Source organism: Ursus maritimus, unplaced genomic scaffold (genome assembly GCF_017311325.1).
Source record: "Ursus maritimus isolate PB19 unplaced genomic scaffold, ASM1731132v1 scaffold_9, whole genome shotgun sequence".
Classification (NCBI taxonomy): domain Eukaryota; kingdom Metazoa; phylum Chordata; class Mammalia; order Carnivora; family Ursidae; genus Ursus; species Ursus maritimus.
Window position 1 is genome coordinate 34,519,488 of NW_024427107.1, and position 72,089 is coordinate 34,591,576.

Sequence of the window (72,089 nt, forward strand, 5' to 3'; positions counted from 1 at the left end):
GCATCCATGAAAGTGTGGCTGACTAATTGTTTACTTGTAAATAGGGCAAAATCTCAGACTCTTCAAAGATTTTGATGAGTTGTAGCCTTTAACATCCCCACCAAGGTGAGATTTCAGGTTGTTCCACAACCTTGCCAACATTTAGTGCGGGCAGTCTTTTTAATTTGATCTATTGTGATAGGTGTCTAATGATATTTGATTGTGATTTTAATTTTTTCATTTGCCAGATAAGCAATGAGGTTGAATACTGTTATGTTCACTTCAGATATTCATAAATCTTCTTTTGTAAGGTTTCTACCCAAATCTTTTGCCCATCTTTTATTGCTTTATTAATAAAAAAGAGGAATTAGGTATAGGCATAGGTATAGAGATAGATTTTAGATATAAGTCCCTAGTCTGGTATGTTTTGTTAATATTTTTCCCAAATATTTTTGTATCTTGTCCATTGATTTTCTTAATAATGTATTTTTACTAACAGAAGTTATTAATTTTGATGTTTAATTTACTTTTTTCTAATATGGTTATTGCGTTTTACATACTATACTGAATTACAAATAAAAAAAAATGTTTGCCTGCTACCAAAACATAAAAATACCCTCCTATGCTTTTACTTATAAGCTTCTGTCATTTTTTTAAATTAAATTTTTTAGTTAATTGTAGATTCACATGCTGTTGTAAGAAATAATACAGAGAGATACCTTATACCCCCTACCCAGTTTCCCCCAATGGTAATATCTTGCAAGATCATATAGTACAATAGGGGCACCTGGGTGTCTCAGTTGGTTAAGCATCTGACTCTTGCTTTAGGCTCAGGTCATGATCTCGGAGTCGTGAGGTCAAGCCCTGCATTGGGCTCTGTGCTGGGCATAGAGCCTGCTTAAAATTCTCTCTCTCCCTCTCCCTCTACCCCCTCCCCCACTTCTCTCTCCCTCTCTTAAACAAAACAAAACAAAACAAAAACTACAGTACAATATCCCATCAGAACATTGATATCAGGGGCGCCTGGGTGGCTCAGTCATTAAGCGTTTACCTTCAGCTCAGGTCATGATCCCAGGGTTCTGGGATCGAGCCCCACATCGGGCTCCCTGCTCAGTGGGAAGCCTGCTTCTCCATCTCCCACTCCCCCTGCTTGTGTTCCCTCTCTCTCTGCCTCTCTCTCTGTCAAACAACTAAATAAAATCTTAAAACAAAAAAGAATATTGATATCAATACAATCAAGATACTGAACATTTCTGTTATCACAAGGCTCCCTTATGTGGCTCTTTCATACCCACGCCTACTTCTCTATCTCCAGCAATCCCTAGCAACCACTAACCTGTTTACCACTTTTATAACTTTGCCATTTCAAAAATATTATATAAATGGAATTGTATAGTTTGAAACCTTTTGAGATTGGCTTTTTTCACTCAACATAATTCCCTGGAGATTATATCTATGGATAGTTTTTAAAATTATTGTTGTTGATGAGTAATATTCCATGGTATGGATGTACACATTTGTTTAATGCACCATCCACTCACTGAAGGATACCTGGGTTGTTTCCAGTTTGTGGCTGTTACAAATAAAGCTACTGTGCATAAACATTTATGCACAGATTTTTGTGTGCACATAAGTTTTTATTTCTCTAGGATAAATACCTCTAGAGTGTAATTGTTGAGTCATATGGTAGTTGCATGTGAAGTTTAAAAAACAAAACAAAACAAACAAAAAAACAGCTCTTTTTCCAGAATGGCTCTATCATTTTGTATTCCTACCAGCGATGGATGAGTGATCCAGTTTCTTTGCATCATCACCAGCATTTGGTGTTACAGTCATTAATTTTTTTTTTATTTTAGCTGTTATGGCTACTTTATAAATGTTTTTTCTATTTTAAAAAAAGATTTTATTTATTTATTTGTCAGAGAGGGAGAGAGCAGAAACAGGAAGAGTGGAAGACAGAGGAAGAAGCAGGGTCCCCATCAAACAAGGAGCCCAATTTGGGACTCGATCCCAGGACTCTGGGATCATGACCAGAGCCGAAGGCAGATGCTTAACTGACTGAGCCACCCAGGCATCCCCAATTTTTTTCTAAAAGGTAATCTGACTTTTCATGCTGTTTAAATCTATTGGCATATGCTTTGAGTCATGAGTTTAGGAATATATTTTCCATTCTGTTATTTTAACTTGGTATGTGGGAGAATGCAAAAAAAAAGGAAGATTTAAGAAAAATTAAAAAAACATCAAAATACTTAACCTTCCAAAGTGCACTCTATTTTTCTTTTATAGCTCTTTTTTCAGTTTGTAATAGCATATTTATTATGTGACTATAAATTAGATCATTTAGTTGCTTACTGTGTATATCTGCCTTTACCAGTAGAGGGCAGGAATCCTGTCTGCTATATCATTCCCCACTGTATCGCTCCTACCAGGTATATTAAGAAGACCTAATAGAAATTAATAAATAATTATTGAATGTTAATATGCTTTCTACATATGTTCCTATAATGGATATGCAATTAATAGATAATTTAAAAATAATAGTTAACATTAATAATTGTTTAAAAATTGTGTCAGTGAGCATTCTATAAAACTTCCACTTTGAACAGTACATTGATTTAACTCACTTTTTATCATGTATACAACATTTACAATGACCTAAGTTAACTCCCACTGGTTTTTAAGTATCAGAGAAATCCTGTTCTTATTCAAAAGTGAGCTTTTTCTCCTTTAAAACATTTCCAATGAAAAACACTTTTTAAAGCTTAAAACTCTAACCTCTTGTACACATAAAATGTCTCCCTTCTATAACTTTATATTTAATAACTCTGATAGAAAACTGTAGGAGTTATTCAATAGTCTTTCCTTCAGATGCCGTACATGTAAAGTTCCCCAAGACAGAACTTATATCCACTCTTAAAAGTTTTCCACTGAAAAAGACTAACCATCTATGTTTTACCCCCATCTTAACATGTGATTCATTGTACATACTTGATTCTGTCAGTGCTGTTTATATGTTCTTGCCCTACAGCAGCGTAGACTGTTTCCAGCACATGTATTCATCGCTTGAGTACTTGCCTTGGCTGGTAGTGTCTTTCTGCCATCTACTTTGCAAACTGATATTGCCACAGAATGAATGTCTCTCTGAGCTTAGCTCTCTTGACTGATGGCAGCTGGTACAGCAACACCCTAGCTCCCTACAGCCCTGATGGAGAACTCCAAGGCATGTGTTTTACATTGGCTTCCAGATTTCTCCCAGCAAGATTAAGTTCTAGTAACCAACATTGTAAACTTGCTTGAAAATGAATGCTTTATTGGCTGCCTTCTTTTCTCTCTCTTACTTTCTAACTCTTTTACTGATGCTTTTTGGAATCACTTCCAAAATAAATTACTTGGACTCTAATCCTTGTTCAGGGTCTTCTTCTGGGGGAACTGAAAGTAAGATATAAATTCCTGTTTGAAGTAGGAAATGAATGGCAGTTTATTGCTTTCCTTCCAAATATCCCTTAATGCATTGAGTTTAATGAGTGACTGGATTCTGCCAAGTGCAAACAGAAAGTAGTGCATTGTTGTTTTTCCCCCTCACTGCAATCCTGTTAAACCTACCACGTCAATTCTTCCCTATCTCTTAGGTAAAAGTCTATGAGGTTTCCATAACTTTTCTGTTCACTTTCAAGTTTAATAACCAGTCTCATATTCAAGTATTGGATTAGAACAGAGAAAGAAAAGAGAGGTAAGAATGGAATATTTGACTGGAATGTTATAATCTGGAATGGTGTAGCTGATGCCAGAGTGCTTGCTCTTTCTCTTCTTGGAGGTGTGGTGGGCCAAAAATCTCCCCATCCTTGCTGTAGATCTTGCTAAGCACGATTGCCTAAAGCAATAATGCAGTCTCCAGTTGGCAGCTTACAAACTTTTCCCCTTTCTATATTTGTCCCCTCCTGCACTGGACAGTATACTCCTGCCTCTTTCAATCAGGATCATCTTTCCTCAGGCAGGAAGCCGTTTAGATGGGATCATTTTCAAAATAATTTAAGGCTAGATAACTTCTAGAGTTCCATGGGGTCTCTGTGAATACTGGCTGTGGTCAGTGAAAATAGAATTTGCTCCCATCAAAGCCCTCTCTTCTCTTCTATCAGTCAGGCAGGCTATAGGCAGTCCAGCCTCTTGGCATCAAACTTCCCCAAATGTGGATCAAAACTAAATGTGGGTCAACACCAAACCCTGTGCCCTCAATTCCAAAGGACAAGGTCAATTCTGTGCTTTTCTCCCTCCTGTGCTCCGAGTTAGTCTCCCTCCTGGTGGTAAGACTGGCAGTGCTCTGTGAGAGGATTTCCTAAGTCTTCCTGCTTGGCTTGAGCTATGGAGAGGAAAGGAGAAAAGTACGATTCTTCCTATAGAAACCCATTCTTATGATCTTTCTCCTACTGATCTTTGTACTTCCCTTCATATTGGCTTGAAACAGCTCATAGACAAATGTTTATCCATCTGTGTATTTGGGTTACCCCTTAGCAAGTTCTGCACAGCTGGTCTGGTACCTCACTTTCAAATGAGTGGGTATTTAACATTCTTTCTTCTTTTTTTAAAAATTTTTTAAAAGATTTTATTTATTTATTTGACAGAGAGACAGCCAGCGAGATGGAACACAGGCAGGGGAAGTGGGAGAGGAATAAGCAGGCTCCCAGCGGAGGAGCCTGATGTGGGGCTCCATCCCAGAACGCCGGGATCACGCCCTGAGCCGAAGACAGATGCTTAATGACTGAGCCACCCAGGTGCCCCAACACTCTTTCTTCTAATCTTTTTGGCCCCAGCTAAAATTCTAAGACAGCAGGAAAGTTCCATTGTAACATTCTGCTATACCTCTAATTCAAAATCTAAGTAAAGGAACTGAAATTTTTAAGGTTTACAGTATTCCAAAAATTTATGCTACATCTTAACCACATATTACCTTGTTAGAATTGTCTTATTTAATACATCACCTGATAATTGTCATCAGTGACACCCAAGTTAGGAATACAGTTTACATGTATTTTTCATCAAATTATTTTCTAGGCATTGAGACCAACCTATAAGGATATAAGGGGAAAGCGTGTTTAAGAAAATACCTGGCTATTTGTAGACATTTTTCAAGAAATGTTAAAAATGTCTTATTATAAAATAGATGGTGGATCCTAAAATGACAAAAAAAGAAATATTGCATATTGTACTCTGTAAATCCCTATTACCTAAATTACAGTTACACATTCAACATCAATTATGATTTCTAAAGGCTTCTTTCTATTGTTTTTCCATATTTTCCATTTTTAATAAACATATTAAATGTGTATAAAATTTGGTTTTAGAAATAAAATTAGCGAAATGAGAATGCAACCGCTGTGCTTTAAGAAATCTTCAAACGGTTGACATTCTTAAGAGCCAGCTTTGCATTAGGCAGATTAGTAACACCTGTTAATTGATTTGCCAGTTATTTAATAATTATTCTAATAACTGCACAAAAGCAGTAGGCTGTCTTATTGCTAGTTCACTTCATCGCTTCTCAAACCAACAAAACATCTGTAAAGATGTTCGCATTTTATTTTAAAGATGAAATACTGATGTGAGATGTGGTTGCAAAGACACTGAATCCAGAGGATAAGTGTTTATGTACAGATATTAAGAATAATGTCTTTTACAGAAACTCATAAACCAGGGATACATGCATTGTCTTTTTCTCTCATCACAAGTTGGGAAGTAGAGCCTTTCTTAAATCAGAAGACTATTCAGAACATTCATCTCACTGAAAGTAAAACACATTATTTGCCCATGGGGGATACCATTTTATGATAAATAAGCATGGGCTTCAGAGATTTACAGAATTTGAGATGGTACATGGTAGTATAGTTTTTTTTTCCTATTTTCTCTTAAATGAAGAATTCCTTGAGATAGGTAAAAAAAAATCAATTAATTTAAATAGCTCTTTGCAGTAATATAGGAATTTATGGTATTTTTTCTATATCAGAGACTGAAATTATCCTCTTGGTTGTAGAAATTAATTGGTCCTTAAAAACACATTCTGTTAAAAGATGCTATTGTCTTATTCCAGAAATGGTTAAAATGTATTTGCTGGAAAGTAAAATCATATACGTTGAACCTGTCTACGGTTTTTCTCTGTTTGGAAATAAAAAGTGGCCTTTTCTCAATCCCAGGCAATAAACTGAACCTAAATTCTAAGAATGATACTGTGAACTTTCTTGTTTATATCATCAGCAGTGGTAAGGTTCTGCAGTTAGAACTTAGCTGACAATCTGGGTGATGAAGAAGGCACAAAAAGACTTCTGATTGCTCTTAAACAACTGCATCATTGGCTTGCATAATATCAGCAACATAAAGTTTTTTTTTTGTTGTTTTGTTTTTGTTTTTTTTTGTTTTTTTTTTGCCAAACAACTTACAAAAATAGAGGAAGCAGCTTAGATCATTATTGCCTCACATTTAAGATGTGTGCTAACATTCTCAGGGTGATACACAATGAGCAAGAAAAGAAAACAAGAATTAGTAAGAGTGTGAGTTAAGAGTTCCATTCAGAGGCTGCAGAGAGAGGGGTGGCTCACCCACTTTCTGGGGTCTAAGCAGTTTAGCAGAGAAAGAGGAAGAGAACAGAGCGCAGCATTATGATAGGTTAGTAACTACTGCACCATCTCTTCAAAACCATTAATAAAAACCTGTAGTAAGGCTTACATTATTTTTTAAAGATTTCTGTAATTTAGGTTTTATTTGGGTGTCTCAGGCATCAAGAATAGGCTTCAAGGTGGGCAAGCAATGTGCAGGTTGCATATAGGTGCCAACAGAATTAATGGTTCTGTTTTTAGCAGAAAGCTTAAAGAAATATCAGAAAAAGCCAAGATCATTTGGTCTCACAATTAATTACCATTTTATTGACATTTAAAAGGTGATACTCTAAGAATTTTGTTTGCTTACTTAGTTTCTTCCTACCTGGACTACCTGTTTGCAAGGTTAACTCTCATCACAATTTCGGATGAAAGAAAAGACAATGCATTTTGTGCTATTTTGTGTGAAGTTGTGTGTTCATTTTCTGTTTGGTGTCAGAACAGATTGCCACAAACTAAGTGGCTTAAAAAACATACGCAAATTTATTATCTTACAGTCCTGGAGGTCCAACACAAGTGTCATCAAGCTAAGATCAAGGTCTTGGAAGGTCTGGGTACCCTTCTGGAGGCTAGAAGGAAGAATTTTTTTCTTGCTTTTTCCCACTTCTAGAGGCTGCCCTTATTTGTTAGCTCATGCCCCCTTCCTCCATTGTCAAAGCCAACAATGGTGGGTGGAGTCTTCCTGTCACTTTTCTCTGAACCACTCTTCTGCCTTCTTTTAAGGACTCATGTGATCAGGCTGGGCCCACATGGATAATCCAGGATAATCTACCCATTTCAAGGTTGGCTGATTAGCAACACGAATTGCTCCTGTAACCTTAATTTTCTTTTACCACCTAAACTAAAATATTCATGGGTTCTGGGGATTAGGGTATGAAATCTTTGGTGGGGGTCATTATCCTGCCTACCAATTCCTGCCCTGCCTACCAATTAGGTTTAGTTGTGAGTAACTGAGATTCAAATAAACGATTTAAATAAATGAAATTTTTAAAAATAAACATAAACGTCTTAATGGAATGACTAGCATCTTTATGCTACAGATATTGGAACTAATAACTTCAATGAATCACATGGACTATAGATATTATTAAAAGATGAGTTTGTTTCCATTTTAACACCAATACAAATTTCTAAAATAAGCTAATTCTATGTATATATTAAGTCATTATAACCAGTCATTTTTATTAAGTTAATACAAAACAGAACTGTATTATAAAGAGGGACAAAAAGAACAAAAGCAAAGATCACTTTTCAACCATTTGTATTAACATCACATAGCAACAAACAGCATTGACAGCAGCTTGCAATGATATCAATCACAAAAAAAAATGTTTTTTAGAAGATTTTAAAAGGTAATGGGATTCTTGGCTATATGGGCATAGCATTATATTTTAAAAGGCTTTTGAGGAACTAAAGCTCCAAAAATACCTTAATGGACAGAAATAATGAACTAATTCTTAAAAGAAGAAATTTAGTAAGGATAACTTAGGATTTAAACAATACAATGAGACAGAATAAGGATATTCTAGCAGACACATCTATTTAATTTTCTTTAGCTAGTAGTAGAGACAGGATGTGTTAGCGGTGTAATAGCCATGTGCTAATTACACCCTAAGATGAATAAGTAGCATGATACAGAGAATATTTTCTTAAAGGCGGAGGCATTTATGGCATCCTAAGCCATTCAGACCACACCTGAATAAAAGTACAATTCTGGACACAGTAGCAAGAAGGGAATGTTTAAGCTGGAACACTTCCAGAAGAGAATAAACCAGAGAGTAAAAAGCCCGATGTTGTGCCAGTTCAGAAACTAAAATTGTGTGTCCTGCAGAGATAAACATATAGGAAATGTGATAGGTGTCTTAAAATGTCTAAAGTGTATCAGGTTAAAGGACATTAAACCTGGTCCATGTATTTTCAGTGGACCAGAGAGGGAGATTTTGGTTCAATATAAAATCAGTATCTTTCTAATAATTAGAGCTTTCTGGAAATAGAATAGACTACATCCATATGAAGTGAATGAGCTGCTACAAAATTATACATGCACAAACTAAGAATTTATTTTCCAAGAACATTTCTACAGAAGACGTAGAACCAATCATTAGATGTCCTCTAACCCTCTTGTATTGACCAATCCCTCTTGTATTACTAAGTAGAGCATGAATGTCAATCTCATATATGACATCCTTATTCTTTGGTTCTTGATATTCTCAGACTTTTGTAATGTAGATTCTTTTAGTCAGTATGTTAGGAGTAGAATTCTGCACATTGTATTTTAGCCAATAAAAACCAGAATATATTTCAACTATTACTGCTGGTAGTGTATATATATAATCAAGAATATATCTTATTGGTACCCTGATGTCAAAGATAGCATTAAACTCAGGAACTCAAGTGAAATTGTGTGGACATGATAGCAACAAGAGTCATTCTCAGGATTTCCATAGGATTTCCTTTTTTTTCTTTGAAATGAGAGTTACTAAGATTACCAACTTGGATAATATCCCTAAAATTACTATAGGAGGGAGGTCTCCTGAAATGAGGAATGCATTTTATAATAGGTAGGATGGAGACTTGTGTCTATTTTGGTTGAACAGCTTCTGCTAAAAAAAAAAAAGGTAGCTTATGTAAGATCAATATTTCTACCCAAAAGAACAAAGAAAGCTAGACAACACACACACACACACACACACACACACACACATACACACACAACCACCACCATACCACCACCACCACCAATAACAACAACAAACAACAAACATCTGTTTGAAGACATGGGAAGGAAGCAAAGCAGCCAGACCAAAGGGACCAACACCCCAGGAAGAAGGGATATATGTTATGGTAAGTCCCAAACTGTTTGACACTTTTCCTACCCAGGCATTTTCAACTGGGCAGAAAACTTCAGCTCATTGTTTTCTGTAGTCTCATGAGGCTGAACAGATAAAAAATGGAGCTTAGGCTTACCAAGGCAGCCATCACATTAAAACGCAAGATTAAAAAAAAAAAGTCATCTGTAGAAAAATGAATCTGATATTTTGGGCTATTTGTTCCCTCAAGGCATCCTGCCAATTCCTTAACTGTGTACAAAATGCTGAAAACTTAAGCATAAATTGACATATGAGAGGATAAAAAGTAATCAGGGACTTCAGTAGTCCCACATGGATGAGGAAACAAAAATTAGAGCTCATGGCCTCCCAAAGAAAATGGGATCTGGTAACCAAACCTAGACTTTCAGTTGAAACTATAAAGGACTACACCTTAGGAGTAAGAGCAAACCAAAATAGATAAGCCTTTAAAACAACAACAAAACAAACAAACAAACAAACAAACCTGAAACACAGTCTTTAATCATCTCTATCACAGACTGGATTAAGGTTATTTCCCACTAATTTAACTGCTTTCCAAAAGAAACAGATAATTTCTAAGGAAAATTGGCATCATTCGAAAGCTAAATAGTTTTTGTGCACAATGTCTGGAATTTAATTTTAAAACTCACAAGATATGCCAAGAGATAAGATCAAGTAGCTGAAAATCATAGTGGAAAGAAATAGAAAATAGAAATAAATTCACAGGCTATTCAGATAATGGGAACATTAGACACTGTGCTGTTCTGATATTAATGTATCCATGGCTAAAATTATAAATGTACAGTGAACATGTATATTTTAAAAATAGATGATTAGTATATTTTAAAAATAGATGAAAAGGTTGAAAATTATACCTAGAAATAGAATCCATAAAAGAGAATTAAATGGGAATACTAGAACAAAAAAATATCATAAGTGAAATTAAGAAATCAATAGAATGTTAAACAGCATTCTAATTATTAGAACAGCAGAAAATAACCACACTGAAATTGGGAGAGTAAAAAGATCACAAATATAGAAATAAACTTCAGAGCCAATTAAGACATGATAAAAACTTTTACCATATGTGTAATTGGTGTTTAGAAGATATAAATAATATTTGAAAATATGTTGATCAAGACTTTTCCAAACTGATGGAAAATATTAAGCCACAAATCAAAGAAGCTCTTATAATCTACCTATAGGGATAAATTTAAAACACATCTAAGCATACCGATAAAAATATTAAAAATATAAAAAATAAAAAATAGAAAGAAAGCAAGAAAGAAAGAAAGAAAGAAAAAGAAAAAAATTTTAAAAAGAAAGGATACATTATTTCAAAGAGGCAACAACGCCTGACAGTTTGGCTTTTAAACCAAAATGATTGCAACTAGAAGAAACTGAGATGACACCTTTAAAGAGCTGACACAAAACAAAACAAAACAACAAAAACAACAGACAAAAAGCTAACCCAGAAAAAAAAATTATTTTTTCTTGAGTTTATTTAAGCAATCTCTACATCCAACATGGGGCTCAAACTCACAACCCCAAGATCAAGAGCTACATGCTCTCTGACTGAGCCAGCCAGGTGCCCCAAGGCAGAAAAAAAAAAAAAAAATCTTCATAATGAAGACTAAGTGAAGGTATTTTCAAGTAAATAAAAACTGAGCAAATTCATCACCTGCAATATGACATATATACATATATAAAAGTGCCAATGATTAATAAAGAGTTGTATTGTACAAGGTTAGACAAAATAGCCCAATGGAGTTGCCTAAACATTAGTTGGCAAACCATGACTTGTGAATCAGCTGTCTGTTTTTATAAAGGTTTATTGGAACACAAGCATAGCCATTCATTTACATATTGTCTATAGCTATTTTTGCACCACAATGGGTGAGTTGAGTAGTTGTGACAGATACCATATGATCCACATGTCTAAAATATTTAATATCTGACCGTTGAGAACTATTTGCTTTGTACTCGGGCGCCTGGGTAGTGCGGTCGTTAAAGCGTCTGCCTTCGGCTCAGGGCGTGATCCCGGCGTTCTGGGATCGAGTCCCACATCAGGCTCCTCTACTGGGAGCCTGCTTCTTCCTCTCTCACTCGCCTGCTCTGTTCCCTCTCTCACTGGCTGTCTCTCTGTCACATAAATAAATAAAATCTTAAAAAAAAAATAAAAAATAAAAAAAAATAAAAGCAGATTCATACATATATTTCCACTTGATTTATGACAAATATAATACTGCTTTGCAACAAGTAAAGTATGTTCATTTCAATAAATTGTGCCAAGTTATCATAAGTACTTCAAGAAAACATAATCCTTGACCCATCCTTTGCATCACATTCAAGACCAGTTCTAAGAAAAGTGCAGATCTAAATATGAAAGGTCAAGTTTGTATGATAAGTTTTTGGAATTAACAGTAGAAGGATATCATTATGACCTTGGAAAAATCCCAGAGTTGTTGAGCAGGAAAGAAAGAGCACTAATTAACGTGTAAACCATGGATGAATCAGACTTTATTTAAATTAAGAATTTTTTTTTATCAAGATATAACATTGAGACGAAGGTGAAAAGGCAGTCTACAGATTGAGAGAAGATACTATCAATTAATCAACATCTATCTAGCTGCACAAATAGATATGTGTAAAGGACTTACATGATATATAAAGACCTACATAAATCAATAAGGAAAAGACAAATTTATGAAAATACATCACAGACTGTAACAGTTATTTCATTAGAAATGATATAAAATTTCCAATGAATTATGGAAAAAGTGCTCAAATCAAGAGTCATAAGCCAATATTCATGAAAAAAATGAAAACTAAACCATGATAACATACTTCTACATTCTCATAAGAAATATACATTTTTTTAAAAACTGACAATAATAAGTATCATTAAAGAGTTGAAGCAGCTGGAGCTCTTTTACACTGGTTGAAGTATAATTCATACTTGGGAAAATTGATAGCATTTATCAAAGGAGAATATATGCACTATATGCACTCAGTAATTCTATTCCAACAGAAATATATTCATATGTGCATCAAAAGACATGAACACGATTGTCCATAGCAACACTTCTGTAATCATCCCAAAATGGAAATCACCTAGATGTTTATGAACATTAGAAATAATAAATGAGATTGAATTAATTAATAAGATACTTCTAAACAATAAAAATATCTAATATTTATACATATAATAATATAAATTTCACAATGTTCATTGAAGAAAAGCAACCAATAATCCCTGCTGTATGATTTTAATAACATATATTTCAAAAGCAAGCAAAATCAATCTATGACTGTAGCCTTTAGTAGAGTAGCTATCTTTGGGAAGGGGGTGTAATTCATGTGAGGGGACATGAAGGGGCTTTTTTGAGCTCTGGTGATATTCTACTTCTTGATCAGGATGGTAGTCAGACATAGGTGTGTTCACTTTGTGAAAATTAATTGATTTAGATATGTATAATTTATGTGGTTTTTTGGATGAATGTAATATGTCAATAAAGTTACCTTAAAATGTAAGGTCAGCTATTGAAGTACATCATGATGTTTGCTATTATCACTACTATTCTGTCAAAAATAGAGATTTTTTTTTAATGATTGTGTTCTACAGAAAATTTATACATATATAATTTCATACATATTTTTCTAATTATTTAATATATTTTAATATATAAAATAATCTTCCAATAATTTATACATATTAATTTTATATATAATTACATATATAATTTTATATGTGTGTAATTTTCTAACACTAATATAATGAATAGGAATTCTATAATACTAAAAGAAAATAAACTTCTTTTACAGTAGCACAGTTGGACATTTTGTCTCAGCTATGCAAGGTATATTTGTTGATATATTTATTCTCTTCACAATTCCCTGAATTATGTGTACAACTGACTTCCAACTACAATACATTCTTCCAAATTACTCTTACAAAAGTCATCATGAGAAGTGCCTATTATGATTGTGATATCAGAGATTTTACTGTCTAATCTGCCTTTAGATAGGTAACATAGCACTGACTTTTTTAGACTTTCACTGACTTTTAGTCTTACCTTTACACTACAAGTAGCCTTTTCCTCTATGCACATTTTTCCCTTTTTTAAAAAACATTTTATTTATTTATTTATTTATTTATTTATTTATTTATTTGACAGAAAGAGACACAGCCAACGAGAGAGGGAACACAAGCAGGGGCAGTGGGAGAGGAAGAAGCAGGCTCCCAGCAGAGCAGGCAGTCCAATGCGGGGCTTGATCACAGGACCCTGGGATCACATGCTGAGCCGAAGGCAGATGCTTAATGACTGAGCCACCCAGGTGCCCCACATTTTTCCCTTTTTATCACCATTTCACTTCTGACTTTTCCCTTACTATCTCATTAGCATCTATCCCTGAATTGGTGAAGTAAAGTTAAAAACTATATACTGCATTCCTGAATTTTACTATTTAAATGATTTATATGTACTTCCACATGAATATAATTTTTCCTCATGGGTATAACATAACTTTTTTTCCTACTTTGTGGACCATCGGTGTTCCTTGTTTTTCATGTTAAATTAAACTTGTTCTCTTTCTTCCAGTTCATTACTTTTCCTTGTCTTTTTTATCTGTTTTCAGTCTGTAATAATTCTTTCTTGAATGGAGTTTTCCACTTAAATACCAAATAATGATCTATTAGCATCTGAGCTTTTATTTGTTTTCATTTGCTTGGAGTCTATCATTGCAGGCACTTGAATACCAAATTCATCCTGTATGCTCAGAGAAGCAACCACTTAGAGCAAGGCACTTCTGTTATTAAGTTTATCCTGCACTTGGGGACCAGAGTAGAATGGGCCAAGCATTGGAGGCAGAATTATAACTTCTTGAGCTACAAATTGTGATCATTTTTATTTTAAATTAATCTCTTAAAGAAGTTATTATAGGGGGCACCTGGGTGGCTCAGTCGGTTGAGCACCTTTCTCTTGATTTCGTGTAGGTCATGATCTCAGATCATGGGATCGAGCCATGTCTGGCTCCATGCTCAGCACAGCTCTGCTTCTCCCTCTCCTTCTGCTCCTCCCTCTGCTCTTCCCCCTGCTCTCTCTCTCTCTCAAATAAATAAATAAAATCTTTAAAAAAAAGAAAAAATAAGTTATTATATTCAAATCAAAACTCACATAGCTACAAACTGAAAGACTTTTGTTTGTATTCAAAGATGACTACCCAAGGAGACAAAGGTTATACAGCAAACAGAATCTTAGTTTGTACTACAGCATAATTTGCAAATAGGTCAAATGTATAAAAGGCTTTGAACTCATCAAAATAAGGAAAGTATAATCAAAGCAACACAAAATAAGTAGCCTATAATAGTTTATAAGGTTGTATGCACCACCATAATGAGAAGGAGCCATGAGATTCTCTCAGTTGCTGTACAAAGCAACAGAAGACATCTTTTTCAGACAGAAAAGATATTAGATTATTCTTCAAACAGCTCTGAATCTGATCTGTCTGAAAAACTGATAACATTTAGAACAATTTTTAAACACAGATGGAGGAGGAACATCGACCTCTCACCCCTCTCCCTGATTCTACCCAAAGGAATGCAAATTCAGGAAGGATGAGAAAACTTCCTAATCACTCCATCAGTGATAAAAAGTTGTTCGAGAGTATTTTCAGCTTCTACAACTTGTGTGTTCTTTATTACAGGTTATATATTCTGAGCAAAGAAAAGAGGATAGGTTATTTTGGCAAATCCCTTGAAAGCATACATATTTCATTCTATGCAACAGAGCCCCTTTTTTGGTATGTACTGAAACTGCTTACAGCCTACCTGAAAATCCTAAATTTGATTTTCAGTATTCCCCATTCAATTCTATCATATCATTTGCAATGGCTACTAATTACGAGCTGTGTGGAAGATTGTGCAATATCCCAGTTTGTCCTTCCCTGTGGATGTTACCTTCATTCAACTATCTGAAAGCTGAGTAGCAAGTACTAATATATATATATATTTTTTTACATCATCCAGAGCCAGTCTTTTATGAAGGCAGGTGGGGAATCATTTAAATGGTAAGAAAACAGGGATTTTCACAAGGCTAGATTTAAAAAAGCCAAACTCTCTAACTTCTATTAGGAAGCTGTTTTCTGTAAACAGCCAGATAGTAAATATTTTAGGCTTTGCAGGCCACGCTCCTTTGTTGCAACTACTCAACTGTGCTGTAGTAGCATGAAAGCAGCTGTAACAGCCATAAATACACAAATGGGTATGGCCAGTTTCCATTAAAACTTTATTTATGAAAACAGGTATCTGGCTAAATTTGACCAGTGGTCCATAGTTGTCTGATCCCTTTTGCTAGGTTGTTCCTGAAATTCTCTTATTCCTTTACTGTAAGACAGTGATCTTTTTGATAATATAGCTGACACTCTACTACTATCAGCCATCATTTACAATTTTTTAGAAATGATCTTTCAGTTCCCAAAAGAGCAGTTTTCAAAAAGGACAAAAGAAAAAAAAAATACTGAGATACCTGGGCAGAAAAAAAGCCTATATTTGGCACCAACTATTAGAACAACTGATGAAAAAAAGTACTGACTGGAAACAGAAGACAAATCTCAATGAAGTAAGAATTTCTCGTGTCCATGTCAACTCACTTATGCATTCATTTACTCAGCTATTTGGCCAGACTTTTTTGAGCACTTATTATGTCAAGGGGCACTATACCAGGAATAAGGATAGGGGAGTGAATACATATCAGCCAAAGCCCAGGCCTTAACAGAGCTTTCAATCTAGTAGGATATATGGACACCAGAGACACAATTTAAAAAATAATGAAGGCTATGAACACAGACAATGGGAGACCCTATGTAGAAGGCCAGGGTGGGGTGGGGTGGAGGTGCTGAGAAGACATCTCTGAGCAAGTGATGTTGAAACCATAGAATATAAAGAGTAAGTCAGAGTTGCCTAGGTGAGGAGGACTGAGAGAAAGTAGGAGTAAGGTTACTAAGGATTCTATTATTCAAATAGCTGTCCATTTTTTAAAGTCAGGACTTCAACATTTGTACTTAAGATACTGAGGTTAACCTCGTTGTACTTGGTACAGTAGAATAATATTTTCCTACTGTGAGTACTGGATGGATACTTTTGATGCTTTGGGACAGAAATAAAAATTTGTGCAACCCCCTTGAATGAGGTCTCCTGGACTCTAAGCCAAAATTTTGCCTAGTTTCACGTTTGACTTTCATTTGTTTAACAAATGCAATCAGTTCATTGAGACTAAATGAAAGACAGAACAGGGAAATTTTAGCCAGTGAAAGTTAGGTTAAGGGATGACTATCAACCAGAAAGAAAAAAAAAAGAAAAGAAAAGAAAAAGAGAGAAAGAAAAGAAGAAAGGGAGGAAGGAAGGAAGGGAGGAAGGAAAGAAGAAGGGAAAAAAAAAGTCTTGGTGTGGAGAGAACCTGACTACCGACTAATAGCAGAAAAATATCTTCAGTTTATTTCTGAAGAGCTTTAAACTTAAAATGCCACCCAAAAGGCATTTGGGGAATTGTTTGGTGAATAAATGTCACATCTGTATGAAGAAAGACTAATAGACACTCTGAACTGTAATGGCCTGGCCTCAGTAAAATATACACTCAATTTTTATAAGACTTACTCATAGTGTAATAGTTAAATGTTTTGTCTCAAAACTATACTGTCCCTGATAAATACTGCACTTGTTTCTTTATGTTACAGTATTGAAAACTCCGTATATTGTGGGTAATACACCACAGGTTTACAAGACTTGGGTCAAGAGAATTGGTACAACCCTGAGGCTTGCTTTATGATCCTATCTGATATTTTTATTCAGCAGCCATGCCTGCAACTTCAGCAAACAGTGTAACATAAAAGGGCAAATGCACTTATACAATCATCGTCTCTTTCATCACGTATCGATATGGCTGTGAGGGTCACCGAGGCTCAGTGGTCCTGAGGTCCCACATTCAATATCTACCTTCAAGTCTCCTGGAGAGATTTCAACCTCAGATCTAGTAGTTGGACCCTGATAGATCCAGGCAGTTACTTCCTGAATGGAATATTAGTGCATCACTCTTGGCAAGGGAAATCACTGATGAATTTCAAAAGATAATTAATATAAGCTTTGATGTCATCACCAAGAAGTACACACTGAGGAACTAGCTCTACAGGCCACTAGGAAAACTATTTCAAATTAAGTTATTTCTTTTTAAAAGCTTGTACCATACCAAGAGCAATCCACAGCTGGTTAACTCCTGGTTATCTTTCAGATATCAATGCAACGGTCACTTGTGTAGAGATTCCTTTTTTTCATCTTCCAAACAAATGTGAATCTTCCACTTAAAACTTCTCATAGACTAAGGTCCTTCTCTCTTTCTTTTACTCATCACATAAGGGTATTTTACCCTTACCTAACTCATTACTGCATAAATATAAGTCTTCCACAAAATACTATAAATGATAGGAGTATGAGAACCATGTCTAGTTTTGCCCACCTTTGTGTCCCAGAGAAGTGTTTACAACATCACATAATGGATGTTGAAAACTATTTACTGAATCAATAAATCAATGAATGGGTCAGTGAATAAAATAATAACCAATAAATTTATAGAGAGTAAAATAGATTTATGGAAGGCAGCTGTCTAAATACTTTGATTTGGGCAGTATACTCAAAGGAATCCTCTTTAAAATGTATACACAATCAGATTGCTAAACACATTTAATTAAAAATATTAGAAACTTAAGTCTTTTCTTAGGAATTTTCTGGTAAAATGCAATTATTCATAAGCGAAGGTACTGTATTAGATAATTAATTCTATAATGGGGTTGATCAGTATCTGTCCACTTCTGGATCTGTCAATAAATGGGGAAAATTTCAAGATCCTCTTTTTCAGGCTAATCCTTAGTGTCTGGTAAATTAACAGAGTGAGTGGTGAATGAGTGAATGAAGCAAGGAAGGCAGGAAAGAAGTAAGGTAGGGAATTTAAAGCCACCGTAGTGTAGTAGTCTATAGCTTGGCATTAGTACTACATTGTTGAGATTCATAAGCCTCTCTCTAATGTGCATACATTATTTAATCCCACTGGGGCTTCACTTTCTTCATATATAGAATGGGCTTATTAACGTGCCTATGCCATTAGGCAACTGACAGCTATGTACGCAAAGTGCTTGGAACAGTGGCAATCACACTGTAAGTGCTGTGTTAGTGTTCACAATTAATGTTCCACTCTTCTTCTCAGCTTAATATCTTTTGGGCCCAGAGGCTCTTTTCAGAACCATAACCTTTTAGAATGTGACCATTTTAGAAAGAATATAAAGTTGTGAGCCAACATTTAGGAGATACTGCAGAAGGCAGTTTGCATATAGATCTTCTTGTTGAGTTTTTAGCATTTGTATTTCCTGTGGTAAATGATAAAAAAGTGTTACGATGGATAGCAAAACTGAGGAAGTGATATAATTAAAATATTTTTTACCACAATCTCTTTTTCTATGTTCCCAGTGCTCTATATCTGTATTTGTATTTTATAGACAGTAATTAAACAAACAATAACCAAACATACATCATTTCTTTAAACATACATGCATGTATGCATACATACATAAATACATACATAAAAATGAAGTAAGGGTCTTTTATTTAGTGCCAACTGTATCTGCCTCATCACCCCTTATGGGGTCAGAATGGCCATCAGGTGGCACTCAGATTTCAAATTGCTTTGCAAATTGGTTAAGTCATCTGATTTCCCAAAATTCTCTTGTCCCCTAAACTTTGTTATATTGCAGAATACTTCTTTCTCTCTCTTTATGTGTCTAAATACTTGGAGCTTCTATGACCTTCACTGTACAATCAAATTAATGCTCACCCTTTTAAATATAAGTTAAATAAGTTAAATAATACATACATATTGGTTCTATTTTAATACAAATTGTAATTATTTTGTTTTCATTCTGTATCCCAAAATGCTTTAAGGAGAGAAACTGCCTGAAGCTATTCCAAAGATATCAGTCTTAATGTCGGTCCTTCTATACTGAAACTGGAGGAAAATATTAATTTAAAAGATTAGAATTTGAAAAATAACTGTTAAAACTTTGTGCGCTCATGTTCTGCTTTCTATACTCATTAGTTTGTAACATTAAAGGACATGTTTTAAATATCTATTAACAGGTACGATTTTCTAAAACATCCACTATCTCCCTAAAACTGTCATATTCAAGACAAGCGTGGCATGAGAGAAACATGGTTCAGTGAATAAGAAAGGAATCATAGAATCATAAAGCAAATACACTGGGCTTGCTGTTTCAGGATTGAATGAATTTGAGAAAATTGAAAAGGAATTTTCAAATGTCAGAAAATGCCAGTATACTAAAATTGGTAGACAAGGCATAGGCATTAAAAAGATGCTTCAATCTCAATAAATATGCCAAACCAAAATGCATATACACAATTTGAGGTTTAAATTTATTGAAATCTGGCTACATTTGAAACTGGATAAGTGCATTTATAGTTTATTCATTCAGGGTCCAAAATTTATTGTATGTCATTGTTCTGTATGAAGGAGATATAAGGGTTAAAATAAAGTCTCAGTTCACAAGTGACTTACATTATATTGAGTTCCATGGATACTGGTCAGGTAAGCAAGTTAAATAATTTCTGAAAATAACAAGTGATATAAACAAAACAAAACAAATTGGTCAGAGGAGAGACTTTTAAAGGGCTTAGATTAGCCTAAGATCTGTCTGATCAAGAGGAAAAAGCCAAAGCTGGGGGCATCACATTGCCGGATTTCAAGCTATACTACAAAGCTGTGATCACAAAGACAGCATGGTACTGGCACAAAAACAGACACACAGACCAATGGAACAGAATAGAGGACACAGAAATCAACCCTCGGCTCTTTGGGCAACTAATCTTTGACAAAGCAGGAAAAAACATCCAATGGAAAAAAGACAGTCTCTTCAATAAATGGTGCTGGGAAAATTGGACAGCTATACGCAAAAGCATGAAACTTGACCACTCTCTCACACCATACACAAAGATAAGCTCCAAATGGATGAAAGACCTCTATGTGAGACAGGAATCCATCAAAATCCTAGAGGAGGACATAGGCTGCAACCTCTTTGACATAGGCCACAGCAACTTTTTTCATGACACATCTCCAAAGGCAAGAGAAACAAAAGATAAAATGAACATGTGGGACTTCATCAAAATAAAAAGCTTCTGCACAGCCAAGGAAACAGTCAAAAAAACTAAGAGGTAGCCCATGGAATGGGAGAAGATACTTGCAAATGACACTACAGATAAAAGATTAGTATCCAAGATCTACAAAGAACTTCTCAAACTCAATACACGGGAAGCAAATAATCAAATCAACAAATGGACAGAAGATATGAACAGACACTTTTCCAATGAAGACATACAAATGGCTAACAGACACATGAAAAAAATGTTCAAAATCATTACCCATCAGGGAAATTCAAATCAAAACCACCTTGAGATACCACCTTACACCAGTTTGAATAGCAAAAATTGACAAGGCAAGAAACAACAAATGTTGGAGAGGATGTGGAGAAAGGGGAACCCTCTTACACTGTTGGTGGGAATGCAAATTGGTGCAGCCACTTTGGAAAACAGTGTGGAGGTCCCTTAAAAAGTTAAAAATTGAGCTACCCTATGACCCAGCCATTGCACTACTGGGTATTTACCCTAAAGATACGGACATAGTGAAGAGAAGGGCATATGCACCCAATGTTCATAGCAGCATTGTCCACAATAGTTAAACTGTGGAAGGAGCCGAGATGCCCTTCAACAGATGACAGATTAAGAAGATGTGGTCCATATATACAATGGAATATTACTCAGCCATCAGAAAGAACGATTACACAACATTTGCAGCAAGATAGACGGGACTGGAGGAGATTATGCTAAGTGAAATAAGTCAAGCAGAGAAAGACAATTATCATATGGTTTCACTCATTTATGGAACATAAGAAATAGGAAGATTGGTAGAAGAAGGAAGGGAAGAATGAAGGGAGGGTAAAGAGAAGGGGGAATGAACCATGAGAGACTATGGACTCTGGGAAACAAACTGAGGGCTTCAGAGGGGAGGGGGGTGGGGGATTGGGATAGGCTGGTGATGGGTATTAAGGGCGGCACGTATTGCATGGAGCAATGGGTGTTATATGCAAACAATGAATCATGGAACTTTGCATCAAAAACTGGGGATGTACTGTATGGTGACTAATATAACAAAATAAAAATTATTTAAAAAAATTTAAAAAAAAAGAGGAAAAAGCCATATAAAACTTTACAAGGAGTAGTTATAGGCAAAGCAGCAAGCTGGGCCTGGCATGTGTGTACAGTAACAAGAAAGCCTGTGCAGCTAGAACTCAGTAAGTATTTATTAGGGAGAGAATAGTGGGCAAAAACTAGATAATGGAAATCCTGGAAGGCACTGGCATACAACTTGGCTTATCTCTATTGTCTTCAATATGATGCACATTTAGAAGCAGCACAGTACCATGGTCTGGATTATAACATCAGTCTGGCGGCTACCGAAGCAGTTTAGATGAGCACGATTTTAGACTTGAGTGGTGACAGTAAGGATGGAGACGACTGAGACGTAAGGAAAGGAAAATGTTCTGGAATAAAGGCAAAATGTTCAGTTGACCAACTAAAGTGTAAGTTTTACTAAGGAAAATTTACTAAGTGTAAAATTTACTAAGGAAACTTTGGAAGAAGAATACAGTTCAGGGAAAATTAAGAATTTTTGGCCATGTTATATCTCAAATTCCTAGAAGAATTACAAATGAAATTATTAATTGAATAACTGGAGACATAAACTCTGGGGGGAATCTAGAATGGAGATAAACATTTGGAGAAGTCTAGAGTAAAGATGCAGTTACATGGAACTCACTGGTTGAAGGAAAAGAGACAAAGTTTCAGGAGGAATCTTGAGGTCATGCCAACATTTGTTGCTTGAGCAAACGTTTAAAAATGTACCAGGATTTGTTTTAAGCAGGTATGGTAAGACATGCAGACACAGAAATGACTGTCATGAAGGAAGACTTACAGATCCCGAGAAACAGGAGGCACAGCAGCCATGTAGAACCACATGGAGAAGCAGCAAGGCTGGTCAGGAGGTAGAGAGGAGGAAAAGCTGAGCTAAAGCATGTGGGTTTTGCTGGAAGGAAGGAGTGAGTCAAGGTAAGCAGGCTTAACAATGGCTAGTTTGAATAATTTTGGCAGGCTCTGGGACATAAGATTGTCTGGTACCTGGCCCTGGGGCATTTGGGGCAGACATTATTAGACTTGAGTGTTAAGAGCCCTGTGGGACCCTGAACTACTTGGGGGGTATGGGCTTTGGATTGGTTGATTTATGAAAGGAGCACTCACAAAGGAGTCACTTGCTATCTTTAGGAATTTGCTGGCCCTGTGAAGAGCAGTTACTCCTGGATCAGAAGGGTCCTAAGATGTCAAAGTATCATAAAACATAAAATAAAAAACATGACTAATATATAAAGTTTTCTAAATATAGAAGAAAATAAGGAAAATGTATTGTCACAGGAAAAAAATAAATTGCAAGAAAGAAGGGATTTTCAGTTATGTAAAAAATGAGTGAGAGTAGAGGAGATAGGAAAAAAGGTACTATGGACATTGGCAATGTTCTAATGACCTTGAGAAGAAAAATTTCAAAGGGGTTGTGAGACTGAAGCCTGTCAAAATAAGTTGAGAACATAACACAGATAGGGAGATGAAAGAAACAGAATTTTGGTAAGAAACAAAGAAATGATACATAAGATCACTTAATTTTATTTTACTACCTCGGTCTCAAAGTTTGTCCGGTGACCCATTTAAGAGACCCTTGGTTTTAACAAAACAATGCTGAATGCTGAACTTAGCCTCTGCTCCCAGAACACTGACAGAGCTGGAGTCTTACACAGAGGCATGATATTTGAGTTTTCTAGCTCCAGGGGAAAGACCTAAAAACATTGGCATTTGGGTTTTCAAACAAATGGTCCCCCTCAGATGATCCTACAGGGAAGTTCAAATTGATCAGCCCTACCCACACACCCAGAGATTCTAAACAGAATTTTAGATACTCCTTCTTTATGTAGTACATACCATGTATTACCTCTCATCTGAGAGATAATATGTCATAATGGTTAAGACTCTAGATTTCAGAATTAGACTGTCTGAATTAAAATTAGAACTTCACCACTAACTACATGGTACCATGGGCAATATACAGAATTTTTCTTTTCTCTAAAATGAAGATTATAAGCTTCCTACCTCAAAGAGTTGTGTGAAGTTAATGAGTAACAGAAAAGAAGGTCTTAGCATTATAGCAATGTCACCAATTAATATTATTGTTTTATGAGTCCAGTTGGGGACAACACAAAAAAGATAAAGAACTTAGTGAAAAAGGAATATTGAGGAAAAAGAAATTAAACTGCTATTATAATTCTCAAAGAGATAAGAAGATATTGAATCCATAAAATTAAAAAAAAAAAAAAGACGCTCTCGTTAATACCAGAGAACAAGAGCAAAAAATTGAAAATAAAAAATTCGGAGTAGAAATGAAAAATGCAATAGAAATATTGGAAGATAAAGTTGAGAAAATGTTGAAAAAAAAGGAGCAAAGAGAAAATGAGAGAGTAAATAGGGAGAAAAGACTAGAAAATTAGAAGACCAATCCAGGAGTTTCAATATAAGGTACTCCTTTGGCATCTCAAACAAAAGGGATGCTGAGGGGAAAAAAAAATGTTTAAAGCATGATGAAAGAAAATTATCAATGGAAACATACCAGATAATTTCCCAGAATTGAAGGGCTTGAATTTCAAGAGTAAAAACATTCCACTGAGTGCCCAGCACAATGGATGAATTTGACCCACACATTATACTATTCTGGCAGAATGGAATTCTCGTGTACATGTGAAAAACTAAATTTTAATGTGTACTTTCTGAAACTGAAATTTCAAAGGTAAAGACGACTTTAAATTTAAACAAAATCAGTAGAAGCTTCACAAGCAAGGCTGCAGTGCATACAAGTAAAATGGTGGAAGTAGAGGCAGATCTCAGAATTCTACAATTATTGTTCATTCCAGGAGGAGAGTCCTCACCTTGAATAGAAGCCGCTGTAAATGGGAGATTAACTGTGTGATTGTACAAGTGGGTGAGTGTGTGTGGAAAGTGCCAATGAAGAGGGCACTGATAAAAACTAATCAAGTGAAAAGTCTTCAGTTAGGCAAGCCTTCATACACACAGCCTTAATGTTGAGCATTGTGTTAGCGTTCTCCAGAGGAACAGGACCAATAGAAAGAATATATATATGGAGAGAGAGAGAGAGAATTTACACTAAAGAATTGGCTCATAGGATTATGAAGGCTGCAATTCCAAAATGTGCACATCAGGCTACAAGCGGCAGGCTGGAGACCCAGGGAAAAATGATGTTGCAACTCAAAAATGAATGCCATGAGCCAACAAAATCCCTTCTTGTCCAGAGGAAGGTCAGTCTTTGTTCTTTTAAGGCTTTCACTTAAGTGGATGAGGCCCACTAACATTATGGAGGGCAATCTGGTCTACTTAAAGTTCACCAATTTAAACATTAATTTCATACCAAAAAATAAAAAAAACCCAAAACAAACAAACAACCCCCCCCCACAGAAACATCCAGAATGAGGTTTGATCAAATATGTGGGCACTATGGCTAAGCTAAGCCAACATATAACATTAACCATCAAAAGTATTAAATCAGTGTCCTACCTTTTTCTCACAGATTTCTGACTCAAGATCAGAATTTTAATAGACTTCTGTATCCCTTTTGCTAGAATTTAATTGTTCTATAGTTCATCACATATTGTATCCTCAGCATCTAACATGCTATTCAGTGTATAATATTTGATCAATACCATAGCATTTAGAAGTGAATTTAAAATTGAGTCAGTCATCTTCGTCACTTGCACATGAACACCCTAACTACAATTCCTCTAACCATCTACACAATGTACAATATACCCTCAATGTGGAAAGAATGACTGGAAGACTCATGCACATTTTGCCGTTTCTGCCATATCTGTTTTATGATCAATTCAAATAAAATGTGAGGTCTTATGAGAATCTTCTGAGAATTGACTTCTGTAAAAATATTCTTAATTTGTGAACTTTATGTAAGATAAATAACTTTAAGATAATGCTAAACTAAAAGAGAATTCAAACATATTTAATCATTAATCTATAAATACTTAACCTGTATTTAGTTAGTACTTAGTACTGAGTATTAACATTCTTCCATATTCTATTTTGATATGGTCAATATCACCAAATGATTCAAGTTTCTGACATCACACAATTGAGGACAGGCCCCACATTTCTTGACCTCTTTCCAAAATCACCTAACACAAGCTTAATTCTTGTAATAAGCTCCTCCCTCCTCCCCCTCTCTCCTCCCCCTCCCTACTCCTCATACTAGGACACCCCATGGTTCCCCATTGTGTGCAATCTCCCTTAGTAAACTAAGGAAAAAGCCCCACTTTATTTGACTATAGTGGGTTCCTGGTAGTATTTGGCTGGTGGATATTGAGCATGTGGCTTTCTTCAACTTTATTTTTTGCATTTGTTGTGTACCAGATCATGTTTCTATCTGTATCAACAGATACAAAATTGTATGTACCAGAAATTATGAACTAACAGAATGCTTCATCTCTCATTGACCCTACACAGCTGAAGAACTAATGATAATAGTTGAAATAATTATCAAGGTTAAAAATCCACATGCTTTCATATAAGAATCTGTATCTCAAGCTTTAAAAAAAAAAAACTACATCTATTAAGACCAACACTTGTGTGCACATGGACACTGCATTAATTTTCTTTTTTTTTTCCTGTATTAATTTTCTATTACGACTGTAACAGGTTATCAGAAACTTAGTGGCTTAGAATAACACATATTTATTATCTCAGAGTTCTGTAGGTCTGAAGTCTGAAAGGGGTCTCACTAGGTTAATATCAAGGTGTCACAGGTGGCATTCTTTTCTGTGGGCTCTAGGGAAGAGTCTCTATTCTTGCTTTTCCTAACTACTTCTAGAGACTGCTTGCATTCCTTGCTCCTTGGCATCTTCAAAGCCACTCGGCCAGAGGGATCTTGTTCGCACTGCTCTCTGTGACACACTTTTCTGCCACCCTCTTCCACATTCAAGGATGCTTGGGGTGCACTGGGCCTGCCCCAGATAGTCAGGATAACTTCCCTCTTTAAAGATCAACTGATTACCAACCTTAATTTCATCTGCTAACTTAATTCTCCTTTGCTATATAATAAAATATATTCAGAGGTTCTGGGAATTAGGCCATAGGAATACAGGTATCTTCATTCTGCTTATCACAGCTACAATCTCCGAGAGACAAATGGCAGCTACTTTCTAGACAGATCATATGTGCTCTGCAACTCTCACCCAGTCCTTTTCTACTCATTTCCAGGTTACTAACTTGGTCTTTATGAGCATCTGAGATTGTGATCCCTGTTATAAAGATACATGTCTTTGTGAAACACAAAGAGTTGTCTTTTAGAAAGCAGTTGTTTACCCAACTTTCATAAGCTCAGGAATTACAGGAAATTCTGGAGTGACTCCTGGATTTCTTTCTATAAAACCTGATCTTTCTTTTTTCTTTTCTAGTTGACCACAGTGGGAAAAAGTCATCAGAGATAAGAAAAGTGATATTGTTTATTAACTGCTAGGAACCAGCAACTTTGCTAAGCACTTACATGTATAGTACTAACTTTTTGGACTATAATTGCCTTTGCATCAAAAACTTGCAAAAGAACTTAACTGAAAAGCAAGCATAGTCTTAGTTCCAAAGATTGAGAAGATACCAGTATCAGAGAGAGAGGAAATCTTTTCATATATAATTCCACCCAGCTACCTGAGAATTCACATAAAGAAGTTCTTTGTGAGCGATGGTGGGACATGATCCTTAAAGTTATTAGTACAATAATAGATACAGAGTTTATGCTCAAAAGATGATTGTTTAATGAGTGACATTTGAAACGTTTCTTGAAATGATTTGTGTTTTCTTTTTTGTTGTTGTTATGTTTTTGTGTTTTGCTTTGTTTTGTTGTGTGTATGTGTTTATCTGTTTGTATATAAAGACAAAAACATCCTTATCCTTTTCTGTAGTCTATTAAATCTATGCTCCTGGGAGGAAGAAGGTATCCATATTCAGAGACTGAGAAAGGAAAGAGGAGAATATATACTAACTTTTCACAATCATCCCATCCTAAGAGAATACTAAACTTCAAAAATTAACACTTATTTTGCTGCAGAGCAAGCAACCACAAATGCTGCTAATCTAGAAAATTTCCAAAGGAGTCAATACAATGTATATGTTGTTTTTCCAAAACCATTATGCACAGCAGGGACAGAGGAATACATTGCAGAGCCATTAAACAAATTAAAATCACACCTCAAAGTGAAATTCTGCACTAATGTCCATTATGTTACTTTCAGATTCCATCACTCTCTTTTCTCATTGAGTTAAACATGCACTTGGATTCATTTGGAAATCTGAGAAGAAAAAAAAAAAAAAAAGCCTCACAACATTACCATTTTCATTCTATTTTGTGCCAGCAGCTTTGAGATTTGAATATTTTGTGAGGGTTCTCCCCAGGTCTCCTGCCCCAACTGTGTAGGCTGTAGGAGGCAGGGAAGAGAGTATGACTGCTGTTCAGTACTTCCTTTAAAAGGAAAAACTGTAATGGGATATAATCAAAAAGACTTTCTCCCATGATGCCCAGTTATAAAGGTGGCCACACTGCTGCAAACTTTAAAAAAATATTATGGAGGTGTGTAGATTATTTAAAGTTTCTAAGCATATATTCCAGATTATCTTTCTATGCGATTCAACTGGAAGTCTGTATGCATAGTTTATCATGAGCTATATTTTACAGAGAAATATAAAATGGTGTGTGCACATGTATATATACCTGCTATATATGTTACCTATGTAAACAACATAAATAAGAAATATTCCGTATGTTTTGGAGGATACAATTGTTACCTATACTTATTGAGCATTTCTCCTCATATATCTTATATCTAACGTGTATATAGAAAGAAAAATTTTGGCAACACATACATTTCAGCCTGACATTTCATAGGAAGTAGACTGCCCATTTGCAGGAAGCTTTTCCTATTTGCAAGTGTTCTACTGAATGATGCTTCGACTAAACTGATCTAAAAAAAAGAGAATTTTCTAATTGAACTCACTGAACTTTTCTATTAAATGTCTCAGATGTGATTTCACCCTAGTCCTCCACATGTAAAATCATCATTTGAAAATTGACTTTACTAGGAGAAGTGGAATTATGACTGCCTTCTTGCTAAAGTTTTTGAATATGTTTTTACTATTACTCTTCATTTAGGGGTTATAAAGCTGTTCTAAATGCCATGAACAGAATGAGAATAGTAATTAGAAACAGTTTTTCTCATCTGATTAAAAAGTTTACCAAAATAATACTTTTATATGTAAAAAATGGTATCCAATATATATAAAACTTCTGTAAAATAATATTTTTTAACAGCAGACATTTAAAAATATGTACTGTTAAGTACAGTCAGCAAAAAACCAGAAACCTTTGGTTTTGCAAAAACTGATGAAATGTATAAGGCAAAAAGTCACTTACTTAAATATGGTCCCTTCTCTTGTAATCGAAGGTCCTGAAAAGCCTTATCTAGGTCATTGGATTGTCCTCCCAATAAGAATCCCTAATGCAACTTTCTCCTTACTACAATTCATCTTCTGTGCTGCCTCCAGAATTACTTTTTTAAGATAAATATGTCACCCCGTGCTTTATAACATCAGTTTATCCTCAAGCTTTTCATTGAGGTAAGACAGAACCGTACGGAGGGAGACTTCAGGGTTTATCAAAAAAGCCTTGTGTACCTCACTTCTTGTTTCCAGACAGGCTTAAAGTCTAGTGGAGTCTACAACCCAGTGAGGACACATTTCGGAGAGAAAGGAAGCTCAAGTAGTAATTATACTGGGACAACAGGCAAGCTGGAAATGTTTGTTGAAAGTTTACAGGTCTATTAAATTAAAAAATCTGAAAAAAACACAGGTGTTTTATTACTTATTTAGTTTTCAGCATTTACTTAACAAATATTTATGAATGCTTACTCTGTGCCAATCACTCCGCCAGGAGCTGTGACTACAAAGATGAACGAACTGCAGTTGCTGTCTTTGAGGAGTAAGGACAAATGCCTGTAAATTTGCTGCACTGAAGGCAAAGACCCACTCATGTTCTTGACACAGCTCCCTCAGGAGGTACCTTATTCTTCATCTAGTTGCCTTCCTGCTGTCTTTGGCCTTTACTAAATCGTTAGCCTGGGTCTTCAAATTTCTTCAGTGAACATACTCACATAATAGGTATTAACTATCAGTAATTCATTTTAGTCACTGATTAAAATCAAGAAAACACATTTGATTATATTTTTCAATGCTTTAGGTAAAAATGCAATGACATGGGAATACTCTTTGAGGAACAGGAAGTTAGGAAATACTGTAATACTTCCATTGTTTTTAATTTAATTCAATAAATGGGCATCTTACTAAAGCTCATTTTATAGGGAACATGTTTGTAATTCATTTTCAGTAAATTTTTAAGAAATTTGTATAAAAATAATTTAATATTTAATAATTTAACATTAAAGAAGTTCTAAAAATAAGAAAAAAATACATGCTAGTTACACAAACACTATTTATTTTTGCCTTACTTCCATTGAGCTTAATTTTTACGTATTCATTTTACCTAATTTCTCAAAACTTGCAATCTGTAATGTAAAATTTGACTTATAACAAATATTTATATTTCTACATAGTGCTTTATTACCATAGTGCTTTCATTATATTCCAGAGAGTATGGAAATGCTATATTTTATATAATTATTTCTCCATTTCAGGTCATCTAGATAATTTCTATTTTGCTTTTTACATTATAATCATTAATGTGGTGAATTTCTCCGTGACTGTGTTTTATTTACATTTTGGATTGGTTCCTTAACATAGACTAAAATTATGAGTATTTTGAGTTCTACATTTTTTCCAAAATTATGGCCTCGAGCTACAAAGCTACAAGCAATGCATGTAACATCAATTTCAATAGAATCACAGCAATCATGGGCCTGTCATGTTACAATTTTTCGAATATCATAGAAAAAAATGGTATATTATTTCAGTTTAGATTCCTTTAAGGTTTATTGTCATGAAATATTTCTCCATATTTTGCTCCTTTAAATTTTCCCATTTGGTATTCCTTAATAAACATTAATGTTTTAAAATAAGCCAATACTATAATCCCTATTGTTTTTTCCATTAATGGATACTGAGATATCATTAAGGTTGATTAGGGAGTATAAAACCCTTGTCAAATGATTATTTATTATTGTGTGGAATTATATGCACCTACTCCACTAATAATGGGAAGGCACTCAGTATTTTCCTGTTGATTTTTGTGTGTAAGAGCAAGTTGATTTTTAAATAATTAATTTTGAAATTAACTGTTTATTGGGCCTTTTAAAGGATTTTGCTAGGAGGATTTTGTTTCAAATGTGTGAGTCTTGCCAAAAAGGTCCATTACCAAGAGGTCTTTCCAATAGAAAACTTGGAAAAATGCTCATTTGGTTAACAACTGTAATAATAAAGGTTTATAGGACACACTGTTAAAGACTGTTCTGAGGTAGGAATATCAATACCTTTGGTAGATTAAAAAAGGGCATATCTGATTTCTGCGTAACAAGCTACAGTACAGTTTTCTTTTCCAATATTAGAAAAACATGACTTCTTTATATTATAAAGCCATTGCATGCCATTCTGATATGTCTTTGCCTATTTTGCGTACAATTGTCTAAATTCAGCTTACTAACAGCTGCTACTTAACTAAAATGCTACTGTCCATTTTCTCACCCATTAAATAAGCAATCTGGCACTGAACTAAGCATTGTTTCTGTGATGATAAATGGTTTCATTAGGAATTATACTGGTGCTGGTGATTTTGTTCTGCCATACACATAATACTCAGTGATACTGATTAGAACTGACACGACACAACTGAATGGAAGACATTCCTTGTTGCTATACAGTATCTATTACTAAGAAATATACTGTTAGTTTTGCTGATTTTTTTTTTTAAGATTATATTTATTTATTTGACAGAGAGAGACAGCCAGCGAGAGAGGGAACACAAGCAGGGGGAGTGGGAGAGGAAGAAGCAGGCTCATAGCGGAGGAGCCTGATGTGGGGCTCGATCCCATAACGCCGGGATCACGCCCTGAGCCGAAGGCAGATGCTTAACCCGCTGTGCCACCCAGGCGCCCCTTTGCTGATTTTTTTTTAACTTTCAACACAAAATATTTAATACAGGCAAACTTCTTTCTTACATGGTAAGAAATTATGTAAATTATATAAATACATGTAAACCATCTAACTCATGTAATTTATGTAAATATGTAAATTTGTATAGGCATGTAAATATATAAGATTTGTAATTTATATTCTACATATAATTACATATGATCTATGAAGTACTGTAGAAGAAAACACCTACAAATCCACCATCTATTCAAGAACTAGAATATCCTCAAAATCTTTGCCTTTTTACCTATGTGCTCTTTATTCCATTCTCTTAATTTTCCATTATCAAAGTAACAACCTGCCTGAATTCTGCATTCATTCCTTAGATTTTTTTAAATCAATTTTCAGTTTTATATAAGTATATATGTATGTATCATGTGTGTGTATGTACACATTATGTTGTCTAGTTTTGCTTGGTATGAGTTTTATAAAATAATACTGTACTGTTTAATCTTATGTAATCTGCTTTTTCCACTCTATGTCATAATTCTAAGATTTATTCATGTTATTTTTTACAAGAGAAGTTCATTAATTTTATTATCTTTTAATATTCCATTGGGTGATTAAATTACATATAGATAGATAGATGATAGATACACACACAGACAATAATATACATATAATACAATATATGTAATATAGTATATGACATAGGCAATATATAATGTTATATATTATTTTATAATATATGGCAACGGCCCCAGGAATATGATACAAAGAGTGTTGCAAACAACAGACATACTTAATTTCTAGTTAGAGCTATACTGTACCTCTAACTGAATACCTCCCTAGCTGAGAGACTGGGTAATATGAACAACTGTGTTCTGCTTTTCTTAGACTAGCACAAGATTAAACAGCATTTATGGGTACACTCTACATGAACCTTACTAAACTCCCACTTAACTTCCTTTTTAACCTTTTTTTCTTAAATGTGTAAAAAAGTATGTGACTTAAAAATTACTTATAGTGAACACCCACATAATCATCACTCAGAACAATAAATAGAATATTATCTCCATCATATCTGGAGTTCATCATTATCCTGGCTTTTATGATAATCACTTCTTTGCTTTCTTTAAAATTTGAACACTTAAGTGTACACAACAAACACTTTGGGTAGGTTTGCCATATTGTGAACTTTAAGTAAAAGTGTTTATACTTTATGTCTGGATTTTTCACTCAAAATCATTTTGGTGAGTTTCATCCCCATTGTTCTATGTAGCAATCATTTGTATATTTACATTGCTTATTTAATAGTGTTCTCCGAGGTCAGAAAGATATTTTCTGATATTATTTTCTGAAAGCTTTGTAATCATGCTTTTCATACTTAAGATATGAAATTTGCTTGTAATTGATCTTTTGTGCATAGCATGAGACAGAGGTCAAAATTATTTTCTTGTCTTATTTTTCATGTTTTATACCATTTAAGTATGCATATGCTATATAAAAATGGCAATACCACCTACTGAAAGACTTTCCTTCACTTATTGCTCTTTCGTGCTATTTTTGACATAAATCAAGTTCTCCCAAATTGCTTAGTTATGTAGGAAGCTCTACTGTATTCCGTTTATTTATTTATCCTTGTACAAATACTATACAACTGACTATTAAAGTTCTGTAATAAATTTTAGTATACACTGAGCTGTCTACCCACATTGTGTTTTTCAAGTAATTTTGTATATTTTCTATACGTAAATATTAGAATCATTATTTGAAGTTCCAAAATAGTGCTGGTATATTGACTTGGGATTTCATAGAACATATAGATAACTTATATATTGAAAATGTTGGTTTTTTATTTATGAACATGAATTAACATTCAATGATTATACTGTTTCTAGTTTTTATGTTTGAAAAATGTTATTTCTCTTTTGCTAGATTTATTCCAAGTACTTTGTATATTTTCGTTTACATTATGGTAAAGGGTAACCTTTTAAATATAATATTTAGCTTGTTGTTACAATACATAATATAACTGATTTTGTTGTATTAATTTTATCAACAAGTCCTTTAAACTCCTTAATTAATTTTAATAGTAGCTACAAATTCTCTGATTTCCATGTACATGATCATATCACCTGAGAATAACACAAGTTTTGTTTCTTTTAATTTTTATACTCTTATTATTATTTAAATATTCATTTCTCTATTATCTGTCTATCATCCATCTATTATTGTACTAGAAATGATGGTAATAGCTATCTTTATCTTGTTCTCTATCTCAAATGGAAAGCTTTCAATGTTTTAGCATTATATATGATGTTTGTGGTAAATTTTCTGTAATGCTTTCTATCAGATTAGGAAATTCACTTCTGTTCTTAGCTTGCTAAGGGATTTTATCATGAAATATGTTGGATTTTGTCAAATGCCTTTTCTTTATCTGTTGAGATGGTTTTATCTACTTTTTTGTTAGCAGGTAAATTACATTGTTTGATTTTTAACTTGACTTTTAAAAGTTAAATCAAATTTACAGTCCCAGAAAACAAAACTAATGATTCTTTTTTTTTTTTGTAAACATGATTCTTATACTATATTATTATTTTTTTTTTTGTAAACATGATTCTTATACTATATTATTTTCTCTTCTCTCTCCCTTTGTCCATCTTTCCCCCGCCCCATCATTACCTCTTGATCCCATTTCTACAGAGTGGCTTTTAGTGGACTATCATCTAAACAGTGATATAATATGATTTTTATACATAGTGCTTTGCAATTTAAAATATGCCTTTTTATACATTATCTTTTAAAAATTCTCATCACAACTGAGTGAAACAAACACTATTAACTCTACTTTAAAACTGATAAAACCCAGTTTAAGAGAAGTAAAATGACTTACCTGAGGCCACATTCTGAAGATTCAGGATTTAAATCAATGTTCTCCAATTCCAATTCCATGGTAGGACAAGTTGATATTTGGTAACAGAAGACTTACTTGTTACCTACACAAATTACATCTGGTGTCATCCAGTTCAAATCTAATACTAGTCATGAATGTTTTAATCCTTAATAGTGTTAATCAGAAATTAAAATAGATCATATAAATGATATTAGTAAATGATCCTTCATTTAACAAATATTGTGTCACTACTATGTGTAGGACAGTCTACTGGATAATATAAAATATACATAATAAAGACATAAATGTTATTAAAATCAGCAAGACCTAATCTCTCATCTCTAGTCCATATAACCCGTGGATATTTCCTCCTCTTTTGAACAATATCTGATAGAATAACATACTCTAACCAAACTCGGAAAAAATAAAATGTGAATTAGAACAGCAGTCAGGGAGTGCCTGGGTGGCTTAGTCGATTAAGCATCTGACTCTTAATTTCAGCTCAAGTTATGATCTCAGGGACATGAGACTGAGCCCAGTATCAGGCTCTGTGCTCAGTGGGGAATCTGCTTGAGATTATCTTCCTCTCCTTCTCCCTCTGCCCCTCCCCGCCTCAAATAAATAAATCTTTAAAAAAAAAGAATGGCAGTCAGTGGACTTGAAGTATTGATCTAGCTATTGAACTAAAAGTAATCTTTTTTACAGAAACCATAATTTACCAGGATAAATATTTATACTGAAAACCAAATCAATATTATAAAGTATACTCTTTGGACACGGAGCATACTCTTTGAATAGACAAAGGATTGGACACATTGATGAAGCTGTACAAAAAACTGAGAATTAATAATTAACCATCTTAACTAAATAATTGTCTGCCAAATTGTATTAGTCATTCCTACAAAATATAGCAAAATATACAAGACCCTTGAGGATAAACAATGAAGCTTCACTTTCAAACTTTTAATTTTTCCGTTTTCCAAATATCATGGAATACCTACTATTGCTTTTTTCCACATTTCCTGTATACAAAATGTTCAAATTTATATACTATTGATACATATCAATATATTGTGGTATATCTCTCTTAGTGGATTTATGACATTATAGTATCATCCTTTATATGCTTACTTTCCCAATGATACAGACTTCCATACTAATCTTTACATTCAGAGTGTCTATGAGAGACCCAAGCACACAGTTAACCATTCAATGTTTGTTGAATTAAACGATAAATAAAGAATAAAGGAAAGAAGGAGGAGTTTCTGGGTGGCTCAGTCGGTAAAGTGTCTGCCTTCAGCTCAGGTCATGATCCCAGGGTCCTGAGATGGAGCCCCACATCGGGCTCCCTGCTCAGCGGGGAGCCTGCTTCTCACTCTCCCGCTCCCCCTGCTTGTGCTCTCTCTCTGTCAAATAAATAGATAAAATCTTAAAAAAAAAAAAAAGAAAAAGAAAAAGGAAAAAATGTTTTCCAAATATTATATAATTTAAAATTGAAACAAACTAAATGTGTATTTTGGGTGATAAGCATTGCATTTAGTTGTCTACCTCTTTCATGACTAAATTCATCAAATATCTGCTATATCCTTCTCTATGCATAAACACACGTATACATACACATACACTGCAAAAGCCAGAGTAGAAAGAATCAGAAATTTTATTTAAAAACTATCTCTAAAACACCATAAGAACAAAAAAAGTAAGGATTTTGAACATATTTATTGATCATTTCCTAATTAGAAATGCAGTATTTATCTGTTGTAGGAATCCATTATATATCTCACAGAAACAATAATTGAACATTTTGGTGTATTTACTTCACACACCTCTCCTCAATTTGTAGGCAGTTTAAAGAGTGATTATGAAGACAGTCTAAAAATGAGTTCATCACATGATTGAACATGTTTTTAAATCACTTTGAATTGGATACTGGTAAGGTAATGCCATTGCACTGGAAAATTTCTATTTTGATGATAGGCAAAAACCAGTAGAGCGATGTTGGTTATAAAATTATGATGAGTTAATACCAGCTCCACCTGTGTTCTGAAAATCACTTAACAATGACACTAACAATGGCCTTGTGTGTAGCTCATAACATACCAATGAAACTAGTATTAAGTGTTTCCATGCCACCCTTTCTGTACAGTGGTGTTCTGATAGATTCATAGCAGTGTCTGTTGTTAAAATCCCATTATATATTGATAAAAGCACCTGGTTACAGACAGAGGAATGTTTCAAAACTTTTCAATGACAGTTTTTGGCACACAGCAGGCAATCAATACATTAAGTTAAACCAAGTCCTTATAAATAGCATTTATGACAAGCCAATGATGACAGTGAAAGTTGGCATGGCCCTGTGAATCTATAGTAAGTAGTAATTTGTGTGGCCTCAGAAAAGAAGAATGCACGAGTGAACTTTTATGAAGTACCTTTGCACTCTACACAAAAATAAATATGGCATCATGCTACAACTTTAAAGAATATCAGTTAAATGTATAAAACTTTGATAAAGTGCAAGAAGACTTTATAAGCTAACAAACAGTTGTCCATATCATAAACAAAATTTACCCTTGTGAGTAGTAACTATACAATATTGTGGTTTCATTGACATCTCCTGGGTTGGTAGGGTGAGACCTGGAGGGCATAAAAGACTTCCAGCAAAAGCAGGATGCAAATCCTCGGTGGGCATACATTCTTAAAACAATAACAATAATAACAACAACACCCAATAGTACCATTTTGTAAAGCAAACAAAAAGGAAGAGCAATTTTGCAAAACTTGTGTGGAGGTATCTAAAATAAACATAGTTGAGACACCTGGATGGCTCAGTCCTTTAAGTGACCACCTCTTGATTTTGGTTCAGGTCATAATCTCAGGGTCATGGGATTAAGCCCCAGGACAGGATCTGCACTCAGTGGGGAGTCTGTTTCTCTTCCTATTCCTCTCTCTTTTTTTTTTATTATAATAATATTTTTTTATTATATTATGTTAGTCACCATACAGTACATCCCTGGTTTTTTATGTAAAGTTCGATGATTCATTAGTTGCCTATAACACCCAGTGCACCATGCAATACATGCCTTCCTTACTACCCATCACCAGCCTATCCCATTCCCCCACCCCCCTCCCCTCTGAAGCCCTCAGTTTGTTTCTCAGAGTCCATAGTCTCTCATGCTTCATTCCCCCTTCTGATTACCCCCCCTTTCTTTATCCCTTTCTTCCCCTACTGATCTTCCCAGTTCTTATGTTCCATAGATGAGAGAAATCATATGATAATTGTCTTTCTTTGCTTGACTTATTTCACTTAGCATTATCTCTAACATTATCTTCCTCTTCCTCTCACTCTGTCCCTCCCTCAGTCACACTCCTTGCATGTGCACGTGAGGGTTCTCTCTCTCTCTCTCTCTCTCTCGCTCACTCAATAAATAAATAAATAAATAGATAAATATTTTAAAAAATAATAAAATAAAAATAATTGAAAGTTTAAGTTCAAATATATATATATATTTTATTGTGGATTTTATTTGTGAGTTTCTCATATAATCATTAAGAAAATTATAAAGTTGTAGTATTTGGCTTCAATCTTATTTTTCTTTTTCTATATCATTTTCCACCCCACAGCAGTGAAAAGGGTACCTCTGGGTCATGGAGAAAGAAGATAAAAAAGGAACACAGACGAGGGTCTTCCTTCCTCTTTGAGGCTATGGCATAATGTGATCTAAAAAAAAAAAAAATACACCATAGATTTTATCCCCATTTAAAATTTTTATTGATTTAAAAAATGCCATACAGAAAGTTTCAAACTAATTAAGTGGAACAGAGCTCTCAGATAACAATGGAGTGTTTTTATAACTCCTTTGTGTTTGATGGCCACCTGGAGAAAACTCTGAGGGAAAATCTAGCGATACACCAATTCTGATGTTCTTCTTTTTAATAGTTGCAACTTCCAAGGTTTCCAATGATATTTTGCAGTATTTCCCGGAAGTTTCCCTGAGAAAAATAGTTCCCTGGGATATTAATAAATATTTACTGTTATTTTCCTTGCTTTTCATTTCTATGGTTATGTATGTTTGGGAAACACTGGGGTAAACAAAGTTAAAGATGTTTCTTTACTGCAAAACTTTTTCAGTCTTTGAATATTTTTCAACCTCCAGATGGATAATTGAACATGCATTTATTTCCCCAAATTGTATGACCAAGGAATGCATTTTTGTTAAGACTCAGAGATGGGTGGTCAGGTGGGAGGACAATGTTTCATGGGACAATATTATTATGGAATTTTACTTTCAAAAACATGCATCTGAGTGCCAAAGAACATGCCTAGAAGACTTACATATTTTTCACTTAACTATAGCCAAAAACTATTTTAAAGTGACTTCTGCACAAAGAATGATTTTTTTTTGTAATGATGAGCATAGTTATTACATGCTCCCTTGATTTTTTTTGTGCTATTTAGAAACTTTTAAATGGTTCCCATTTTTTTAATGTTAAAAATGGCTTATAACATTTGTAATATTCAGCAAGTTATGTGGTCTATTTTTCTTTTCCTTTGAAATTTTGAAAATGCTAATTACAAGTAAAGCTAGTAAGCAAGTCTATAAAATCAGTTTTTATATATATCAGTGCCATTTAAAAGTTACATTTTAATTCTATGGTGGGTTAAAGAACATATATCCATACAGGGTTTAAAGATCTACTTAATCAAGTATTCCTAGTAAATAAGAACTTGTGATTAAAATTGTAAGTATACATGTGTAAAGCAATTATTCTGGATGATAGTAGAGGGAATTCAATCAAAGTAAGTGCATCAGAATTACATCCCCTATAAAAAAAAAAAAGCTCCAAGAACAGGAAATAGCTTTATTTAGTAATTATACTAATTTTACTTAATTTACCTTTCAAACTAGTCAAGTCTGTGTCATTGCAAATGACATATGTATAGGCTTTTAATCATGATTTTCTTCTTTTATTTTGGTAGCATAGATGGCGCTATAACTCAGTTTAAGAGTATATATGGCAAGAAAATATCTAAACATTTAACTTCAATAAAAAAATAAAAACAATATGACTGTGATAGTGTTTTGTTTGGGGATGCAAATTAATGCTCAGAGACTGCGTTTGCCAACAAAGTGTTTAACACAGTTTTGCTGTGGGAAGTTCATAAGCCAATGACATACAGGATAATGCCCCTCCCCTTTCTTCTTAGGATTTTATTTATTTGTCAGAGAGAGAGAGAGAGAGCACAAGCAGGGGGAGTGCCAGGCAGAGGGAGAAGCAGGCTCCCTGCTGAGCAAGGAGTCTGATGCGGGCCTCCATCACAGGACCCTGGAATCATGACCTGAGCTGAAGGCAGACACTTAACTGACTGAGCCACCCAGGCATCCCTAGGATAACGCCTCTTAATAAGCCAACAAAGAAATAACATACTCCAAACCAATGACAGATTAATCACACTATTGCTCCAGGCAGGAGGAGATGAAAGGAATAAAGCCCAAATTTAGTTGAGGTACACCTCAACTACAAGTTGGTACTCAGGAGAGACAGCTTAGCCAACCAAGAGCTGATGTCCAGCTGCCAGAGCAAAAGTGAAAGTCCCCTGTTGCTAGAGCACCTTGCTAGGGAACAAAGGCTCTGGTGTTGATGGCAATAGGGTCTTTATGGCCACTGCATGTTTTCACCACTGCTAATAAAAGAGTCATCTTGATCGAGGTTGGAGCTAATGCGCCAAGGTCTTCAGAGAGGTATTTTAGATAGCAAAGTGTAGCCTTGCCCGGACCGAACACTCAGAGAGTCCTCACAAACTCTAGGTATTTATAGTCTTAATGTCCCCTTGCCGTACTTGCTTCTTCATATGTTTCTTTTTTTTTTTTCATAAGCCCCCAGTGGAGGCTGAACTATTGAGCTATTATTGATGAGAATGGATGAGATGATGACGTCCTGACATAACTTACGTCATTCTTATATCCAAACAACTTTACTTCTAAAAACAACTTTTGGTCATAAACAAGTGGATTTGAAATTGTATCAAACAGATACACAATAGATACTCACTGTTTACATATTCAAAATATATAACTATAATTTCTAAAAAAATAATAGGGGCCTAATTACTCTGCCGTTTTATCTCTTTTCTACCACATCTAACTTACGTTCCTATCCAGAATCAGGGTGTTATGGGAGATAAATGTTTTTGTTTAGATTGGTCTAAAGATAATGACCAGTATACTACCCACATCTCAAAACTACAATTTCTAAACTGTCATTTGCTCATAAGAAATCCCTTTTTAGAAATAGTTTCTCTTTATTTTTCTTTTTAAAACTATCCATGTACTGCACTTACTGTAAATGCATGTGTCTTCCACTTGAAAGGTTTACAAGCACTTAATTGAGAATCTTAATTAAATACTTCAGATAAATATTAAGGAAATAAACCCTTCTAGAGAATAGTAATAATTAAAAACAAGAAGCTTAAGGAAATTTCTCTGACACTAAAAAAAGGGGGTGGCAGAGGTAGTGTAGAATCCAGTTCAAAAATCCTCTGACAAAATGACCTTTAAATAATCTATCAGCATACAATTGATCTCTTCTGTTGAGGAGGCCCCAAGGGCTTTCCTTGATAGGATTCCACTTCAAAGCCAGCGGCCTAAATGCAAACAAAGGGAATTTAGCACTCCTTCAGTTTACTGCAGAAACTGGTTTTAAAAATGTCCTGATTTGTACTGAAATTCACCAAATTTCTGCTCTGGTTACATCAGCATAGCAGTCAACACATCAAGATTCATAAAAGAAAAAAATACTGAAAACTTAATATAAGAAACATTGCAGGTCGTCAAAGTAAAGCAGTAATTAAGCTTCTTGCCCATCAAATAGATATAATAATGCATTAAAGGTTACATTGTTTGAATACAACTGAAATTTGGGATTGTAGGGACCAAGGGCCTGCTGCCCCAAAATGTATCACTGTGGCATATTGATTATTTTAAACAAAAGTTACTTAAGAAATAATCAATGCAGAAAGAACAACGTAATGGCTCCTCCTCTCTTTGCCTCTACAAACCAGAAAATAAATCCCCTGTGTGAAAGGTGCCAACAGAAGGTAAAGAGACATCCTTATCACCAGAGATAGGAAATTTAGAGCAAAGAGGGCTGTACAAACAACCCCTGTTACGTTTAAAATTTACTACTCCAGCCCAAATTCTGTTTAGAATGCCTTATTAATTGAAGCTCCCAAAGTTAGTGTTCTTTGTCTTGTTAATTCCTCACAGATTACTGCCTCTTTGTCTAAAACGTATAAAAACTGCTTGCCTCGGAAATTTCTTGGGGTTTCAGTTTCATTATTGGGCCTCTGTATACACATAATGAAACCATGGTTTTTTTTCCCTGTTAATCTGTATCATGACAATTTAATTATTAAATGAGCTGGGGGACCTTTGAAAGTTTCAAGGAAAAATTATCCCTCCCCTACAGGTTGCATAAGAAAAGAAGTTAGGTGTCTGTTTATTGATTCTCATACATGTTCATAGGTTTTCTGGTAATTAATTTTTTAACAGGGAAGGTGTTTAATTAGGGAAGAGAACACAAAATAAATGTCTTGCTAAATTTTGATATAAAATCATTTGAGTCACCAAAAACTCTTAACTTATTACTCTGATCCTGAATAAGGGTACTTAACATTTAACTACTCTTGATTTTTGCTAAATGATAATGATTGCTCTCAAAAATGCACCCAAGATGTTGTATTTTGGAGGAATTATATACCTCCCTTTGGGAAGGAAAATCATAATTTCTTTCTTTATTCTCAAAAACAATGGCATTTGGATTTTAACAAGATGTCCTGATTTTAGCTATATTCAACAAGTCTTAAGTCAATCATGCTAAATCTGAAATGTTACAAAAAATTGCAAAATCACAGGACAGACTTATTTTGAAGGTAGATTAAGAATATAAAATAATTCCTTTTTTAAAGAAAAAGATTTTGTTTACTTTATCTGAGAGAGAGAGAGAGAGCATGAGCCAGGGGAGGAACAGAGGGACAAGCAGACTCCCTGCTGCGCACAGAGTCCGATGTGGGGCTTGATCCCAGGAACCTGGGATCATGACCTGAGCAAAGTCAGATGCTTAAAAGACTGAGCCACCCAGGCACCCCTAAAATAATTCCTTTTACGTAAGCAACTTGAATTACCTGCCAGTTATCCTTGAGAGTAACATAGAACTCATACACACTTAGCTTTGGAAAAGTGTATATAATGAAGGATAGTTGAAAAAAGGCAGATAGGGACAAGGGGCTCTACCCTAAGAGGAAACCACTCTTAAAAGGATTTTATATCACTCTTGAGGGAGCACTCCACCCTTTCCCAGGTGATAGGTAGATGACAAAAACGTGACTGGGTGAGAGGCTCTTGGAGGGTTAATCAGATTAAAACAGCCCACCAACAAGCCCATAAAAACTTCTAGATTTAGGAACTCTGGTGGCAACCCTCTCGGGTCCCCTCCCTCTTCTGAAATTTTCTACTATTTCTCAATAAACTTTGCTTTGCTGCCCACCACTCTTTGTCTGGTCTACCTCTTCATTCTTTGAAGCAGCATGACCAAGAAGAGTGGGCACTGAAGGAAAAGAAATCCTGCAACATACATATCCTTTAAAGGGTTTTTATACAATGTATAAGATTTATAGTCAATCTTATTGAATCACTAAATTGATACGTATTTCAGAAAAAAAATTGTCAAGATGTTAGTCATACCACTAGCTCCCAAAATTCTGAAAAGAAATAAAAGCTATCATATGTATAAGTGTTAAGACATATTTTCAACATGTGAGCAATAAAGTGAGTATGCAAACACCAGCTGGTACTGCATTCAGTGGTACTTTGATATATTACTTTACCTTTATCTGTTAAGTAATAAGGAAATTATAATTCTTTTAGAGTAAAGATAACTTATTGCTATTAGACTTTAAATTTAGACCCAGGATTTCTGAAATAAAATCTAATATTCAAATTATTCCTACATTTAAATATTATTTTCTACAAAAATTTCATATAAAATAAACATGAAGTAATTATGCCTGTTAAGAGTCAATATATTTCCATAAAAAACTCATAAAATTCATAAAGATACTATTCTTAGGGAAATCTTTTATATATATATCTAGATATATATTTATTTTTATATATTTATATATATATTTTAAAAACTAAAATTTCTGGAGTTATTTTGGCTTTCGGGATAGAATATGTAAATATGAAGATTGTTGGAAACAGTAATTAACTGCTATTTAACATTGTGTATCATCCATTTCACCTTCTATACCATGATTTTCCTTTAGGGGAGCAACCACCTCGCCACTCTCAGGTTAGACATATAACTATAGCCTGGCCAATCAACTTTAACCATCATTGTTGCAACATGGATAGTTAAACATTGGACACATAATACAAATCATTTAAAGAGACACAATTCCCACCGTTTTTCTGGGACTGTTTGGAAAGAGAATCTTTCTTATGGGGTTACAGAGGAGACTAGTTCGTATACTAACATGCTTTATAAAATAATACAAGATAATGTAATAAGTGGTAAAAGGGAGTAGATGTAGGTCTACCTTAGACTGAGTTTTCAAGCATCCTTGAGGTGACATTGCAGCAAAATTCTGAATACAAAAACTAGAGCTGAAACCACAAGCAAAGAAAAAGGTAAGTGAAATATTTAAAAATAACTTACAGGGGTGCCTGGATGGGTTAGTCAGTAGAGCATGTGACTCTTGATCTCAAGGTTGTGAATTCAAGCCTCATGATGAATGTAGAACTTACTTAAAAGCTGGCTCAGTTGGAAAAGCATGTGACTCTAAATCTTGGGGTATGAGTTTGAGCCCCACATTGCAGATTACTTAAATAGATAAAAAAAATTTTTTTTAATAACTTACAATAAGAAGACTTACTATTTGGCATGAAAAACAAAGTGGCCTTTGGGAAAGATCTTTTACATGTCAATCAGCAAATCATCTCTGAATGTCAATCAACTTTAAATTCTGATTTTTTTATTATTTATTAATTTTTTTGGTAACCAATACAAAACAAATTGGACATCTCATGGATTACTTTGCCTATTCCTGACTTACAATGTTAGGATACTCCAAGATTATGTTGAATTGAGAAGAATTTATTACCTTTACCCTTGAGCCAGTGCAATTACCTTTGGCAAGCTATAAATCACTGATGCCGTAATAAAACAATCCATTTTTAATTTTCCTGACCAATAACACTTAAAAGAATTCTATGGTGCATTTCATCAATAAAGTAAAGGTGAGCTTAGACACTAGAAATAGGGTTGTTGGTTAAGATGGTGGAGGAGTAGGGGACCCCTTTTTCAGCTGGTCCCCTGAGTTGAGTTGGATAGGTACCAGACCAGCCTGAACATCCACGGAATCAGCCTGAGACGCAGGAAGATACATCTGGATCTCTACAAATGAACATCTCCAGCTCTGAGTATTGAGGTATGAAGCAGGGAGCCGTGAAACCGCACACAGATATCAGAAGATAAACGGACGAGGGAGGGAGCCGCCGCGTTTGGGCGCCGGGAAGCAGTAGCCACCTGCACGGAGGAGTAGGTGGACTCGCGGACAGCAGACTGAGACCGTGAGCCGGGAGCTCGCGCCACCAGACTTCTCACGGAACTCCGGTGTGCTCACTGGATCCAGAATGAGACCGGGAGCTCTGGGAGCGTGTGGGGGCTGTTGGCGGCTGGCGGTGTTAGAAACACAAAGGACAGAGATGTGCCGGCCCTGGAAGTGAGGGCTGGGACGCCAGGTGTGGGGCGCACATCCCGGGACGCTGCAGGGTTGAGCAGCACCAACAGAAACAGAGTTAAAGTGGCCAGATCATCAGTGGAGAACGGCCCGCAATCCCCTCTGTTCTGTGACAGAGGCTGAGATTCGGCCACTGCTGCTCTGACTCTCAGAAGAGGCACAGCAAACCTCCAGGGAAAGCCGCCAGAGAACAAAAGCCTGGAAATACTGGCTCACACTGTGCCCATCCCCATCCCCCATCGCAGGGAACACGGAGACTCTACCCAAACAGGGTTGCCTGAGTATTGGCACGGCAGGCCCCTCCCCCAGAAGGCAGGCTGAAAAATCAAGAAGCCCACATCCCTAAGATTCCTATAAAAAAGGGTTCACAGCCTGGGTCCTGGTAAATAATTTGGGCTCTGGACAACCCCGCAACCTCTCCTCATCAGAATGACGAGAAGGAGAAATCCCCCCCAGCGAAGAAAAGACAACGAGTCTGTAGCCTCTGCCACAGAACTAATGGATATGGATGTAACCAAATTATCAGAAATGGAATTCAGAGTAACAATGGTCAAGATGATGTGTAGACTTGAAAAAAGTATTAACGAAAATGTTAATGAGAATATAGAATCTTTAAGGGTGGAAATGAGAGCGAATCGGACAGAAATTAAAAATTCTATGAGCCAAATGCAGTCAAAACGAGAGGCTCTGACGGCCAGGGTAAATGAGGCAGAGGAACGTATTAGTGAATTGGAGGATGGGTTAGTAGAAGAATAAGCGAAAATAGAAGCTGGACTTAAAAAAATTCACACGCAAAAATGTAGGTTACGGGAGATTACTGACTCAATGAAACAATCCAATGTCAGAATCAACGGCATCCCCGAGGCGGTGGAGAAAAACAGAGGTCTAGAAGAGATATTTGAATAAATTGTAGCTGAAAACTTCCCTAATCTAGCGAGGGAAACAAACATTCCTGTCCAAGAGGCAGAGAGGACCCATCCCAAGCTCAACCACGACAAAACTATGCCATGTCACATCATAGTGCAATTCGCAAATATTAGATCCAAGGACAGTACTGAAAGTGGCCAGGGCAAAGAATTTCTCACGTACCAAGGCAAAGGTATCAGAATTACGTCAGACCTGTCTACACAGACCTGGAATGAGAGAAAGTGTGGGGGGGGGGGCATTTTTAAAACTCTTTCAGAGAAAAACATGCAGCCAAGGATCCTTTATCCAGCAAGGCTGTCATTCAGAATTGATAGAGAAATAAAGACCTTCCAGAATCGCCAGTCATTAACCAATTTCATAACCACGAAACCAGCCCTACAGGAGATATTAAGGGGGTTCTATAAAGGTAAAAAGGCCCCAAGAGTGATACAGAACAGAAAGTCACAACCGATACAAAGACTGTACTGGCAACATGGCATCATTAAAAACATATCTATCAGTATTCAGTCTCAATGTGAAAGGCTTAAATGCTCCCATAAAACACCACAGGGTTGCAGATTGGATAAAAAGACATGACCCATACATGTGCTGTCTACAACAGACTCATTTTGAACCCAAAGATACATTAAGACTGAAAGTAAAGGGATGGAGTACCATCTTTTACGCAAATGGACCTCAAAAGAAAGCTGGGGTAGCAATTCTCATATCAGATAGATTGGATTTTAAACTAAAGACTAGAGACACAGAAGAGCACTATATTATTCTTAAAGGATGTATCCACAAGTGGATATGACAATTATAAATATAGATGCCCCCAACAGGGGAGCAGCAAGATACACAAGCCAACTCTTAACCAGAATAATGAGACATATAGATAAAAATACATTAATAGTAGGGGACCTCAACACCCCACTATCAGAAATAGACAGAACAGCCTTGCAAAAACTAAGCAAACAATCAAAGGCTTTGAATGCCATACTCAACGAGTTGGACCTCATAGATATATATAGAACACTACACCCCAGAACCAAAGAATACTCATTCTATTCTAATGCCCATGGAACATTCTCAAGAATAGACCATGTTCTGGGACACAAAACAGGTCTGAACCGATACCAAAAGACTGAAATTATTCCCTGCATATTCTCAGAAGACAACGCTTTGAAAGCGGGACTCAACCACAAGGAAAAATTTGGAAGAAACTCAAACACTTGGAGACTAAGAACCATCCTGCTCAGGAATGATTCGATAACCCAGGAAATCAAAAATCAAATTAAACAATTTATGGAGACCATCGAGAATGAAAACACAGCGGTCCAAAACCTATGGGATACTGCAAAGGCAGTCCTAAGGGGGAAATACATAGCCATCCAAGCCTCACTCAAAAGAATAGAAAAATCTAAAACGCAGAGGATTTCCTGTCCCTGCCCTATCCCCCATCCTCACCTTTACACGCCTATCACGCAACTCTGCTTGCCTCAGTAAATACACCCTGATGGTACTTATGTCCCTGAGGTTCATCCTTGATCTTGGGTTCTATAAACTTCTTCACCAGGATATTTTAGAGGAAAGAGTAAAAAGTCAATCTCATCTTTAACTCCTTAGTAGATAAAATAAGACTATTATGATGTTATAAAATGATCATTTTTACCCAAGAGAAAGGGGAAGGGAAGCCATCGCAAAACATCAAATTAATTCCATTTCTATGCTTGCCAATAAAGCAAAGATATTTAAACCAATACAAATTTTCCGTGCATGTTCCTTTGGGGGAAAAAAAAGTAGATGGCTGTATCACAAACAATGAAGGCCCCTGTTCCGGTGTCTCTAAGTGTGTGTGTGTGTGTGTGTGTGTGTGCGTGCTTGCGCTTGAGAAAGAAGCTATAATATAAACACACTTAAAAATCACTGCATCTTAATTGAGGCAGGGTTGGCACCACTTGACTGACTCAGGTCATGTAAAAATTACCACTTAGCCTTGTTTAAAATCAGAGCTTCCGATGTTGGCTGCAGATGCATATTTCACCCAGGGAAGCAAAAACAATGACCTGATAGCTGAGACATTAAGGGATGGGTGTTGATGAAGAGATTTCCTTGTATTATTTTCATTAGGTTTCCTGCTTGCCTCATCAATTCTTGGTAGACTTAGGTGCCAAAAAAGTAGAGATTACTTTTATGGAGCATCTTGTGAATTTATTTCCTCTAAAACTTGATGATATTCACCTTAGTGATATAACAGAGCATGGTCTTTACTGCAATTAGAAACAAATGGACCGGGATGTGCGTAATCACTAAATGCCCTAGGGATCCAGTTTAGGTACACTCAGATAAGCTCTCACCCATCTGTGGTCATTGTCTTCCAAGTTCACACATGATGCCACCCGCCTACCCCCCACCCCTGCTGTGTTGATATTCCTGTTATCAGTGTTCCTGAAGATAGGAATCTTTGTTCCAGTATGTGACTAAGACATATTTCTATCTGCTAGTGGTGGCCCCCGCCTTCAAGTTGTCTGTTTCAGCGGCGCTCTTCTTTCTTGCCTTCACCACACCTAACTAGCTCAGTTTGCTCTACACCAGGGTTTCTCTGCTGCTTCGTTTTTGACATCTTGAGTTAGATAATTCTTTGTTAGAGGTAGTGGTGATTATCCCATGCATTGTAGAAGGTTTATCAGCATCCCTGTCCTCTATTCACTAAGCGCCTAGCTCTCCCCCTAGTTGTGACAGCCAAAAGTGATTACAGGTACTGCCAAAGTTCTCCTGGCAGGTGCAGCGTGCAAAACTACCTCTAACTTAATGCTACATACTAAGTTGATTCTTCTACCAGTGGTATCCATAGTCAAATAAATCCTGCCCTATTTTATAATATATTGTGCTCCTAAGTGAACATTTCTTTCAATACATCATTTTAAAGATAAGGAAATGGAGATCTACGGTAATGAATTCAATTAACCAAGATGACATCGTTCACTGCTGACAAAGCCAGGGTTAGGCCTTACTTCATTCCAGTGCTTCTTCTGACCTGGCCTGCTCCTATTCACTCTATCACAGATCGTTGTCAGCAAAGAGGTGCTACATCTTCTGCTCTGTGCTGTACAAGCAACCATCATTAAGTAGCTAATTAGTTACCCATTCGTTCATGCAGTCAACAAATATTTGAATGGCTTCTTTGTACCAGGTACTGTTGCAGGTCAGGAGATATAGTCATGAGCACCCAGTCTGCCTCTGCCATCCATGAGGACATATGAAATAGGTCAGGTGGAGAGAAATATAAATCTATAAAGGGAGATTGGGAATTAGGAAGGGGCTGTGATTCTATGCGATCCACCTGGATATCCGAGAGAAGAGCATTCCAGGCACAGGAAAAGCAAGTATACACAGGCTCTGAGACCGAAACGTGCTCAGCCTGTTTAAGAACATGACTGACCTGAGAAGGGAGTGGTAGGAGATAGGACTGGAGAGGGGCCAGAGGCAGACAATCTAAACCATAGAGACGGGGTGGTGATGTTGATTTATTGTGAGATGGGAAGGTGATTGTCAAGTTCAGATCCCAGCTCTGCTACTTTCAGTTTATGACCTTGGGAAATTACTCAATCTCTGTACTTAAATTCCCTTATCTGTTATGTGAGGAGTTGTGATGTTATTATTGGATAGGGTTGTGTGAAGTTTTAAAAGTTAACATATTTTAAAGTACTTAGAATAGTGCCTATAAGTACTAAAAAGAAGTTACCAGTTATATTATCAACTGTTTAAATGATCATTCTGACTGCTGAGTATGGAACCAATTAGGGGAGTACGGGTGGTGTAATATGAAAACAAGGAAAATAGTTAGGGGTTTGTTACAACAATCCAGAGTATTATAAAAGATGTTTGAAGAAATGGCCCGAGTATTTGGAGTATAGTTTGAAGGTAATACCAATAAAATGACTGATGGTTTGGATGTAGAGTCTAAGAGGAAATGAGGAGTCAAAGATGACAGCAGGTTCTTTAGCTCTGTCGACTAAAGGAGTTGCCTGTTGCTCAGATGGAGAAGAGGGCAGAAGGGACTAGTTTGGGGTGGAGAATTTGTCACTTAAAAAGTTAAAAATTGAGCTACCTTATGACCCAGCCATTGCAATACTGGGTAATTACCCCAAAGATACAGATGTAATGAAGAGAAGGGCCATATGCACCCCAATGTTCATAGCAGCATTATCCACAATAGCTAAATCGTGGAAGGAACCGAGATGCCCTTCAACAGATGACTGGATTAAGAAGCTGTGGTTCATATATACAGTGGAATATTACTCAGCTATCAGAACGAGTTCTCAACATTTGCTGCAACATGGACGGGACTGGAGGAGATAATGCTAAGTGAAATAAGTCAAGAAGAGAAAGACAATTGTCATATGATTTCTCTCATCTATGGAACATAAGAACTAGGAAGATCGGTAGGGGAAGAAAGGGATAAAGAAAGGGGGGTAATCAGAAGGGGGAGTGAAGCATGGGAGAGTATCCACTCTGAGAAACAAACTGAGGGCTTCAGAGGGGAGGTGGGTGGGGGAATGGGATAGACTGGTGATGGGTAGTAAGGAGGGCACCTATTACATGGTGCACTGGGTGTTATACTCAAGTAATGAATCATCGAACCTTGCATCAGAAACCAGAGATGTACTGTATGGTGACTAATATAATGTAATAAAAAAACATTAAAAAAAAAAGAATTCTATGGTGATTTGTCAGTGTTCTCTCTGTAGAAAAACTGACCAGACTTTTTTATTCTCACCACCTTCATGAAGAAGTATTTCCTTCAGCCCTGAATATCCTTCTGTTTCATCTTTATTCTTTAAAATTGCAGCACGACCAAAACGTAAATCGCAGTTTTACAGTTTATCCTTATGGGAAGTGTAGGTATACCTCATTCTATTAATTGAAAATAGTGCAATAACTCAAACCATGACAAACTAATCTTCCTACTATTTTATTTTTCTTAATAATAACAATAGCAAAGCAGGTTAGGGTGGAGACTGTCACAGAGTTGGGGGAATATTAACTATTCACTCAAAGTACTTCAAGAAATACCATCAGGGAAGTCAGTGAATTTCTGTGTAAAAAGGGAAAGCATCAGGTTCTGTTCTCTTTTCTTTACCATCTGAGTTAAAAACGATGCTTCAAGCCTCTGATAATAAAGACTTTTTCAACAATTAGCAAAGTCTTTGACATAAATGTATATGCATAGAAAAGGCAATGAGTCACACAGGTATGGAAAAATAACTGTCTTTACCAAATGCACTACCATGCATCTCAAATGCTGCATCTATGCACAGAACAGAAATTAATTTTTCCTCTGGCTAAAATTCTGTTTGGCCAAAAAACATTTCTACCATTTTAGTGATTTCAGAAGACTTCAGAATTTTACATCTTAGGAATTATATCTTGACGACATTGACACGTCTATAAATAGATAAAAATGAAAAACTTCCTGCATTGAAAGATGTCATTAATTCCATCCAACTACATGCTGAGAGTAACTGAATTAAATGCTAACCCCCATGGCCTTTCTCAAAATTCTAGAAAAAAATATCAAAAGTTTTATTGTACATCATTCAGCATCAGGAAAATACAAATCAAAACCATAATGCAATACCACCTCACACCAGTCAGAATGGCTAAAATTAACAAATCAGGAAACGACATATGCTGGCAAGTATGCAGAGAAAGAGGAACCTTCCTGCACTCTTGGCGGAAATGCAAGCTGGTGCGGCCACTCTGGAAAACAGTATGGAGGCTCCTCAAAAAGTTGAAAATAGCGCTATCCTATGACCCAGCAATTGCGTTAGTGGGTATTTACCACAAACATACAAATGTAGTAATCCGAAGGGGCACCTGGACCCTAATGTTTATACCAACAATGTCCACAATAGTTAAACTATGGAAAGAGCCCAGATGTCCATCAACAGATGAATGGATAAAGATGTGGTATGTATATACAATGGAGTATGACTCAGCCATCAAAAAGAATGAAATCTTGCCATTTGCAAAGAGGTGGGTGGAACTAGAGGGTATTATGCTAAGCAAAATAAGTCAATCAGAGAAAGACACTTATCATATGATCTCATTGATATGTGGAATTTAAGAAACAAGGCAGAGGATCATAGGGAAGAGAGGAAAAAATGAAACAAGACGAAACCAGAAGGGAGAGGGTGGTGGGATGGGGTATCTGGGTGATGGATGTTGGGGAGGGTATGTGTTGTAATGAGCACTGGGTATTATATAAGACTGATGAATCACAGACCTGTACCCCTGAAACAAATAATCCATTATATGCTAATTAATTGAAATTAAATTTAATAAATATATTAATAAAAAGTTTTACTGTACAGAAGAGGTGTATAGTAATATCACATTCTTCCCAATATTTTTGGAAACACAATAATATCCAATAATATAATTTTCATGAGATAATATTTTTCACAAATAAAATTTCAGAGTAATAGCTAGAAGTAAAAATTAAAAATTTCTCCCCATAATGTATTTGTGTACCTTTGTAAGATCTGACTGCATTTCATTCTATTCATTTCAAACTTATACTCTATGGGGTATGTACATTGTCTTTATATTAACTATATAAATAAAAATATATAATAAATTTTCATTGAGTACTTACCAAGTAGCTGGAACCATCATAAGCACTAGAGTTATAGCTGAGCACAAAACAGACAAAAATACCTGAGTTTATGGGGCTTCCATTTTACTTAAGGAGAGGAGCTAAATTGTAGAAGACAGGCATTGAATAAATGAAGTAAACATGAAAACACTGAAATGGCACAAACTGTAATTTTTTTAAATTCATAGGGTCACTTTGTAAGATAGGAAATTATGGCTCAAATTCTACAATTGATAGCACATTTTGATTTTATTTCTGAATTTTTTTTCTTCTTTCTTTTTCTTTCTTTTTTTTTTTTTTTTTTCCTAGAGGGAGAGAGCACAAGCTTGCCTGAGTGGTGGGATAGGGGAGTGGGCAAAGGGAGAAGAGAGAGAGAATCTTAAGCAGGCTCCACACCCAGCACAGAACCTGACACAGGGCTCCATCTCATGAACCTGAGATCATAGCCCTGAGATCATGATCTGGGCCAAAGTCAAGAGTCAAATGCTTAACTGACTGAGCCACCCAGGCACCCTGTATTTCTGAATTTCTTTTTAACTTCATCACTTAAAAGGAAACAAAAAAACACAACTTAGAAATAGATCAAAAAAATCTCTTTGAATCTTTTCTTTCTGTATGAGGACTTTATATGGACACTGAAAATAATATCTTTCTTGTAGAGATCATCTTTCTATTGAAAATGAATTTATTTCAACAATGCAGAGAAGAAAACTCAGCCTTGACTTTTATAATCCTTGTCTATATTACTATTCAGTGGAGGGGTGAAAAGAACAGTTGTATTGCATGGGAGAGAGAATTATCACATTTTGCTGCATTTGCTCAAATAGATTTGCTGTATTTGATACAAAGGATCAAACTTCACCCTGAAATGAAATTCAGGGTCCCTGCTGACTTTTCAAGATGTGTTTTCCCAAAATCCACTTTATAGCACACAAATGTTTAATATCATTTTCAAATAGTTTTCTCCAGGGGAGAGGTAGAACTATGTCCCCTAAAGAATAAATACCCTCAACTTAACTAGTCATTATATGTCATTCCTCTTCCAAATGGATACAGTTGAAAGAGGGTTTCTGTTTTCCTTGGCAATAAAACCAAACTGCATCCAACAAGGAATAAAAAAGCATTTAAATGAGAACTACAGATGTGTGAACCATTTGGAAAAATAACTTGCACTGAGTTAAGTGAAATTTATGAAAGTCTTTTGAACTAGCCAGGAACCATTTAAAAAGTTTATATCATATTGGAAGTATCTTATATTTATCTTTACCACACAGTTGTATATTGCCCTTCACGGTTGCCTTTTGTTTTCCAAGACTAAATTTAGTCCCTGAGAAAGTGCCAGAAAGTCATTTCTGGAGATGAATGCCTACTCAAAGTACAGACAATAACATGAAAAAAAATTTTCTTATCCTGTCCTGGTCTTATATACATACATATTTTTAGAACTCTCAACATAGAATTACCAAAGAATTCAGAATAATAGTGCATTTATTCTTTTGGGATGGGCCAGAAAATCTGTTGGAGACAGAAAGCACAGATACCTTACTTAGGCATGCCAACATTCTAATGACTATATTCCTCTTTGTTTTGTAAGTCCCACTGTGAGCCCCACTTTGCCCATTGGACAAAACTGAACAGCTACCATCCAAAACAGCGTATTACCTAAAACCTGACCAATCTAAGAAGCAAGTTAGGAAATGCCTATGGGGTCAACATGCTCTCTCCATTTGTATTTTGTGGTAATCATATTATGTTGTGAAAATTAAACAGGTACATGTTAGCACTATAACATAGCAATGATTGTTAAGACTAATCAATGACAACAGGAAGGAAAACAATTAAGGTTTATTTTTTGTTTGTTTTATATGTGGCTTAATATGCTAGCTAATAAGTAAATAAAGCTGTTATAAATTATTTGGTTCTTGATGTTTGTAATCATTTTTAGGCTCCATGGGATTATGCTTCTTTTGGATTAACTTCTCTTCTTTGTTTAGGACAGATACATTTCAGTTTATATAGGACTAGTTAATAACCCAAAGAGAGAAAACAAGTCATGTTGTTAATGCAAAAAATGCTAGATTACCCTCAAATGAAAATATTTGGCAATAGTATAATCTGATTATCACATTACACTCCTACCAATGAGCAAATGACATTGGCAAATTTCTAGCCCAAACACATTGTATCTACTTTTCAAAAACTGATATATATGCAGATTGAAAGTTATAAGAAACAGAAAGAGGGTATTCTAAAGGACAAGAGTAATACTTGCAAACAAGTCTTAAATGATATGCTTATATATGCTTTCATCTTTAAGCCAGGAAAAGTGTTCTATATTTATAATTTATATTATTTAACAATAGGAAACTTAAAAAAAATCATTAGTTCAATAGACAAAATGGTAAGTATCCTATCTTAAAATGAATTTTTTCAGTTACTATAGGCTTAGATATGTGGGTTTTTTATTATTATTTAAATTCGATTAGCCAACATATAGTACATCATTAGTTTTTGATGCAGTGTTCAATGATTCATTAGTTGTGTATAACACCCAGTGCTCACACAGTTTTTTAAGACCTAGTTTATGGCATTGAACTTGGGGCTTCTCAAATATTAAAATACTATGTAAACATCAATGTCACAATAGTGATTTTCATAATAGATATTATTAATAAAAGCTCCTGGTAGGGAAAATACAATATGTCATATGACTCTTGCTTCAAATGCAGATTAAGTATTAAAAGGAGAGGATGGGATTTTGTCTACCAGAGTTTTTACTCACTTATCTAGTATTTCTCATAGCAGCATAGGTGTCACCTTTTTTTTTTTTTAATTGGGTAAGGAAGCATTTTTAACTTTCCCTAGGAAAGTGGAAAGAGGTTTTGAAGATTTACAGTGACTATTTCTTAAATGCCATCGGGGATTATGTGCCCTTTGCTGAACTCCGCATGATTTGCCAAGTTTTGTTTCACCTACTGTTTTACTTCCTCATTTCTCGGGCAATAGGAAGAACATCTCTTTGTTGCCTTATTTCTTGGTGGTCAATTTTTATTTCTTTTCTTTGAGAATTTATTAAGTTGTTTTATATTTATTTTAACTCTTAAGCAAGCAGAAGATCAATGGTTAAATAGATATCAAAAGGAGAATGTAAAAACTCAAAGATTTTTGGTAGTCAAACAATAGTGGGGCTCCTGGGTGGCTCAGTCTGTTGAGTGTCTGACTCTTGGTTTCAGCTCAAGTCATGATCTCAGAGTCCTGAGATTGAACCCAGCCTCAGGCTGTACACTCAGTAGGGAGTCTGCTTGAGATTCTCTCCCCTCTGCGCTTCCCCCCCCCGCTCGCTTGTACACTCTCTCTCTCAAATAAATATATAAATAAATAAGACAAAACAAGAAACAATGGAAGTAATGACAATAAATAATATAGTAAGAGTAACTAACATTTAATGAAAAGTTACTATATACCAGGCACTTGATGAGTAGTCTATTAACATGTTTAATTCTCCCAACAAAATTATAAGGAAAATTTCCTCCATTTTATAGATGAGAAAACTGAGGCATTGAAAGGCTAAACAGCTTACCCAGAACCACTATTAAATACTTTTTATAGGGGCACCTGGGTGGCTTAGTTGGTGAAGCGTTTGTCTTCAGCTCAGGTCATGATCTCAGGGTCTTGGGATTGAGCCCTGCTTTAGGCTGCCTGCTCAGCCAGGAGTCTGCTTCTCCCCCTCTTTCTGCTCCACTCCCCACCATATCCATTTGTGCTCTCTGCTCTCTCTTTCTCAAATAAATAAATAAAATCTTTTTAAAAATACTTTTTATATGTAAAAATGGTCAATTATATACTCCCTATGCCTATCCAGTTTTTGGGATATGGAAATTTTTATTTAGTATTTGTTAAATGAGTAAGTTTGTTAACAAATTAATAAATGTAAAGCAAATTTTAGAAATCAAGAGATAGATATTATTTGGATTTTAAAAAGGAATGCTGACTTTAGGATTAGTGATGAAGTTAAGAGAGGATTAATGAAATATAGGAAAACTGACCTTGGAATTATGCATTTGATATAATAACATGATAGAAAAGTGGGTAGCACAGAGCAAAGAAAAAAGAATTTATTAAATACAATAATATTGGGAAATTTAGATTAATAAATGTAGAAAGACTACTCCAATATCACAAATTTTAAACCTGAACTCCTGGTAGATTAAAGACTTAAATGCAAAAACTAAAAATATAAAATTAATGGAAGAAAATATGAAAGAATACATGATAGAAAAATACTTCATAATGAAAATTTCTGAAACATAAACCATGAGGTAAAATTTTGATAGATCAAATTATGTCAGATTTAATGTTTTTTTGTTTTTTTTTTTGGCAGAGAGTAATCACTATCTACATACCCATCAAAAATTTTTTACCCTCTCAGGTAAATAGATTGGGTAACTGTATCTTATTTTGGTCAATAGGCTATATGTAAACGTGATCAAAAGTGATAGGTGTTTACTCCTGGTCAAAGATACTTAGGAAAAACTATGGTTAAACCATGCTCTGTACTGTCCCTTCCTCTGTATGAGTAAAGGCCATATTTGAAATGACAGTGCCAACAGATGAAACCTTTTAGATCCTTAAATCCCAAGTCCCCAGTCTGAAGGGACTCACAGAGAGTGATCAGAACTGCAACAAACTTTAGATGATGTTTTATGTGTTAAGCCATTTAGATTTTGAAGATGTCTTTTATGCAGTATAGCCTAGTCTATCTTGACTGTTATACCCCTCAACAAAAGACACCCACCACAACCAAAGGTTAGAAGAAGATAATCTCATGTCTGAAACCAAAATGATAATAATTAGAATATAAAGTGAACTCCTACAAGTCAACAAGAAAGATATTTGAAATCTAATAAAAACCAGTGAACATAGGACAGGAATATATAATTCAAAACAGAGAATCACAAATGACTAATAAATATTTGATGCTCTAATTCACTAGGAAGCTTGTCATTGTGAATTTAAAAATGAAAATGCTGAAAATAGAAAAAAATGGATAATACCAAGTGTTAGTGAGGAAAGTGTTAGTCAGGGAAATCAAGTGAAAATTTCATATACTTCTACTGAGAGTTTAAATACTTGCAGCCATTACTGAAAGCACTCTTGCAGAACTAAGTAAAAATAGCTATGTGTATAACTCCGGACCTAGAAATTCCACTCAGTTCCATAACTGCTTCTCATTTATTTGTAGTAAAAGATGTCTCAATAGAAGAGATAATTAAAATGTAGTGGACTAGATCACAGAATATAATGTAGTGGTCAGAAGTAAAAATTTGATGTATATATAGCAACACAGATCACAAAAACATAATACTGTATGAAAAAGAGATAAAAAACTTAGATTCATATATCAATAACATTATGTAAATCTAAAAAACACACTCCCAATACAAACTATATTCCATACCAAGATATGTGTATTTAAAGACAAATATCAAACATAATGGAGAGGTGCCCTTGTGAGAGGAAGCAATGGAAGTACGGCATGAGGATGAAAGAAAATAAAATGAAATAAGTGGGCTTTCTTGACATAGATAAATATGATAATGGGGTATGAGCTGGCGTATATGGTTAATTCAACATTCTGCAAGTGAGGCTGAAGAGAAAAGAGAAAAAAGAATAAAATACTAGGAAAATGAAAGTCCTAGGAAAAGTTCAGAAATTCCCAACTGTGACCTTCATTAAAACTTTAGATTTTTAGGCTAATGGAAATAATATGAAAATGAACTCATTAAAACAAAACCAATCAAAAAGATAAACAAAAAACCTTATTTGACCCACATTTTTAGTTTAGAATCTGAAGCACAAAAAGGAAGTATAACTCCCTGTAATTCCATTCAGTATCTCTATTGAATTACCCTCCCACATTATTAAAAGCCACGAAGAAATAGTTCTGTACTTTGAAATGTTACTTCTTCTTGTATAATCCTGGAGCACCAAGAGAGGGTAAAAAAATATTTTTTAATGCCATACAAGGTAGACTGGTATTAAATACAGCTTTCTTTGGCAAGGCTCATTTGTAGATTTTCCTTTCCCAAATATGTTTATTAAAACAGAAGTAAAATAATAAGCAAATCCTAGTGAGTCCCCCACACAAAATAAACTAGCTTCCATGGTGACATAAGTAAATACAGTGTAAGACAGTAGGTGGATATCATTTTGTTTAGACATTCAGGGAAATAATCACCACAGGAAGCACAGCTGGAATTGGGGTCCAGGTTTATAAATCCTTGGGTTTTTCTAATGGTATCTAATCATTCAGCGTCTCCAACAGTTTGCATACTAAGTGAAAATAAAGGGACAAGTCCATATTTTGTAACTTCTTAAGGATCTAACGTTTCTTGTCTGTTGCAGTAAATGCATGACAATTTTTTGAACAATACACAATGAGATTTGTGATAACAGCCACTAACAAAAGCTTTTATTGTAAACAATTTGCTAATTTTCAAAAGAGCCTTTTGAGCATGAAACTACATTCCACCATTTCTTTTCAGCTCTGGGTCAAGAAAAGGTCACTTTATGGGAGTTATTGTTGATTATATGCTAACATTCACAGGAAACAGACTCTGGTTATTTTAGGATCAAGATGACAGCTATATGAAATGATAATGTAGCTATATTGGGAAATGTAATTAAACTGCCTTTCTGTATTGAATGATAATTGCAATGAGACTGCTTGGTGAAAATCTGATGATGAGACATAGAGGAATTTGAAACGCTACTGACTCCAGTCTTATTTAGAAACAGAAAATTCAACCCAGTCTGGTGGAAAGTATTTAATTCTAAGTATTTTGTGAACAACCAGTTAAACAGTATTCTTGCCTCTTAAATCAGCAAACTACTATGACAACTGCCTTTCCTCAGACTAGGGAAGTGTTTCTCTTTGTACAATTCTTACAGACAACATACCAACATTTTGTCCCACGAAACGCTTATAGGCACAAGGCAAGAAATCAGAGTCATGCTGCTAAACATCACCCAAAGAGGGCCTGAGCAACAAGAGCAAAAATAAACAATTGGAACTACATGAAACTAGAAAACGTTTGTACAGTGAAGGAAACCATCAACAAAACAAAAGGGCAATCTACTGAATGGGAGAAGATATCTGCAAATTATATATCTGATAAGGGATTAATATCCAAGTTATAAAGAACTTGTACAACTCAACACCACAAAACCCCAAATAATCCAGGAACTGAGTAGACATTTTTTTCCCCCAAAGAAGTCATACAGATGCCAACAGATACATGAAAAGATGCTCAACATCACTGATCATCAGGGAAATGCAAATCAAAACCACAACAAGCTATCACCTTACACCCGTCAGAATGGCTAGTATCAAAAAGACAAGAAATAAGAAGTGTTGGCTAGGATGTGAAAAAAGGTGAACCCTTGTGCAGCGTTGGTGGGAATGTAAATTGGTGCAGCCACTATGGAAAGTAGTATGGCTCTCCCCAGCCCAAATCTAAAAATAGAAACACCATATTACCCAGTAATTCCATTTCTGGATATTTACCTGAAAAAAAAATACTAATTTGAAAGGATATAGGCACCCCTATGTTTAATGCAGCCTTATTTACAATAATCAAAATATGGAAGCAACCTAAGTGTCCCTCAATAGACAAATGGACAAAGAAGATGTGAGGGGTGTGTGTGTGTGTGTGTGTGTGTGTGTGTGTGTGTGTGTGTGTGTGATGGAATATTACTCAGCCATAAAAAGAATGTAATCTTGCCATTTTTGACAATATGAATGGACCTAGAGGGTATTACACTAAGTGAAATAAGTCAGACAGAAAATGACAAATACCGTATAATTTTACTTATACGTGTAATCTAAAAAACAAAACAAATGAACAAACAAACAAAATAAAATAGACTCACAAATACAGAGAACAAACTGGTGGTTGCCTGAGGGGAGGTTGGAAGAGATGGGCAAAATAGGTGAAGGGAATAAAGGGGCAAAATTTTTATTGAGAGATATATATCTATACCTATCTATATGTATGTAATTATGGATATGTATATAAGGATAATATAAGGATTACAAAAATTGTACAGGAGATATAGATATATAGATATATTAAATTTATATACCTGTATCTTCTATTACATAAAGCACAAAATGAAATATATAAAATGAGCTCTAGTTATAGATTATAGATGTATGAAATACACATATAAAAATTGTTTTGTAGGTTTTATTTGTATAAGAATAGACATATAGATACATATGATAAACATACACACACACGTATACACGTATAGCTCTTTTTCATTGCCATTAAAACAAAGTGCATGGTTTTGCTCTGAATACTTATGTACCACTCAGTTTATCCTGTGTGCCTGTTTATTCTCTGGCAGTCATGTCTTGCTTCTTTCTCAGGATTTTGATAATTTATATAAACTGGATTATCTCCCTTGCTTCCATAACTACCATCTTTTAAATTATTTTCTTCTCTTTTATTCCTTAAGAACTTCTGTAATTATTCCTCCACATCACTGATATAATTTTCTGGGATATAATGTTATACTTTCTCTCTTGGTACTACTAATGCACATTTTAATTTGCTACTGTGCTTTTAGTTACTCTCTTTCTCTTTCTCTATATTGACTCCTTTTAATGTCATTCTGGATCTCGATAAGTCAATGCATTTTCAACTCATTTTTTTCCTCTTATGTAATGGAGTTGTTATATTTTATTTTATTGAAGACAGCATATGTATTTAAAATTTTTTTTTGTAGAAATCCTTTTACATATATAACAACTTCTGCCAACTTAGGTCAATAATTTACTCTTTATTGTGGTTGTCACCTAAATATTCCCCTGATATATCCCCCCTATTGCCTAAAATCTTCCCCTAATCTATCCTTGAAAAAAAGATGACCTATATATGTGTCAATGTTTGTCCCCTAACAGGTAGGTGTAATCCCCCTGAACCACATCACAATCAAATGAAACACTCTTGCATATATTTTTGTTCTAGAAGATGTCTGTCAGTATAGCTCTCCTGGTCTGGACAGACATTTCCTTCTGCTACTATTTCCGAGTTCTCAGAGGTTAAAGAAGTGAAATTCTGCATAGGTAATTTGGATTAAGTTATAGCTTTTCCCTAGAAATGTTACAAATCATATACTAATTCCCAGAGTATACAGCTGCTCCAATTCTTTTTGTAAACCTTTGCCTAACCTCATATCCAGGGTGTTCTAACTATCTCTTATTACCTATGGATATATCTCTGAAGTTTTAGGAAAGGATACAGGATCTCAGAGTTTTTTTCTTTTATTCTGTATACCATCAGTGAGAATTTTTAATAGCATGGAATATTTAATTTTTAAAATAATGCTGGTTCTTTCATAGTCTAAAAAACTAGAGAAAGGGCCACTTTGTCAGCAAAGGTTTGGTATCATAAAATGTGACCAACATATTTCTAAAAACTAAAATAGAAATTCATTCATCCTTCGAGTTTCCCAAAGTCATTCTTAGATTTTAAACAATGAACAGTTCTTTGTCTAAGAAAAACAGTATTATTAAATTATCTTCAGTAATTTAAAAGGAAGACTATCTGAGTTGCAGGAAGTCCAGAGTAAAATAAAATCATATGAAGCAAACTAAACATCTTATAAATACCATATGTGTAGATTCTTTTGACAATGGCTTTTGTTGGTTTAGTATGAAAGTAATAGAACAGGAGCTTGTATCATTGTCTTAACAGAAAAAGTCTGCAACAATTTGCAGAATTAGACATTCCATTTTTTAAATACTACACTTCACCAAAAAAATATTCTCATGTTATGTTTTAATGATAACATGGTTTTAATAGTAAGAGATCTAGCCAAGATGTTCATGTTGTTGTTGGATTATTGTTTGCCAGCATACTGAAAATCTCTTTACCTATCTGCTATACTTGAAGTTTAGCCCTTAGTATATCCCTGTAACAACTAACAACAGTGAAAATGAGACAGATAAAAAAGAACTATCTTTCTTTCATCCGTGTGTAAGTTAATGAATCACATTGTCTCCAGTGTAGAGAAACTCAGCATTGAGACTCTGGAGGTAAACTGTATTTCATATCTTGAGTTATGAATATTTTTAATGTCCACATTGATTATTAGTTAGAATGGCCAGTCCTAAGACAGTTGGTAAAGTTGACAAAATTTGTCACTGAAACTCTTTCTTTGACTCTTTCTGAGCTCCTCTATTATTGTAGCTATATTCTAGAGACTTAGCATTATAAAATTTCCATTTCCCTAATTCCCTCTTCAGAAGAGAATATGTAACAATTAAGTCAATATTAACATCATAGTGTGAATTACTTCAATCATAATTTTCCACATTCTCACAACCTTTCTCCAGGGATCTTGGTGAGAGTTAGATGTGTTATACAGGAGAGACTGTGGAATAAAGCAGATCTGGGCTAACATTTAACCTTTTATTTTAATAGGATGAAATTTACAAATGACTTGTTAACCCATCCTCAAATTCTTAATTTAATAATTTCCATATTTATTGTTTTGAAAATTAAATGACGAAACAATGTAAGGGAAAGAATTTATTACTTAATGGACACTCATAATTATTTATTTTTAAATGACTTGTAATTTTAGAACTAGAAAACATGAAATGAGATATTTAAAGCAAGTAGGCAATTGTAAAATCTGCTTATGTGTCGAGGTACCCTCACTTTTAAAAACTGGTAATCAGGGGACACTTGGAGGCTCAGTCAATTGGATGTCCGACTCTTGATTTCATCTGGGGTCATGATCTCAGGGCTGTGGGATAGAGCCTTGTGTCCAGCTCTGCACTCAGGAGAGAGTCTTCTTGTCTCTCTCCCTCTGCTCCTTCCCCCACTTGTGCTGTTTGTCTCTCTCAAATAAATAAATAAAATCTTTAAAAACTGGTAATGATAAGCAATTAACTCCTCCCACTGAAAATAAGTGACAAAAATTTCAGTTCAGGAGTTATTTTTTTTCTTAATTAATTAGATATTATATAATAAAACTGTGACATCATAAGTTCTTCACAAGTAGATGCTACATTGAACTAGATCAGCAGTTTTAAAATATTTTAAATACTTTTTAAAAATAAATGTGAAATAATGTGTGTAATCACTTTTATAAAACAGATAAGAACATGGCCGGGTAGTTTGGGATGTTTCACTATTAGATCACCATATGGCCCATGAGTTCCTTTCATGGAAAATATTTCTAGCTTTCCATATAAAATAGTAGAGAACAACAGTAGTGGGTAATAGAGGGGGAAAAAACCCACAAATAACTACATATTCTACATATTTTGGATCTTATTTTCTCAGGTCATCATTTTCTTCTTTATCACTATAGTAATTATAATTAATTAAAAATAGTAACAAGCCAAGCACTAGGCCTTATATACTTTATTTCCGGTTATCACAAAACTCTGCAAAGTAAGCAATATTATAACCTTTACTATTATTATTAATGAAGAGATGTGATCACTGCAAGTTTTATCCAAGGCACCATTTACAAGTTATTACAATAGATAGAAGCATACATTTTGTGATCTGCATTGTTTTTTAGGTAGTGGAATAATTTTATCAAACTTTCAGATACTTTGAAGTATTTAATTCTTCAGCATTTCCTACAAAAGCAGAACTCTTCAAAAATGCTTATATTGCTACCTTTTGACTTTTCATTCTAGGCATTATATACTCCAGTGGTGCTCATTTTCATTTCAGGATCCCACTCTTGAAATTTAAGGAGGACCCCCAAAACCTTTTCTTGATATGGGTTATATCTATTTATATTTACCATACTACAAATAAACACTTGGAACCTTTTTTTTTTTTTTTTTTTTTTTTGGTGGGCAGCAAAGCAAAGTTTATTGAACAATAGTAAAGTGAGAGTACAAAGCTCCCGAAGAGGGAGGGAACCTGAGAGTGTTGCCCAAAAACTTGGAAACTTTAAAAAAATTATTCAATTTTAAAATAACCCCCAAAAATGTTACAGATAAGCATAAATAACATATTTCTATGAAATATAACTATTTTTTTGCAAAATAAAAGTCTTTACAGAGAAGAAAGGCATTGTTTTATATTTTTGCAAATCCCTGAATGTCTACTTAATAGCAGATAACTGGATTCTCATATCTACTTTCTGCATTCAGTCATACATTGTTTTGGTTGAAGTATATAAAGAAAATCCACCTCACACAGTATGTGCTTAGAAAAGAGAAGAATTTTTTCAAATAATTGTGGATATTTTTATTTACTTACACTCAATCAAAGCTAGATAATGGCAGTTTCTTAACAGACAGCTACAATGTAGAATCTAAACCATATCAATGAACATTTACACTTAAGTCTGCTAGTCTATCTTGTACCTTGAATAGATATCTTACCTATATGCACAGGTGATATTGTAACACGCATGCATCCCTCATTTGGAAATATTGCTTCACTATCTTATGTAGGCCATCCAATGTTGCCATATTTCCTCATTTAATATCAAAAATTCACATTCATAAATACCACCAGTGATCTCACAAGAAAAGTCTTTAAGTATGGGGAAGCTATCAAGTCACATAAAAGTATTCCAAAATTTTAATCTTCATTTGAAAGTTAAAATTTCATCACGGCAATGAATACTGTCTGTTGTTTTCCTTCAAATAACAGGCTTACTTCATTTATTCTAAGAAATGTCTGTTAAATAACCAAATATGAATAACCTTGTTTGGCAGTTTTTCTTTTCAGTAAAAATGTATTCTGTCTATAAAGTTTAGATCATAACTTAATTGTCTAAGTACTTTTTCTCATGTTCTAAGGATCTGCATGTTGGATATGGTATGGTGAAGTCGGGGCAGCCACAGGAGGAAATGAGAATGAGGCATGGAAGGAAGATGTTTATATACTCACAAGGCTCAGACGGGGACACTGAATGCCATGCAGAGCCACAGAGTAAGACACCAGAGTGGTCAACAGGCAGGAGGGCAGAAGTAGGGGGGACAGCTCAGGCCAAGGCATTTTACTGGAGTTTCCATGGCAAAGGCAAGGCAAAGCAAGTTTAGAAGTGCCTAGTTCGAATAATCACAGCAGACTCCAAGCTATAGGGGTTATCTGCTACCTGGTTACATGGTACCTGGCCCTGGGATGATTATGGCAGGGAACTACTGCCTCCTGGGGTGTATAGGCCAGATACAAGAGGAAGAGCTCTGAATTGGTTAGTTTGCATATAAAAGGCATGATTCTGGTTGAGTCCTGCTACCTCTGGAGGATCAGTCTCTTCCTCCTCAGCCAGAAAGGTGTTTGTTTGTTCGAAGATTTTATTTATTTATTTGAGAGAGAGAGAGAGCCGCATGAGCACGGGGGGAGGGGAGGGGCAGATGGACAAGCAGACACCCCCCTGAGCAGGGAGCCCAATGCAGGCATCTTTTTGTTAGTTTGCTCTTTTTTTATTGGAGTATATACTTCCCCAAAATAGAGGCAATAAAAAAGTTTTAGACCTTGTAAGTCTAAAAATTATGAGGTATATGTCACAGTCAAATGTTAGTTTTTCTAGTTATAGAATTCTAGATTGAAAATATCTTTCTCAGGATTTGGAAAGCATTTCTCTGCTGCCACCTACTTCTCAGATTTGTGTTGACAGATTCTAATGCTATTTTGATTCCTGGTTCTTTCCCTCTTACAGCCTTTAGGGATTTTCTTTTTGTTCCTAATAATGGGAAGTATCATGATAATATGTCTTGGTGAGGGTCTTCTATTTTCCGTTTTGCTGAGAACTCAGGATGCATTTCAGTTGTGGGAAATATTCTTAAATCTTTTTGTTGATGATGTGATCTTCATTTTCTCTATTATTGTTCTGAAACTACTATTATTTTGATATTGGATCACCTGGAATACTACTGTAATTTTACTGTATTTTTCTAATAGATTTTTTTTTTCATTTTGGTCTCCTTTTTTTATAAAGCTGCACAGTTTTAACTTCAACACTTTGTTTGTATATGCTATCATATTTGTAATATCCAAGGGCTCGTCTAAATTTTCTGAATGATCTATTTAAAAGTGTCTTCTTTTTATCTTATGAGAAAACAGTCCTACCATACTGCTCAGAATATTGTTTAATTTTGTTCATTCTTCTTTCATGTTCTCTATTTCCTCTATATAACTGGTTATTATTTGTTTCAGCTTTTAGCCACTATCTTCTTATTTTACTATCCTTTATGTAGTTACTCTCCATTAATATCATGAGCTAAAAAAGGATTAGCTCAATATGTGTGGTGGATCTTTGCTGACTGTCTGCTTTACAGTAGGATAACATAGTTGAGGCATGTTTTCAAGGAACTTCTGTTGCGTATCTTCAGTTCTTTTCTTTGGGCTTTCAGATACTCCAGTGAAGTTTTCCCCAGTTGCCTACCTGCAGGGTTTAATTTGGTTGCTAGTAATCTTTGAGCCAGATATAGTAAAAAAGAAAAGATCTGAATGTTCAGTATGTAAACAATCACTTAATCTCCCTGTTTTCAATATAGCACATCCAGCCTCCATTGTAATTGGTATCCTTCAATATGCATGTTCTCTCTTTGGCAGTCTCCTGAGAATAACCTATATACTTCATCCCAGATAGGTTAAAATAAGCCACCCATCTAGGTGAGGAGAGCATGGAAGGATCTGGAATATAACTTCTAGTAGTAGGCCAGTGGGTCTTTAGTGTCATTTAGATTTCTGGTTTACCATTCTGTTTTTGGTTTTTAACTTTTTAAAATCTGGTAGGTTACTTATCCTTCATTGATCTGTTTTCTGTCTTCTAAAAGTGGATGGCTACTGTGTATTCTCCTCTTTGTCTCTGTGTTTTTCTATTTAAAAAATTCCTTTATAAGGATTTCTGGAGGGAATTGAGGGCAATGTTTCCATTAAATCTACCATGTTATCCAGTAGTCAGTTCATATTGCTGTGTGTGTGTGTGTGTGTGTGTGTGTGTGTATGTGCACTTAGGTGATTTTTATTGTAGTACAAAGAGCTAGCATATTACTTACACACAGTAGCATCTTTCATATCCCCAACTCAGAGGTTACCATTATTCTAATAAACCATAAACTCATGTTGTCTATGCAGCTCTTTTTATTCAGTTATTTTTGTGAGAATTTTTCATATCATTAACTATAACAAAAGTTTTTACATCTCTAATTACTGTATAATATTCCTATTGGTAAATTCTCCAATTGTGGTCCTAATGATGGCTTTTGGAGTTGTTTCCAGAAATGGAATAATACAAATAATGCTATGAAAACTTCTGTTTGTGACTTTCGGTGCACATAAAATTACACTTCTTTGGCTATATATCCATAAATGGAATATCTGTATCATAGGTAGTGTGTATTTTAATCCCGGTTTTTAAAATACATTTTCATTATTTACAAAACTATCACGTAATTAAGATTACATGATCATAACCCTAAGTTAATTACAAATTGATTGTTTAGTTGTTCTTCTTTTCTCCCCCTTATTTTACTCATTTTGTCAGTTGATCTATATATAGATAAGAAATAGCATAGAGAACAATGGTTTAAAAAATTAGAGCTGAGAGAAAGACAATTATCATATGATTTCTCTCATCTATGGAACATAAGAACTAGGAAGATCGGTAGGGGAAGAAAGGGATAAAGAAGGGGGGGTAATCAGAAGGGGGAATGAAGCATGAGAGACTATGGACTATGAGAAACAAACTGAGGGCTTCAGAGGGGAGGGGGTTGGGGAATGGGATAGACTGGTGATGGGTAGTAAGGAGGGCACGTATTGCATGGTGCACTGGGTGTTATACGCAACTAATGAATCATCGAACTTTACATCAGAAACCAGGGATGTACTGTATGGTGAGTAACATAATATAATAAAAAAATATTAAAATAAAAAAAATTAGAGCTGATTAATTTGAGTAAAGCAGAGAATTCTTTCAAGAAAGTACATGGAAATGAGATGAGAAAACTAGTTAGCTGTTACATTTTTAAGGTCGTTGAGTGCTTGCTAAAGTGCTTTGACATATCCTAGAGGTAGCTAAGTTTTTATTGAAGGCTTATTCCCTAAGGAGTAACAGAATAAAATGTATTTTGGCAAAATACTTTTGTGTTCATATCCAAGATATATTAGGAAAGATGATATTGTAATATTAGAAAACTCAAGTGTAAAACTTCCTGCAAATAGTCTAAAAATTATTTTTCTAAAAAAGTCATTATATTGATCAAATTCATAGAATTCTCTACTCCCCTCCCTTTATTTAGAAAAACTCTTCAATAAAGAGTCCACCATAGTAGATGAACTTGGTCTTAGTGATGAGATATTCTGCAAAAGTTCATATGTTAATATAAACTGCTTTGCCAATGAATATTTGTTTTGTGTATTTTGATCAAAGATTTGGGACTTTTTACTTGAGCTAATTTTTAATTTCAACAAAGCCCAAATAAAAATGCAGTAAATAAATATGCACATAGTTTCCCAAGTCTTTTATTCATTTGTAAGATACTGGATGATAATATTTCTGGATAGGCATGACATAAGGTATGTATGTGTGTGTGTGTGGGGGGGTGTTAAGTGCTGAATTCTATTCCCTCCAAAATTTATATGTTGAATCTCTGGCCACCAGTACTTCAAATTATGACTGTATTTTGAGATAGCGTTTTTAAAGAAGCATTTAAGTTAAAATGAGACCATTATGGTGGGCCTAATCCATTCTGGCATACTTATAAGACGAAATTTGGAAACATATGGAAACACATAGGATGCTCACGTACAAGGAAAGGCCATGAAAGGTCACAGCAAGAAGGTGGCCACCGGAAAGCCAAGGAGAGAGACCTCAGAAGAAACCAAACCTACCAATATTTGATCTTGGGCTTCTAGCCCTTAGGCCCTCTTAAACAGGTAACACAAGAATGAAAACTTCATCATGGAGTACAAAAGGGTGTTTGTTAACTATAGGAAAATATGGGTTAAAATCCAACTTTCTCTTGTTTCTGTGTTTCAATTTTTATCATTTTATAAATGTTATGGAGAATTTAATTCATAAATGTGTTTTGTGGTTCCAGTGTTAAAACTCACCAAATAATTTGCTAAGGCTAAGAGAGTAGTATGACTGTCTACTGAAAGTAGAAAGAGGCATCTTAAAAACTCCAGATGTTCAATTACATTTTTGTAAAACCTCATATTTAGCATTTCAATTACAATGACCTACACAGTGAAATTCCTGTCTCCTTTCTACGTACTTCCTGGTGCAAAAAATGCCAAGCCTTGAGGAAAAAAAATAGATATCATCATAAGTACTTTGGAAACTATTTTGGAGATCCTAGTTTAACAAAACTCGAAAATCTCTAGTGATCTGGACATTTAAAATACTTTTATTTAAATATTAAATAAAGAATGCCAGAAATGCTTGTAGTCATTTGTTACATCACTTTACATAGGAAATACAGTACTTCTGTTTCATTTTGTGGAGAGAAATTTTTAACAAATGAGATTTCCAAATAAAGTTATATCAGGATGGGGTAGAAGTTGAACATGTTTCATTATGTTTCACTATTATAAAATGCAAATTAATTCATGTAGGACATTTTCTCTGAAAGACAGAAAAATACTTTAAATCATTTCTTCACTTTCCAGGATATTGATTGAAATGTATCTAGTGTCAGTAAATGCAAGTAGTTCAAGTGCTTAGTAGACTCAGGGCTGGTTTTCTAGAGACAGAACTCAAACTCAGAAGAACTCTTTCCAATCTTCCTCATATGCAGCCCACTGATGAACAGTACGTTCATGGAACTTAGAGCCATAGCCCTTTACACTAATTTTGTGTTCCTTTGCTGTTGTTTCTTCTGTTTATGTATCACTCCCCCTACACCATAATGTATCATCTCAGTAGCACCAAAACTCTCACTACCATTTGTTATAACTTATTGCTCAATATATCTTGGACGAAGAAATATATTCAGTATACTAAATCTAACCGATAATAAGACCAAAATACATAAATTATCACATTCTCTATGAATTTTTATGACCTCAATTTGTGTTAAAATATATATCTCCTTCTAATGCACCACATTGTCTTATTAGCTAAAAACTACCTTTCTCAACTCCATTTGCTTTCCTTTTAAAAGTGGGATACTCCTTTGCCCATTATTTACATCATCATAAAGAAAGTTTGGAATATTTTTCCACAGTGCCTGCCAACTAATATTTCTCCCACAAAATCTAAGTATATCTCTCTCTTCTTTTTTTTTTTTTTTTTTTTTTTTTTTTTAAAGATTTTATTTATTTATTTATTTGACAGAGATAGAGACAGCCAGCGAGAGAGGGAACACAAGCAGGGGGAGTGGGAGAGGAAGAAGCAGGCTCATAGTGGAGGAGCCTGATGTGGGGCTCGATCCCATAACGCCGGGATCACGCCCTGAGCCGAAGGCAGACACCTAACCGCTGTGCCACCCAGGCGCCCCTATATATCTCTCTCTTCTTATCCTTGTCACAATTATCTATTAACTTTAGACTCACACCTTGATAATTTAAAAAGATTGTTGTACCGGACCCAGTTTCTTCTCAATTTCCTAAGTTACCATCATCAGGATATCAATCTGAACGACTGTCACCATCATAGATAGCTATAGGGTTAGATTCTGTAATTTAATTTTTTTTTCTTTTACCATCTCTCTACTTTGGTAGACATTTTTCATGGCCACAAAATGGATGAAGAATTTCACACTATCTTCCACATACTGAAATTTGAAATTTATCTGATCACAACAGCCTTCTTTTATTCCCCTTTCAATCATTCACTAAATTCAAATTTCAAACACAGGAAATTCATTACCTCTTTTTAAGTCTCATGGTCTTGTAGTTCCTTCTTCATGCTTTCAATTACTTTTTTTTTTTTATAAGATAGCTCAGCTCTACATCAGAACCTCATATCCTCCCCCATGACCTTCCACTACACCTGATC